General features: G+C 43.4%; 1 protein-coding gene across 1 annotated transcript; it reads right to left on the minus strand.

Annotated features, from left to right (window-relative positions):
• Positions 1-20,349: 20,349 nt before the first annotated feature.
• LOC111142586 (NSF attachment protein gamma) lies at positions 20,350-43,687 on the minus strand. Its single transcript, XM_022495877.1, has 12 exons — positions 43,502-43,687; positions 39,346-39,413; positions 37,248-37,332; positions 36,490-36,507; positions 35,795-35,825; positions 32,705-32,814; positions 32,523-32,589; positions 32,178-32,248; positions 26,464-26,542; positions 24,553-24,632; positions 23,870-23,999; positions 20,350-22,581 (listed from the first exon to the last, which is right to left on the minus strand). The coding sequence occupies exons 1-12, from the start codon at positions 43,555-43,557 to the stop codon at positions 22,441-22,443; spliced, it is 936 nt and encodes a 311-aa protein (XP_022351585.1). The 5' UTR covers positions 43,558-43,687; the 3' UTR covers positions 20,350-22,440.
• Between the last annotated feature and the right edge of the window lie 24,052 nt (positions 43,688-67,739).

A 67,739-nucleotide genomic window follows, 5' to 3' on the forward strand; every position in this document is an offset into this window, starting at 1 on the left:
AAGATGAAATTGAGAAGATCCTCAATTATAAGAAGGAAGACAAGAGAGAAAAGATAATAAAATCAGAGTTAAATCAGAGGGTGCAACGCTGCACTGCTGGGAATTTAAAAAGAGAAAACAGATGATTAGAAATTATTTTTCCAAAATAAAAGAAATAAAGGTCATGATTTTTGCCGTGTAATCAATGAAAAGAATCTCTCAAAGCACTTGATCATGACGTTTCAGAACCCCAGAGTTATGGAGAACATCCGAATTAATTTCAGAGAAAGAGAATGAGGAAAAGGTACCATAATGATCTTCTCAATAGCAACACGGGGACTAGAAGATAATGGAGGGGTGTCTTCAAATTTCTAAGGGTTTCCAACCCAGAATGTAGTTCAGCCAGAACACAAATATTAGAGGGAAACAGTTCAAACATGTGTAGTTCAAAACAGTACCTCTGCCCCCATTTGGGGACGGGGGTAGTTACTGGAAGACATGCTCCACTACAGTGAAGGAGCAAACCAAGAAAAGGACTAGGAAGCCAGGGACCCTAGGTACAGAAGGGAGCCCCTGGCACACAGCCTTGGTGGTCTAGATACCAGGGGAGTTTGGGAGTTGGGGATGGAGAAACAGTAGTTGGGGGTGGGCGTGGGGGCTACAATTTCTTCGGAAATTTTAGAAAGGATCAATTTTAATTACATAAAAATATAAGCAAGTAAAATGTAAGGCAATGATTAATTCTAGGCAATTATTAATTTGGGGGGAAATCAAAAGATGTACCAAATAGAATATATCATCACAACACTTAATTTTCTCAGCATTTGCTTACTTAACAAAGATTTAATGAGTAGCAATTGCAAGGCAGGCTTGGTTCTAAGCCCTGGGGATGAAGTAGGAACAAAACATTAATTCTTGTATTGCATGCTTGAGGGGAAGAAGGACTAGAGTAGGTTCTGGGGAAAAAAGCCTCAGGGTAAGGAAGATGAGAAAAGCCTTCCGGTGTTCAGGGAAAACCTGTGTTAGTTATGGCAACATCAGATAGGCAATAAACATTATTTATATACTGCAAATGATGAAATCATAGGACATTCATCAGTCAAACTACGCTAACTGAGAAAGGGGGAGAGAGTAAGAGGAAAAATCTCAACTTTCACTAAAGGAAGTAATTAACTAACTTCTGAAATCTAAAAATCAAGAAAACATTGTGTGGGTGTTATTCAGAAATACAGAAGGACATATAAAAAGAAACAAAACTTGAATTCCGTCAGCTCTAGAAAATAGGATTGGGGCTTGAGGAAGTGTGGGGCAATGTGTGTTTGACTCATAAGTTTTGCGCATATATTACTTGATGAAAATAGTAAATTCATTTAATAGAATTAAATATCCCTGAGATAATAACACATAAAAGAATACAATCTGTACTATAAATATTGTAGATAGATAGATAGAGATAGATGATAGATAGAGATAGAGGGGTAGAACTATCAAGACCAAACTTAATCTAGACTACTTACTGAACTCCAAAGATACAGAGGGATTCACATGCTTATTCAGGCAGAAAATCCACATTACATACAAGGGAAAAGATTGGGTTGGGCTCAGATTCCTATACTCAATGCCAGAAGTCAGGAAGGCAGTATTTTTAAGGTTCTGAATTGGAAAAGTGTCACCCAGGAGTTTCCCCCTAGCCAGGTTACACATAAAGTAAAAAGACAAAAAAGGCAGATGTTGTCAAGTAGTCAATAATTCAGGAAACCCATGAGCCTTTCTTGGGGAAAGAAAAAGGATGATATTTAGCCAAGCAAGGGATAAATCACAACAATTTCTTATAAAAACAGAAAGCAGTGGTTAAAAATGGGTGGTGAGCTCTGAACCAATTTAAATAAAAAAAGACTTAAAAACTGAGGAAACGGTCATTAAAGAATGCAATGTAAATATTCTAAACCTTAAAAATGGAAAATAAATAATATAACTTTTTTAAAAATTCAAGACATATTTAAAAACTGGTGCAAGGCCCCAGGTGTGCCCCTGTCCCCATATTCCCATGCAAGGAATCAACGGAAAATGTTGAAATAGTTGAAATGGTAAAGCATAAAAGCTTAAATAATCTAGTCCACTTTAAATTTGAGAGGAAGCTTCTAGAAGTGAATCTCTCTCATGAAGAAACATTAATCTGAATTTCAAAATTCCTATCCCTTTCTTCTCTTTAAGTTCCAGGAAGACGGTTACAATTTTATTTTTTTTTAGAGATTTTATTTATTTATTTGACAGACAGAGATCACAAGTAGGCAGAGAGGCAGAGAGAAAGAGAGGAGGAAGCAGGTTCCCCGCTGAGCAGAGAGCCCGATGTGGGGCTCGATCTCAGGACCCTGGGATCATGACCAGAGCTGAAGGCAGAGGCTTTAACCCACTGAGCCACCCAGGTGCCCCTACAATTTTATTTTAACATAGTAAATAAGATCCCATCCTATAAAATAATGCATCTATTTTTGTACTTTTACCTGTTTGTACAGAGAGGACTGGTGTGATCGTCACGAAGAAAATGTCTAGTTCTGAATGATAAGAGTTGAAAGAATTTGGTTTTGGTTTTGCCCTTGTACTTTTTGGATTGCTTGCTGTGATTTTTTTTTTCAATAAACAAAAAGTTATGTCAGGTCCATAACACAAAACCCAAAAGGAAATATTTACTGACCAGTAGTTCTTTTGTGTATGACCCTGGCCACACGTAAACACCGTGGAAAAAAAAGAAGGTACCGGGAGTCCGTCTGTGCGGTCTGGTTAGGGAGAGAGTTGGTGGTGGTGACGGGGATTGGGTCAGTATAAAGAGATAATAGATGAGAAATAATATGGACACATGATCCACACACAGACATCAATAGCCCAGTGGATGTAGAAATACCTTACAGCAATGCATAACCAAAACACCTTACTTTTGCATCTGAGTTTACCATAAATTTGCTCCCTAAGGAAAATAAAAGCAAAAGGATTTTCTGGATATTACCATATTGTCTAACTCGGGTAGAGAGAAATACCCTTGCACGGATGCTGGGGTTTGTGAAGCTACTCCTCTCTGTCCTTCATTCCTAAACCCCATTTGAATAAGTGTTATCCTGAGATTCAACCTGGATATACCAGATAGTTTCGATAGAGATTTTGTAAAGATTGTAAGATCGGCAAATCGGAGGAGGAATGACCATTTTCTTTTAAGCTAAGTTACACATGTGTAAAGCCACGTTTTTCAGACCGCGGGGCCTTGACAACAGATCACCATCCTTCACCTGGGAGAGAAAGACAGACCCGGTGCCGAAGGGCTGCTGGCAGGTGCTGCGGAGGCCGCCTCTGCTTTGCTCCCAGCCATACACGCAGCTGTTCTTGACCTTGCCTCAGAAGGCAGAGAGCATGGCTTCCTTGGTCCCCCAGTGGCCACCCAGGCCAGCCCAGCTTCCCTGTGGGAGGGGACCGTGCAAGGGCGTGAGTACCGAAGGGCAAGGGCATGGCGAGGCACCTGGGAGGCTGCGTTCCCACCGTGAAAAGCAGAACTTCTCTGGGAGCTCTGAGAGTGGCGGGGAGAACTGATTGGAGAAAAGCCGTGCAGTGGCACAGGCTCCTGTAAGAAGTCGTGGTGCTTGGCCATTGTTGTTCATACAAGGACATTTGTACCCCAAAGCCGGAGAGGACTGGTGGTGGTCAGTTACCCCCCAAGGTGAAGGCCACGTGTCATTCATCTCCAGGCTCTCTGCACAGAGCACGTTGCCCCGAACACGGGAAGTATTTCTAGGGGGTTTGTGGAATGAACTGCTGGGTGAGTTGAAGGAAGCCTTTCTGGACAACATCTGACAAGGACTCTTGGGAGGAATGGGGCTGGAGTGGGGTGGGTTGGGGAGGAAGGCACACAGCCTGCCCCAAAGCTCCCAGCCTGATAGGAGCAAGAATGGGGAGCCTCCAGGAGCTGCCTTGCCAACACCCGTGCTCTGCCAGCCACCCCGGAAGCCAAAGCCAAACGCTACTGCATGCCCACTTCCAGGCCCTTGTCCTTGCCCTTGCCGCCAACCTTCCTAACCCGGATGGTGAGGAGATGGGGACAAGGCTATTCCCCGGGTAAAGGCTGTGGTGAACTGTGGTACCCACGCAATGCAGATATGTGAGGCCTGGCTCCTAGTTCCAGCCGAGTCCCTGCACAGCCAGCCTGTGAGTGGGGGGCAGCCCCTAGGAGATAACCTGTCGCAAGAGAGGGGCAGTCCTGAAACACTCCCAGCAGGAAGGAGATGAGCATCAAAGCGAGTCTCTGTACCTCCAATTGAGGACAAGAAAGCTCAATATTATATTTAAAAAGCTACCTAAATAGCAGAGTAAAGCGTGAAGTGGCTTCAGGGACATCAGGCTCTATATTTGGCCATTATTCATTTCCCAGCCCTCTGGGCATCTGGAGCTGTGCCCTTGGCTCGCATTGTGCCACCCGCAACACACATCCTGATCCAGCACCCTGAGCATCCGCACCTGCAATCCACCTCCTGCCACAGACAGAGTCAGTAGAAGATGTTGCTTCCCCTTCAAGGAGCAGGGACTAATTCTGAGTCTAGCAGAAACAGGTCAGTGGTTGGTGCAAGAGCGTGGCCAGTGGGGACTGGAGACAGAACTGTGGCGCCTCCCTGAACCTGCAGAAATTTCCCTCCTGCTGGCTTCCTAGGAAATCTGTGTGGAGGTCTGTGTTCTCCTGGGAGAGCTGGGGAAGCTCCCCTCCGCACCCACCTCTCCATGCTCACATTCTCCTAGATGTAGAGACGTAGTGTGCCTCCTGGCTCCCCACAGCCCAGCCGGTTTCAACAAAGTCATCAGTTTGAACCCAGAGAAGCTGGGTCACGGGTCTGGCTTCTCTTTCCCTGGTGAAGGGGTAGGAACAAAACAGCCCCCAAAGGAGCCAAAGAGAGGTTCAGTCCCAGCCGGGAGGCATGAGTGTGCAGACGAGCAGGTGCCTTCTTGTGCCACCTCTGGGGCCTCTGTCTTGCTCTGCAGAGATGATGGATGTGATAGACTTTCTCCAGGGAAATCTCTCGAGAAAAGCAATCCCCTCCCCTGTGCTCCCCAGCCTCACACCTGCAACCCCAACTCAGCCAAGCTCAGAGGTCACACAGTGCCTCACACTCCCAGGGTGCGCTGGGCTGAGTCCTAGAGGGGCCAGACCTTGGGTGACCTCAGGGCCATTCCACCTACAGCTGTGCTCTGGGCCCCACTTCCAGGAGCTCAAGTGCCACCTCACCAGCATGGGCCTCTATGGTCTAGGGTTCCAGGAACCCTGAGTTCCCAGGGTCTAAACACTGATATTTTGGCCCTGTATCCAAGCTGGATGGCGGCCTGGTCCCAGCAGCCAGGGCAGATCTGAGCTGCATGGGACCTGGAGCTTACATATTTTGGAAGAGTCTTCCTTAAGAAAAATTGGAATACTGGGACACCTGCGTGGCTCAGTCATTAAGTGTCTGCCTTCAGCTCAGGTCATGACCCCAGGGTCCTGGGATGGAGCCCCACATCAGGCTCCCTGCTCCTCGGAGGTCCTGTTTCTCCCTTTCTCACTCCCCCGCTGTGTTCCCCCTCTCACTCTGTCTCTCTCTGTCAAAAAAAATAAATAAAATATTTTTAAAAAATTGGAATACAAAATTAGGTTTGAAGTGCCTCTTTAGAAGGAGAAAGAAACCATAGATAGCATTCTAAAAATGTTGAAAGCTGGCAAATACATAAATATCACAAAATGTAGGAAAATACTTTTAATTAACGTACTCTCTGTTGTAATTTTATAATACTTAACTTTCTAAAGACTCTTGGGTTTCATATTCCTTGATCTTGTTCCTAGGTGACGATGGTTTCATAAGATCATCTTTTGATAAAGAGGATGGTTCAGCTTTTCTTTTCCATGATTGAATGAAATTTGTCTTCTAGTGTCGATAACTTTGGGGAGTTTCTTTTATGTTAATAGCTCATTATTGGTATTACAGTGGCCTTGATTTTTTGTCAGATTTGGGGAAGCCTCTATGATGTTTCCTCTATGTGTTAACTATAAGATTTCAGGACGATTCCAATGTTCATAAACGCCATTTTAAAATAGTAAACTCGTAACTAGTTTGTAACCGCCGTTCACACTGTAATGGTACGTGACAAATCCTGTCGAAGATGTCAGTGTTTTGATAAGTCAGCAAGAAACCCTCATCCCTCTCCCGTGTGTTAACATGCTCCCTGCCTCTTCATTCACGGCTGCCTCTGCTAACTTCTCCCCCTGCTTCCCTCGTGCTCGGGAAGGTGTTGGCATCCAGAGCTTCCCCAACCCACCTCGTGCAAACAAATCCCCAGCTCAGAGCTTGGTTTCTAGAGAACGAACCTATCCTGGGCTGAATATGTCCCCCCAAATTCATGTCCAACCAGAGCCTCAGAATGGGCCTTATTTGGAAATAGGGTCTTTGCAGATGTTATTGGTTAAGATCAGGCCACACTGCATTGGGGGGGGGGGGCGGTCCCTAACTGCATGACAGGTGTCCTTACCTTTGAGAAGAGGGGAGGAGATAGGTCCAGAGACATGAAAGCCATAGGATGGAGGCAGAAACCAAAAGGCAGCCACAAGCCAAAGAACACCAGGGATCTCCAGGAGCCACAGAAGTTGGGAAGGAGCAACAGAGAATTCTCCCTGAGAGCCTTCAGAAAAGGGCGGCACTGCTGACCGCTCAATCCAGGGCTTCTGGGCTCTGGAACGGGAGAGAATAAATTCCCATTGTTTGGAGCACCCGCTTTGTCCCAGCAGCCCCAGGAACTGTCCTGGCCACTCATTCCTCACGTGCGGTGGGGAAGAGAGGCCGGAGGTGAAGGACTGTCCAACCCGATTATATTTGAAATATCTTACCAACACTTACATGAACCCCTCGCTCGGCCCCTTTCCCAGTCCCAAGAGGCCCTGAGATGTAAGCTGCTTCCAGAACCAAGACTCGGTCCCTCTGCCGGGGAGCCAAGGGCCTGTCTCCAAGCAGCATCTGTGGAAAGTGCGGCTCACAGTTCGGACCCTGGGGTGGTCAGACCTCACATGACATCCTTCTAGTGTAGCCCTCCACACACACAGACGTTCAGGGTACGTGAGTGAGTGAGCAAATGAAGGGACGGTTCACATGAAGAGCGTAGCCCCTGTCCTAAGTAGCCGGGAGTCTGGAAGAGTGGGGCCAGACCAACGCCCGCAAGTGCCCATGACCAGAGGCTCCCAGAGCTCAGGGACAGAAGGGCAGGCATGGCAAGTAGATGCTGGATGCTTTGTAGAAAAAAGTGGCAGAAGACAGGGACCTCAAAAGATCATAAAGGTCTGGCACGAGGCTCAGTGTCAACCCGACTCTCTCTCCGCAGGTCTTACAGGTGTGGTAAGTGTGTACAAGGCCCAAGACACAGAATGTTTCTACCTGTGAGCTGGAGGGAAGAAACTAAAGCCAACCTGAAGGAAAGAGGGCATTCAATCATTTCATCATAAATCCTGGATCTTTCACAGTTAGGAGCCTGGCGTGCACCTGGGTGCAGCCCTTCTTTTCACAGCAGAGGGGAAGGAACCCCAGGAGAGCAGTGGCCTGGCCACAGTCACAGTCACTCTGGTCCAAGCCCCGCATGAAGCCACTGCCTTCCCGCCACCCCAGGCTGCCCTGTGACACTAAATCGTGGCTCTCACTGCTCGTGATTCACCAGGGGAGAAATAATCCATTTTGAGCCTAATTACCTTGTGTGAACTAGCTTGAAAGGTGACATTAAAGCTGATTTCCACGATCAAGCAATGTGGCAACTGAATCCACACAAGAACTTGTGGGGGGAAGGAAAAAAAAGGACAGAAAATCAATTATTTCAAACCAGTGTATTTGAACTCTCCTCATTGAAAGCAATTATTCGGACACCGTGAACACACAATTTGAATGCTATATTCATTTCACCAATTGAGCCGAAACCTAAATATTTTCATCAAATTGGGCACTTATTTGACCAAACTCATTGCCTTTACTTTGTTTTGGTATCAAGAAGGCTTGGCTTCACTGTGGGGTCAGGACAAGGGGGACAGGGGTCAGTACGGGGTAATACCTAATATCCACCCACCCAGGTCCAGAAGGGCTTGACTTCTGAAAGCAGCTGACACCAAGGGAGGCCACAGACCCGGACAACCCTTATAAGGCATATTAAGAAGTTGTTTGGGTGGGACACCAGAAACAGAGGAAATTCACAAACCATGGTCTCCCCGCACCAGGTCTTTGACGGTATCCTTTGTCTGGCGAGGCCAGCTTCCCTAGATCTCCGTGTCCATCACTGGCATAGCATCTGCCTTTTTTCTTGTGAGAGGTGATGCCTAGCGAAGATAGGTTGATAGAGAGGAAATACAGAGCCATTGGTGAGAAGAGGACAGGATCAGGGGGACAGACATGATCCTTTATCTGGATTACAAGGGCTCACTTTTCCTGGTTCCTTGTGAGCAACCAACCAAACTGTTCTCTACTTACAGAACAACGAATTAACCTCTTTTCATCTAGGCTTTCATGCATGTGATCAGATCTAAAGTGGAAAAATGGGCTCTTGAGACTAACCTGAAAGATGAGAATTGCTGCTTCTTCTAGGGCTGGCCAAATTATAAAGCTTCCAATCAGGAGAATGAAAAGAAATTCTCTCACAATGGCTATATATACCCTTGTGTTTCGTGAAACCTGCCTTCTCACGAAGAGGCAGGCCAGACTACGAACGAAACAGACATTGAAAAAAAAAAGTCGCATATCAAAGGGCAATCATGTAAAGAGGCTTAAAATAATTAAGAAGAGGTTTTTTTTTTTTTTTTTTTTAACTGTGTTATGTCTAAAATACAGAGCAGCTACATTAACGCAGGGAGCACAAAGGCCAGGAAAATCTTGCATAAGGCAGGAAATCCATTTTTAACACAGCTTCATTCTTGAGTTCATGGTAGGGTCCCAAGGGAGGACTTGAGGGATATGGTTTCTGGATTATAAAGCCCATGGATAATCGAATTTTGCTTGCTTTGTTTCTGTTACTGTCAGAAGCCTGATGCCAAGAGCACAGAGACCAACTATTCCATTTGCCTGCAACAGCCAGGGTTTTAAAACTGAAAGTCTCGGGTCCAAGGTGACCTCTAGACCCAAGCAAATCGACTTTTTGGTCTCACAAACTCTTTAGATAACTTCAGTGTTATTTATTGTGGTTCCCTACCTTTCCTTTGTTAGGCTGATTGTTAAACTCTTCCCCAGTCCGGGGCACCTGGGTGGCTCAGTCAGCTAAGCAACCAACTCTTGATTTTGGCTCAGGTCATGACCTCAGGTCACGATCTCAAGGTCTGTGAGAACCGGAAACTCCCACATCGGGCTCTGTGCTGGGTGTGGAGCCTCTTGAAATTCTCTCTCTCCCTCTTCTTCTGCTCCTCCCTGACCTCTCCCTCCCTCTCTAAAAAACACAAACAAAACAAAACAACTCCTTCCCAGTGATATGCAAGGGTAAACACGTAAATCCAACGGGAAAAAATGGGAATAGTCTTAAATTACTCCAATTGCTTGTGTCGAAATATAATTTACTTCCTAGTGGAAATTGTGATCATAATGAAACTCTGCCACAGACCTTATCATATCCTCTCCCAGGAAAATCAATGAGGTTTTCTTGAACCATATCCGAGGGAAGCTCTTAGCCTGCATTATTTATATATACAAAGTGTTCTTCTTATGTTTTGGAGGAAGTAGGATATGGCTCAAGGTCGTTTTTTTCCTAAAACAATAACCACCCAGTAAGGAAGGAATTGGGTAAGAGAAATGGTACCATGACTCAGTTTCCCCATCTCCAAATCAGAAGCAGTGATAGTTTCTACTTCATAAAATGGTTCTGAAAGTTAAATGCAGCAATATTTGTAAACAACTTGGAACAGCGCCCCGCACACAGGAAGGGCTGTATGAGTGTTTGTAAAGTCAATTAATTAACCAGAACTGCACTTGGTTAAATTTTGTTACTGTTGCCGTTCAGACAAATGTGGATGGCTATAGATACAGATGTATACACGTATATACACAGCGTATGTACATACCTGCAGACACACACAGAAAACCTGTGTAAGGAATAAATATAAGAAGATTTGAGCAGGGGTGCCCAGGTGGCTCAGTTGGTTAAGCGTCTGCCTTCAGCTCAGGTCATGAGCCTGGGATCCGAGGGTCCTGGGATCGAGCCCCACATCGGGCTCCCTGCTCAACAGGAAGTCTGCTTTTCTGTCTGCCCCTACCCACTGCTCGTGCTCGCTCTCTGTCCTTGTCTCTCTCTCATATAAATGAGGATGCAAGAGACCAGTGGACTCTTGAGTCAGGCTTTGCATGGCTTGTACTGACCCCTGGAGTTTGCAGCTTTGTCACAAAGGAATGATAACAGCCATTCCTGGTATCAGCCTGGTATCAGCCTCCAGCGTCCTGGGAGGACGAGAATGGGGCCTTGGAGCTGGGAATCCCACTTATTCTGAAGAGGGGCTAGCTGTCAGGACCTGGAGGCCGCACCTATGGACCCGTGTCCAGGGAAGAGATCCTGGAGGTTCCCTGGACGCCAGAGGACAAAAGGCAAACGCCTGAGTCCCCGCCAGGGTAACCGTGCACCTTGGGAGTGTGGAAGCAAACCAGGACATGTCTGAGGACCATGGGGACAAGTCAGATCTGGAGGAGCACATATTGGGCTAAAGAAATAATTTTATTTGAGTTAATTTCACCTATTTATTTTATTTTATTTTATTAGTTTTTAATATGACTATTAGAAGATTGAAAATCACATATGTGACTCATATTATGTTTTTTAATCAAATAGTGCTGGTCAAGATTGTTTTCTTTATCAGGCTGAAGAGGGCAGCAACATTAAGAACATTCTATAAAATATAGAAAGTGTCAGTGTTTGCACCCTGGGAGCGAGGCCTGTGGAATTCAAACTCACAACACATGCCTTATTCAGCTCATCTGACAAAGCCTGTCTGGAGGGACTTGACTTCTGAGAGCAGTTGGCACAAAATGAGGCCAGAGACATGGACGACCCTTGTAAAGCATATTAAGAAGCCGAATTTTCTTCCAAGTGCAGGGAGAGGTTACCAAAAGGCTTTAAGGAATAACAAGGTGTGTCACTAACATTTCCAGAAAACTGTTTTTGCCGGTGTGCTGGGACAGTGTGTGACATCAGCTTTTTGGGGAAAAGAAAAAGTCAAGAGAGAAGAAAAATCCCTGATGAGTTCGCCTTGGTCCATTCCTGTGATGGAACTCCTCCCACCACGGCTGCCCCTGGCCACCAAGGGGAAGTTACTGATGACGAATTTGCAAAGAAGTCAGTGCTGACAATGGACTCTCAGGAAGGAGAACTAGCTAGTGCTGTGCACCCCCGCCTGGACCAGGAGAAGGGTGGGTGGATGGGGTCTGGAGACGGTGTCCACGGAACTGGCTGGTGGGCTGGGCGTGGGAAAGTGTCTCACCGAGATTAAATCCTTTGGTCTCTGCCGCCACTGGGACTGGACGCTGTTTTGCAGATGAGGCGGTGGGGGGATTGGTGGAGGTGGGAACTCCAGGTTTCTCTGACAGACATGGGGAGTTTGAAATGTGGAAATGAGAGGCACCAAGTAGGCAGCTGGGTGTGAAAGACGAACTCAGAAGAAAGGTCGTTGGCCTGGGGCTCTAGATTCAAGGATGCTCAGAAAAAAGCTCTCTTCATTACATGCAGGAAAGGAGGTGCTCCTTGGAGGGAAAAGAGATGAAAAGCCCTTTGGCGTGGGGAGCAGGGGTGAGCAGGGTTGAGCAGAGGTGAGGGGGCAGGGAGCACCGCAAGGGGCTGGCATCCTCCTGCAGACTTGTGCCCTTCTGGTGGGGACAGTGGAGCCTTCTTTCTTGCTGAGATGGGCCCCAGGGCGTTCCCTGCGCTCAGCCCCCCTCCACCCAGCCACCCCAGACAAGCACGGCTCCTTCTCATTGTGGAAAAGCAATCACTCCCCCAGCCGACCCTAAAACCCAGAGGCTTGGCTCAAGCATGCAGGCAGGGAAGGGGACACTTCAGCCCCGGGGAAGGCCAAGCTCAGCCCAGAAGGAAAAATTAAGATTCCTGGGCAGAGGACCAGCATGGATCAGACCTGAGATGTTCGCTCTTGCCACCCTCCCGGGATTGACACCAGCTGTTTCTTTCTTGTCTGTTCCTTTGAGGGGCCAGATGTTTTCCTTGGGAAATAGAAATTTGAAACGTGAAACTGAAAGAAATCTTTGCCTCTCCATAAACTTTCTGGCTCCTATGGTCGTGTACTGGCCAAACCATACCCCCAGCTCTGCCTCCCCAGCCAATTTGGAAATGTCAATGTTCTGTTCACGTCCTTATCTTTCCCCCTAATTGGCTCCTCCCCCTACTGCTCCCTCTCACTGAAATAAGCTGAATCCTCCCAAGTGGTCCAGGCATATCCCTCCTGCGGTCCTAATAGGGACTTGTATGAGCCCCACATACAGACGAGGAAATTGAGACCTGGAGAGGTTGAGTTCCCTGACCCGTGGAGCTGGAATTTGACCCCAGCTGAGTGGCCCCAGGGTCTCTTAGGAAATCATCACGCTATCATGCTATCCCATCTGTTGACGGGACTTAGCCTCACTCCCGGGTGGGCTTTCAAGCTCCTTGAAGGGTGACTATGTCCTACCTTCTTCCATTTCACCACATCCTTACCATAGCCATCCCAAGTAGGAATCTCCATTGGAAAGTTGAGGCTCAGAGGGGTTTAGTAACTTTTCTGAGATCACACAGCTCTTTTCCCTTTAATTCTGAAGCCCATCCTTTTAACCACAGCAGCAGAAACAGACTTTACCACATCCATCTGGAGAGCAGAACTAGAACGTAGGAGCAGAAGGAAACGTAGAGCAAATGGCATTCCTGTAAACAATAGTTGGTAAAGAAGAAAACAGCCACAACTTAGAAGCCAAAGATTTGGGTTTGAATGTCTACTCCACTGGCTCAACGATCTAGGGCAAACTGTTTGATGTTTTTGGACTCCCTTTCCCCTCTTTGTAAAATGTTCTTCCTGCCCCTTGGGACTGTTGGACATTAAAGAAACACCGAAGAAACCCTACATGACCGTAAAGCGGCCTGTCATTGCTGTCGCAGTCCTTCTCGTCAGGTGCAGGAAGATAGATGCCTGGTCTGATAGAGGCTCTTCAGTGACTCTTTCTCTCTCTGGTGAAACTTGCTTCTGTCTCTCCTGCAGGCTGGCACTCAGCCTCGTCACCCTGACAGAGAAGCCTGAGCTCAGAAGTCCGTCATGGAGTCATATCTGTGGGCTCGGGCTGGGCCCGACCCCCTGCAGATAGCCTCGCACCCCACAGCTGTGTCTCCGAGGGGTCACCTTAGGGGAGAAGGTCATCAGGGTCCAATATATCCTGAAGACGCTGAGGTACACGATTCGTGACGATTTTCTTCTCCAGAACTCCTCCAAAGTTTTAATTTGCTAGAGTGCGGAGAGAGGTACCAGAAAATACTACACTGACTTTCTTAAACTTTCTTAAGCCTTGAGCTACTTCCTTAGAACTGTTTTTTTTTTTCAAGGAGCATCTGAGGAGAACATGGCCTAAGACACATGCTGGGAGATGCCTCAGGCTGGAAGGGCTGTGGAAACACGTGGTCGTGACAGAAAAGTGTCGGGTGGCTTGTACCTTCTCCAGGATGCTACTGAGACCGTCCCCTCCTCTCTGGGGTGAGGAGGTGTTTATCATGAAGAAGGTCTCTCTCTCTCTCTCTGTCTCTCTCTCTCTAATAGTTCGTGGATCATCGTCACTTGCTCGAGCAGCAGAGAGGACCATCTGCACAGGCAGCGTTTGGGTGGCGCGTTTTCTGAAGCGCAGGCTCACGGTCCTCCCGGAGGAGGGTCCATGCTTCCTGCTCCCCGCCAGCGCCGCGGGGTGCTTCCTGTGTAACCCAGCCCCCGTGCTCTCTGCTGGGAAGAGGGGATTTTTGTCAGAAACCTTCAAAATGTGTCCGGGTTGCTAACATGGGAAACCTTCCTCTAATCCAGCAATCCAGCCTGAAAGGAGAAAGAGAAAGAGCCAAGGACTTTGCATTTCAGCAACTTTGTGACTCTCGGGAGAAAGAATAAGCCTAGCGAGGTCTGACAGAGAAAACAGGTGTCTTGGGACCCTGGATACTATGTCCCCTGTATCATGCATACATGAGACTCAAGGGGTCAGAGAGAAGGAGCCAAATGAAAAGCAGTCAGAGGACCTGGCTCCAGAGCTGCAGAATCTGCTCCACCTGTGCCTGCACCTGCACCTGCACCTTAACCTATACCTGCACCTGTGCCTGTGTCTACATCTGTACCTGTGCCTGTACCTATACCTGCACCTGTGCCCGCACCTACAGCTGTGCTTGTGCCTGTAGCTGCACCTATGCCTGTATACCACAGGCACCTATCACTTGTGCCTGTTCCTATGCCTGTATCTGCACCTGTACCTCTACCTGCACCTGTACCTGTGCCTGTACCTCCGCAGGTGGGAGGCAGTCTGGCAGCTGCAGCTTTCATGTCACAGGTCACCCGGGTTGATCCATGGATGCGTCATCGGCACTGGCTCCTCTAATACAGGGGCTAAAACAGTGCTCAGCTGCACTTTGAAAGAATGGTCCAGGGCAGCAGGGTCCAGCAGAACTTTCCAGGAAGACAGAAATGCTTTATTTTGTGTGCCCAGTATGGCAGTCACTAGACACATGGAGCTATCAAGCATCGGAGATGTGACCAGTGTGACCAAAGAAATGAATTTTACGTTTACGTCATTTTAACTTATTTGAATTTTGGTAGCTCCATGTGGGTGTTATATAGGGCAGCAGGGTCTGGAGCTATGTTGCTGATGGTCCGATGTCAGTAAGTGTTTAGAAGGCAGGTCAGAGAGAGAACATATTCTCAAGCTCTCTTGGTTCCCTACAAGGGACATTAGCCCAACCCTGGGTGGGGCACCTGCAGACGTGTGAGGACATTGTTGGTTTATCACAATGCTTGGGGGACACAACTAACATTTAGAGGGCAAGAGCCAGGAAAGCTAAATGACCTGGGTTGAGGGGAGCAGGTCCCTACAAAGAATTGCCCTGACCAAATGCTATTAACACCCCCTTACTCCTCCCCTCTCCCCACTCCCCCATCCACCCACTCCTCTGCAGGAAGTAGCTCAGGACCGAGCCTTCAGAAAAGTCCAGGCTGGTTCACATCCACTACTTAATTTTATGCCATAACTTGGTGCTAAGAGAGTAACAACAGATAAATATTGCGTACAGAGCATGATCAAGTTTACGTTCATGATTCAGAGAGACAGACACATAGCTGCACGTTTTTATCTGATTGGTGACTTTGAATCCTGTTCATCCATGCTATCCTTTGTTTGCAGTCTGTCTGATTAGTAACTTTGGAGTCTGTCTCTGTTAAGCATGGGGCGCTCTCTGCCAGACCCAGGCACCCTGCCCCTGAGGGCTCCCTCCAGGCGAGTTCCAGGCTTGCTCTGTGGCGCCACCTGGTGGCCAGAAAATTCTTAACAGCCCCGAAGAAAATGTACTGATAAAACTTAGATCATCAGGCCCCCAAAAAGGAGGAGAGAAATACGCGACAAATAAAGTTTCCTTTCCAGAAATGTTTTCTGGTGGGAAACAGCATGAGGTGTGTCTTCAGAGCTCTGTCCCAAGGTGGGATCTGGAGAGGGTCTAAGACCCGGGGTTCCATGGGAGCGCTAACCCTGCGTCAGGCTTTCCACAGTTCACGCCTCGACTCCGGCTCGCCCCTAGATCCCGGAAAAGCTGTGGCTTGCTCTGGCTTGTTTCACGGGCTTCCTGCCTCCCACGTGGGCAGGCGGCTTCCCTCGGCCTTGGTCTGAGGTCTCCTCCACTCTGCTTCTCCACCCATTCTCCAAGATCCCCATCGGGTACCCTCAGGTCTCCTTCCAGATGGACTGGCCACGCCCTCTCCCTGCCCTGCTTCTCTCCTTGCATCTCTAAGGAGCGAGGCCTCTGGCTCCTGTGTGGGTCTGGGGGACATTTCCAGAGGTGTGCCCTGCACTTGAGAAAGCGAAGGAGAAACAAATCACGAACATCAGGAAACCCGTGGACACAGGCAGGCTAAAATCACAGCTGGGGAGGGAAGCACCAGAGGATTGGTTGGTAAACACAAGAATCCTGTTTTCAGCAGCCTTTCCCCGGCATTTCTATTGGCTTTGCTACTGTACGACTGAAAAAGTCTGGGTTTCCTTAAACCTCCTGCCCCTCCCCTCACCCCCAGGGATGTCTCTTAGCTTAATCATTCAAGGAAGCTGGATCATGAGACGGGATCAACATTAGCGTAAGGAGCGCTATCTGTTGTTTATTTACTCTGCAGCAAAGAGCCTAGAAGGCCTGGCCCACTCTGCTAGTGACCCAGAGGACGTCTGGGCTGGATGGATTCATCGTCATCCGCCTTCCAGAACTAAGATCCCCAGGGCCCCTGAGGAACTCCTCCAGGATGGAGTAACAGCTGGGGTCGGGTAAAAGGGCCCCCCAGATGCTCATCTGCAGGCCAGGAGGGAGAAATGTGGTCCCGGGCTGAAGCCCCCGCTTCCCAGGGGCCACATGACTGGGTTTGGCTCAGATACCTTTGGCCTTTGGCAGGTGGCTGGTGAAAACGCACAAGGTCCATGTTCACAGGGGCCCACACCTGGGGTTGTCAAGAATGTCTCAATAATCTTGTCTTTGGGTCTGTGTTTTATAAGAAACGTCTGATGGGCCAGTGGAGATGGGCCAGGGCCTTGGAGCCTCGGCTCATGTGGGGGTCCACCTCACACCTTCACAGGATGGGCTCTCAACAGCCAGCTCCCTGCCCACCAGCCATGGCTGCCTGGACTGCGACAGTGACCTTTGTGGGGGCAGGGGCAGGGTCAGGGTTGGGTCCTCCTATCTCGTTGCACAGCAGGGCCTCCCAGCCCCCAGGAGGGCATGCTCCGGACAGACCCATACTGAACAGCAGATGCAAACACTGTGACAGGCAGCCAGAGACACAGAGGAAACAAATAGATCTTTTTTTTTTTTTTTTCTTATTTTGAAGATAAGGGCCTATACTTTCATTTTGCTCAGAGCCCAGAAAATCGTCTGGCACACATAAGTCGTGCAGGTGGACCTTGAGCTGGGAGGCTTCTGTAGAGGTGAGGGTGGGCCGGTTGAAGACATGCAGAGGAAAACTTTCAGAGACCAAGGAAGCTGTTGAAGGTGTTGGAAAGTGCAACTCGGCTATGAAACCAGTTCCCAAATCTGGGAATGTACCAAAATATGTGGCTAATTCTACAATGCTCTAAACATCACACAGTTCAGTTGTTGAGTTCACTTAGCATTTGACTTTGGCCCTGAAGCTAAAATTATTTATCTACCCGATTTGGGGAGGTATCACTCTGCCCAGGGACATTTATAAAACCTCCTTAATTAAAATCTTTTTCTATCAAATTCCAAGGAACACTGGCCTACACTACAAAAGAAGGAGCTACTGGCACCAGGATTGAACCTAAGCACACTCAAGGTGAAACACTAGTTGGTTTTGAACAGAAATCCTCTGCAAGCTTCACGCAGTAAGTTACGGCAATGCTGACTGTTCTCACCGTCAAGGTCTTCAGTGCAAAAACATAAAGCTGGGGGATGTTCCCAATCTTGAACTGGGAAGCCCAGGTTCTCGAAAGAGCTTGTGAAGGGCTTCAAGAGGAAAGGGAAGATTTCTGTGTACAAGTCCTAAGGTTTGAATAGTGTGGCTCAGACCACTTTTGTTTCAGATTTTCATTTCTTTCCCAATCACCATCCCTCCAGTGGATCACCCCTGGGAAATCAAAGCCAAACTACCTCAGCTTCAAGCAATAAAACAACTTTATGATTCGGCTCTGATATCTGGAGAAGTTGCAGCCTGAGAATCACCCAAGATACCCTGGAAGGCATGATTTCCATGTGCTCACATAGTTCCTGAGCACATCATTATTATTTTTATTATTTTTAAGATTTTTATTTGAGAGAGCAAGCAAGCTAGAACATAGGAGCAGAGGGAGCGGCAGAGGGAGAGGGAGAAGCAGGCTCCCCACTGTACAGAGAGCCCGATTCGGGGCTCGATCCCAGGACCCTGGGATCATGATCTGGGCTGAAGGCAGACAACTGATTGAACCACCCAGGCGCCCCCTGAGAGCCTATCTTTAAATCTTTTGTGCTTTGGCCTAAGAATATCTAGCAGGGTATGTCCCATCCCTCTAAATTAGGCATGGAGGGAGGGAGAAAACAAAGAGGCCCATAAATTAAAAAATGTTTTCATGAACTTAGTAATATTACACTTGTTGGTTTGAAAAGCACTGGGTAAATACTGGCTAATACAAATTAAGAGTGACAAAGAGCAGGACTGGAAACCAGCCAGTTTCAATAAAAGCAAACAGTAACGTTTGTTGAGTGCTTCTGTTCATGTATTAATATTTATTTAATGCTTACTATGTGCCCAAAACTATTCTGGACGACTCACAGGTGAGGAAGAGGATGAAGACCGTGCTCTCATGGAAGCCATATTTTAATGGAGTTCACATTTTACTCACCATTTGTAAACCATAAACTTCATACATACATAGCATAATGGCAAGCATTGAGACGTTCTAGGAAGTGAAACAGGATGGAGAGAGAGCAATCGGGATAGCGAGAGCAAATCCCACCCTCTATGGGAGGGAATGAACCCCAATTTGCTCCACTTGAGTCAGAAGCCAACTTTGGGAGCAAACCGCTGTGGCCAGGAGGTGTGGACAGGGTGTTTCAACATGACCGCTGAGGGCCCACCCCAGGGCCAAATGGCAGCACAGCTTCCAGAGCGAAGAGGGAGATGTCGGGCTGTCACCCCACTCCATATCAGGTTCAGAGCCACCGGTCGTGGTCGGAAGGCAAGCAGAGGTCAGCCTCCAAGAGATCACGGAGCAATGCAGGATCCAAATGAAAGTCAGGGAGAGGCAGGTCTGGCAGCACGCTGGACGTGCAGAGCCTGGGAGCAGCAGCCCATCAGTCGGTGTAACTGGGAGATGCCAACGGGCACAGACACGAGTTCCTAACAAAGGCTTGTTCTCGGGGCCCCTGGGTGGCTCAGTGGGTTAAGCCTCTGCCTTCAGCTCAGGTCATGATCTTAGGGTCCTGGGATCGAGCCCCGCATCAGGCTCTCTGCTCAGCGGGGAGCCTGCTTCCCTCCCCCGGCCTCACCCGCCCACCCGACTGCCTGCCTCTCTGCCTACCTGTGATGTCTGTCAAATAAATAAATAAAATCTTCAAAAAAACAAAAAACAAACAAACAAAAAGCCTTGTTCTCAGTTATAATCGGGCCATGAAGAAAATCAAATGAGGTCTTAGATAAAATGACTTACACTATAATCTGAAATGTGTAAGATCCCCCCAAAATTTGGCTGTCAAAATTGGAATTATTAACTGAATTTTTCTCTCCCAAAGTTCATGATTTCATTAATCACTGAGAACCTACTATTTGAAAATGACTCAGTTAAGTGCTTTGCACTTGTGACCTCATTTAGTCCTCAAAGCCCCCCGTTAAGTGGGCACCATGATGCCCGTGTGGCTAAGTGAGGTTGCCCAAGATCCAGCACCGCCAGCTGGAATCCCGCTGGCAGGTGGGACCAGGACCCCGGCTCACCTGCGCCACACAAAATGGCTTCCTTCAACTCTGAACAGTAAGGTCCTACATGCTTCTGAAAGACCAACTAATTACACTTTATAGCAAAATGTGACTTACTCCAGGTTTATATTCTTAAATATAACAAATATAAATTATAAATAAACATATTAAACATTTCTTGAATAATTAGTAATAGTCAACTTATGTCCAAACCCTGGGACATTCCCTACATACATGCTCTGGAAGCTGAAACTGATCTCATTCCTGCTCCAGATGCATCGCAGGGGACCTGAGGGCTCCACGGCTCCCACCCTCAGGGATGGACGAGGGACCGTTATGGATCTGAGTGGCAGGGGAAAGGGAACTCAAGAGTCTCCCTCCACAATAACTGGTCCATCCTGGAAGCAAGGCACCTGACTTTCCATCACCTCCGTTAATGAAAGATTCTCTTGAAAGATATATAAAATCTCCCATCTCACCAAGTAGCAGATAGCACAGTATTGTAGTAACTGGGTGATCAGTCTCTTTAAAGCTCAGAGTTTAAAGTAACTACTACAGGTACTTAACTGACTCCCAAAGAACAGAGCATATCATTGCAGAGAACCAAACACCATCCTTGTATAACACAGCTGGAATCACATGAATAATTAAGAATGTGTCCTTGGAAAAAAGGAAATAAGCAAAGCAAAATGAGTAACAGTTATAAATCATACTTCTATCGTTTCAGATTTTATTTTTATAATTATCTTGTCATAGAAGCAATAATCTACATTTTCATAGCAACACATTTAATATTGACTCATCAAAGAACTGGAAAAAATAGAAGCACAGACTCCATACACAAATACCATATTACTCTATGTACAAATACATTCAATATATTAAATATATTTCTAGATTGACTTCACTTATAATATAACAGAACACCGAGTATTCGATTCTGAGCATATTCATGCAGGCTTCCACTTTGGTAAAAGTGATGACATGAGTTCTGGAAAAGTTTTTCCTGCTGTAAACACACATTTCCCACTCCTGACCACACTCTCAGGATCAAGACTTCTGTACATGGAAAAATAAAATGCATGAAGATGGAACAAGGGCTCTTTCCTGGACACCACACAGAATAACCCTGACGTCAAAGAAATAGCCCTAAGTCTTGCTCGTTAGTTCCTAAGTGTGGGCAGGGAGGCGGGAAGAGGCTGCACTTGAAAGAAATAGAGCGTTTCATGCTGTTCCGGGTCAGCTGCCCTGCTGGTACAGAATGCACTCAATCACTCCTCATTTTTAATATGTAAAACTTAACACTTTAGTCCATAAACAATCTATAAACAAATGGTCGAAGATACCTTTTAAGCGTTGCCAAATCTGTTTAGACAGATGGCTGCTTAGCTCACGTGAGCATAACCTCGAGACTTCCGAAGTTTCCAACGGGATCTAACGGGCGCAGCAGCAATGGCGGGCTCTCGGAAATACGAGCATGCCATTCAGTGCACATGTCTACACGCAGCCTCGCTGGGACTGGTCAACGTTCATCTCTGTACAGTTATTGAAAATGAGCTGCTCCCCGCAGAACTATGCAAGTAATGTGAGGAATCAAAGCATTAAGTTTGTTAATGTCTTAAATCAGATCTTCAGTAATGACTTTTGCCCAGCGCACCTGCCATAGAGGAGGCCATCCTGGCTGAGCCCTCCTCTCCCTCAGAACCAGCTGGGGCTAAAACCAGGCTTCACGATGGGCCGTGCTGTCTTCAGGGAGCAGCACACTGCACACCAGCACTGGCTGAAGGCCGGCTCCAGGCAGAGGCAGACGGGCGTGCGACCGGGGGACCACTGTGGGGGGCAGAGCCGCACGAGCAAAAAGGAATGCATCTTGAACAGCCTTCTACGAATACCTACGAGGACTGACATTTTGGCAGCTCACTCTCCTCAACAGAAGCACTTCGGAAACAGTTCTTCCCTTTCCAGCTACGCGTCTGCGGTATACACAGCACTGCCATCACGTTACTGTCCTGCTGCAGCTCTAGATGAATCAGAAATTATTCTGGAGGGAAGAAAGGTCTATATTCTAGATTGACGGGAACATTATCCCTTCGTTAGAATGCACAACAGTCCTCATTAGTTCCCATTTAGCTAAGAACCAAATGCATTTGGGGACAGCCGCCATGTTTTTTTAGATGGAAAAAAATGGATTTCAAAAAGGAGTTGAATATAGCTTCAAAACTTTCAGCTTACACATAAGACTTCAAACGTACCTTTTATTGGGCTAAATAATAGTGTAAGGTTCAAAACAGCATCCTGTCCCAATCTTACCTCTGAAGAGATTTCGAGATTTGATAATCTAAATGTATCTAATATCACTGGGGATAAACTTCCTTTTCAAAAAAGTTTAAAATACTACTTTGTTTAACTCAGTAAACTTCACTTTTAGCAGCAATTATTAAATAAAACACAAAGAAAATTCTGTAACAATAAATCACAAAAGCCCAAGAGAAAAGAATTTCTATCCCTAGTGTCCCTTTTGTTTAGAACATTAATTGGTGGCTTGCAAATTTAAAAATCAACTGTATTAAAATGTGACAGTATATTTTTGTTAATTCCTGCTGGTATCTTAGAAAGGCTCTTATGGAAAGAAAAAAAGTGTTTTCTCATAATGGGTACTTAGGGAAATGTAGACTAAACATCGAGTCTTTATTAGCATTTTCAAAAGCATGACTGAAATGAAGTCTGGATCCCCTTAGACAAGGTCCAAGTCTGTGGATGGCGTGTCAGGATTCTTCTCTTCCTTTCTGCGGCAAAGCAGGATCCTAGCACAGGCCTCCCGCATACTCGTCTTCGTCTTCCTCTGCGGTGGGAGCAGTGGCGCCCTCTGACTTAGCCTGTGGTGCTGCAGATTTCTTCTTGATTCCCCCTCCTGGAACCACCAAACTCAGGCCCAGCTTAGCATACTGTCAATGACAAAGCACGTTCTCACTAGCCCGGTCACCCGAATATCAACATGCCCCCTTTCAACAGCAGCTATCTGTAAAAGACAAGTCTTCATTTTCTACCTCAGGAAAACCAATACTACCGTTTAGATGGAAAAGCCACCACAACGGAATTCACTACTGCACCGCCATCAGATGGCCTGTGGCCATGACATGACAGGTACACAACTGGTAAAAATTTCAGTTACGCGCCACACTTAGGAATGGGAGATAATCGGGACACACACAGTTAAGTAATACTTGCAGTGCCTACAAAATAAAGATCTGCTGAGTAAATGAAAAGAGTTAAACTAGGGACAAAGTCTTTAAAAATAATCAGACTTACAAAAGCCTACGCAAGACTGTATCTGGAAAAAAAACAAAAACAGATTCCTTCTACATACATCCTCACAGAAAAACAAACAAACAAAATCAACCAACCAACCAACCAAACAAACAACACTGAAGGTCTCAAGCTGATCTGATACCAAATCAAATGAACAGGGGCTCAGAAGTCTACTGAAAAGGGAAAGCCACAGTCACAGCTCACGTTCTGCAGACAGCAGCGCATGAGGCCGTTTCTCACAGGCAGACCACTCTAATCCGCAGGACAGGCTGGCAGGACAGGGACCAGCAGCGGAGGTCTAGAGAGTTAATTACTAAGGGGCATCACACAACCAGCTGTCACAGCGGGGGGCCTCCAACAAGTCTAAGGAATTACAAAGGCCACTACCCACTGAGCCTCTTTCAGACAGGGAAGCCTAAAATACACTTAAAGTAAGGAACCTACAGAGGTCAAGGGGTAGTAGGAGAGGCTGAGATATGGAGCCCAGTTAAAAAATAGACACATGGGGCACCTGGGTGGCTCAGTGGGTTAAAGCCTCTGCTTTCGGCTCAGGTCATGATCCCAGGGTCCTGGGATCGAGCCCCCGCATTGGGCTCTCTGCTCAGCAGGGAACCTGCTTCCCTTCCTTTCTCTCTGCCTGCCTCTCTGCCTACTTGTGATCTCTGTCTGTCAAATAAATAAATAAAATCTTTAAAAAAAAAATAGACACATACAGTCAACACCATTAGTTGGCAAGAGAAATGGCTGTACATGCGCCTGGCTGACACGTCTAAGCCTGCGGTCAAATTCAGTGCCGATGCCACATGCCTTTGTAAGCAGTGGTTGAAGGTATAAAATAGAGGGGGAAATCTCACAAGTCCATAGGAGAAAAATCATCTCACTAGAGGCCTCCACCTGTCAAGAGGAAGGACAAAAGGCACTTACATCATTGTCCATGTACTTGAAAAGCGGCGAGTTACAGACTTCGGAGACTTGATCTTGGTCTTGCTGGTCATAGCCTTCGAGAAGCTGCTCCAGCGCAGCACAGTCTTCGCTCCCGCTGAACCCTGGGATGCTACAGCAAGCACGGGTCACAGGGCTCCACCTGCCCCCCGGGTCCTGTCTCCCACCCCCCCGGGGTTCTGCCTCCCGCCCCCCAGCAGGTGTTTGCCAATAGCTGGAGACAGTCTTGTTAACAAGTGGCTAGCAGCTGCGATGCTCCAGACATCCCACAATGCACAGGACAGGCCCGAGAGCAAAGAGTTAGCCCGAAATGTCAACAGTGCCCCGACTGGACCACACCTCCAACAAGAAATGATCTTCCTGTTACATGTAATCTGAGAATATTCCTTGACTCTTTTTTTGTTTCTTTTTTTTTCTCGGAAGGCAAAGGGAACAAAATCATTCTAGTCATTCACTCCCATGAAATCCCCAGGAGAAAAACACAGGAATGATCCCAACTTGTAAAAATCCTGCTGAAATGGTACGCGAGTCCTCCCACCACTATGAAATTTATTAAAAAACAAAACTAGCTTCATAGCCAAGAATAGCTGTCTGAGCAGTGACCTTACACTGAGAAGTAGAAATGTTAACATAGCAGAAGTTCGGCAGGGCTGCCAACATCTTACCTGTAGCTCTCCCTGACGCACCTCTCAGCAGCCACGTAGTCATTTCTGTGGAGATGAACTAAGACTTGAGCAATTGTTTTCTAAAACAAAAGAGGGGATTATGGTCCAAACTGACATCTATTTATTAGTAAAGTCAATCCTGACATCTGGAATTTAACTTTTAAGAGTCCTGTTTTGTCTACAGAGATTGATAAATTCTTAGGAGCTTCCACAGGACACGCGAGGGAGAACACCTTGCAGCAATTCCGCGGAGCACACAAACCACCCTGGGTCCTGTTAAATGCAGACTGTAGTCTGGGGGGATCCGAGGCGAGCCTGAGACTGCTCGCAGGTGGTCCCGATACTGCCAGTCTGAGGACCACAGCGACTAACACAACTTAGCACACAACCACCACATGTTGTAAAGAAAATCTCTCTTAACTGTCTATATGGGTTTAATCTTGAAAAGGAAAATCCTGAAGCAGGACCTGTGACTCCACAACACTTCAGAATTCTTAAAGAAATAATAGGAAAAAGGTGAATGAACAAATAAAAACTTGAGATAAGAGGAACAATACTATTTATAAGCCAACAAAGGCATTAATAAGACCAAAGATGTGACTGGTAAGATCTTATTGGCAAACAGCTCTTCAAAAGGTGTTTTTCCATCTTTTTTCTTTAATTTTCAGATGACTTTTATCGATCTGTCCTTAAGTTCACTGAACCTTTTATCATCCCATCATCCAATATTTTACTGCAGACATTTGCTTTTTCAGTTCCAAATTTCTCATTTAGTTCATTTTTAGTTTCTATTTAAAACAAAATAAAACAAAAACACAGTCCTTTCATCCATTCATCTGTTTACTTTCACATCTCATGGAATAGTTAAGATAGGAGCTTTGAAGTTGTGACCTGGTAATTCCCACATCTGGGTCATCTCTGGGTAGGCACTGGTTGTCTTCTGTTGGGGACTGGTGCCATTTTCCTGACTCAACCATGCTGGGTGTTCTGGGATACTACCCCAGACACTGTGCGCGTTCTGCTGCATAGACTCTGCTACGATTCTCAGGAGAGTGTGGACGCTTTCAGCAGGTAAGCCAGCAGTCAGGCTCAGATGCAGGTTCTGCGCCCCCATGGCGGGCGGCCGCTCCAGTCTTCAGGGCCTCTGCTGGCGGCTGCGGCTCAGCTCCAAGCAAGAGTACTGCCAGGGAGCTGGGAGTCCCGGGCAGTGATCAAATCTTACTGCCACTCTCAAAGCCTATGCTCTGCTGCTCTGGGTCCGTCTGCCACATGCAGAGCTGGAGGGTAACCCCAGGACTTGTGTGGGCACCTGCTCATACCCACACTCGTGATTCCCTTTCCCTCCTTCCTGGGTCCTTCTCCTTGCTCTTACTCACTGTCCTAGCTCCTCTGACCAAAGAGACTCGGCCTCCTGGGGTGTTTCATCTGCTGCACCACTGTCACAGCCGCTGCTCCATGACTAGGGCTCACCCTCAGACCAAAGCCAGGGGAGAAACAAGAGAAGACAAGGAGGCTGCTTTTCCCGGTTCCCCCAGTTAGAAACTTTGGATAGATGGGTTCCTTGGGCATTGTAGCTGCTGGAGCCTCTGCTGCCCAGCTCCATGACTGGGGACTTCTCTCAAGGAAAGCCACAAGAAAAAACAGGGAAAACGCTGGAAACCCACTCCCGTAGTGGCCGCTTCTCCAAGTGCTCACTCCTCCTGCTTTTATTTTTCAGAGTTCAGAAGTTTTTGTATTTTATCCAGAAGTTTTAGTTGTAATCAGCAGGAAAGATAGGCTATAGTGGGCTTAATCCATCTAGGCCAAAATTATTTTTTAAAATATCCATGGACTGCAGTCTTACATACGTAGCTATACCAATATGAAAAATTAGCAAATATAAAGCCAAAAATAAGCACTTTCAAAACATACCTTATAACAAGTTGGATAATTCTCAATCTCCTTATAAATATTTTTTTCTTTCTGAATAGAAAGTGCTGCCTCATCAAACCTAACGACAAAACGAAGAAATGTCAAGTAAGGCAGCTCTAAATGATCTAAAACAGAGATCACTGTTCTATTTGATATTACAGATTCTGGCAAAAGTAAGAAGGTATCAGGCATTTTTAGCAACTGCTCTACAACACAGTTTCCATGAGCTCTGCACATCTGGCTTATCTTTTAAACTCCTGATTTGCCTGTTCATGCATCAAGCAAACAGACAAAAAGCAGAAGAACTCAAGGACAGGTTACTTCGAACGGAGTAGTTTAAGTCTGGTAAAGATCATCCACTAATGAGCATCTATCCAACTCAACAACAAACCGTTCTGCAAACTTTTGTGAAAAGTATTAGAAAAGCCCTGATTTAATCATCCCAGAGTTCTTTCCTTCGATAAAGCCATCCAGACCCCCAAGAGCACTGCCTGCCTGCTAGAGAATTCCCTCTCCCACTCTGTCCTCACTGCCAGAATGTCCACTACAGCCTCAGTGACCCAGAGAAAATGTCCTTCCTGCCACCTTTCATCCCCAACATTGGCCTCTCACCCATTTTCTTTTTCTTCCATCCCACTCAGGTGACAGGACGGAGAGGAAAGGCATCACTAGCACTGTTCCCCCAATCCTTCAAGGCCCCTGCCCTTCCCCTTCCACTCAAGCCCAGCACACCCTAAGCAGCTCCTCACCTCTTCGTACAGGTGTATCGCTGTCCCTGTCTGGGGACTCTCTTCCTGGCATCTGACCTGTATCTAAAGGAAGTGTGCAGGCCTCATCCATCTCTCTGACCCCAAAAGCCAAAATGGCAAGCTGTCTGCACTGTTAGGATGCAGCAGGGGAAAAGCTCTTTCGTGATACAAATTAAAATATAAAAATGTTATACTACACTTTTCTGTGAACAATTAAGATCTGTGCACATGCATGTATGCACACACACACGGTATGGCTTGGTTTAACTCAAAGGAGTTAAACTGAATTTTTGTGGACTGTGCCCTTGTAACTTACTACCTCATACAATAAGGCTCACTGGAGAAATGCATTCTGAATTTCCAAAGATCAACATGCTAAATTCTGGGAACAAAGCCAGTTTATAAATTGGGCATGGTAGCAGACTTCTAAGATTGTTCCCCAAGATTCTTGCTCCTCATATACACTCCTATACACACTCTTGAATGTGGGCATAACCTCTGAATATGATGGAACTCACTCTTGTGAGGACAATCCTCAACTGACCTCAAGCGAAGCAGAGAGAATGTTTGGATGGGCCTAACCTAATCAGTGAGGTCTTGAAAGATCAGGGATTGAAAGTCAAGAGAGTCACTAACCTCAAAGCAGCAGCAAACTACCATCTTATAAACCATCTGGAGGGCAAAGGCCAAGGATCTACAGGCTACAGCACCTCTAGAGCTGAGACCTGCTCCTAGCCAATAGCTAACAAGAAAACATGGGTATGTGTCCTCTGGCTTCAAGGAAAGGAATCCTGCCAACAACCAGTGAGCCTAGAATAAGATGGCAGTCATACCGGACCGGACGCCTGGGTCCGGCCTGGTGAAACCCTGAGCACAGGACCCAGCTATACCGGGCCTGGACTTCCAACCTGCAGACCTGGGAGATGGTGGTGATATTGTTTTAAGCTGCTAGATTTGTGGATATTTGTCATACAGAAAAGGAAATTAATATGAGGGATTATATATATCTGTATCATTTGTTAATTATGACCATGAGCTTATCCCAGACTATTTTATAAACATTACACCAGGACATAAACATCCAGATGACATCATTCTAGTAGAAATCTTAATGTTTTGAATTTTTCACATATTTAAGTATAAAGGCTGCATTCTTCCCACATGACTTAATTATTTCCTTGGCATAAAAATAGCATTTCCATGTGCTAAGAGCTAGCTAGCAAAACAGACATCTAAGAGAAATACTACATATTTATGTGTAATAAAAAAAAAAAAATCAATGAGCTTGGCTAAAAGTCCATGAAACTGACATATAAAGCCAACTGTTTTCAACTGTATCCAGGAAATTATTCATAAGTTATTATAATGAAACCCAGAGGTAATTCTTAATACTCCTAACAAAATAAAATACATTTGATTTTGCTAAAAGGAGAATAAATTGTTTTTATCTTCCTGTAATTAAAAATAAAATGTGAAGCCCACAAAAATTATGTGCATACAACAGGAAATTGTCACAGGACTTCATGCAACCCAGCTTTCATATCTCCCTCACCATGACTCAAAACTCATCCTCTGGCCCCAACTGCCTCCTAAAGTCTGGAACATATGTTTAACTACCTATAAAACTTTCAGCCCACATCATATTGCCAACTAAGCTTATCAACTCAATAAACCTTGGCATGACAATGGACGGGACAAAATTAAGCAAGATGGAAACCTAGTGGTTATACTAAACTAGTACCTACTCCACATAACACACACTCAGGCCTCCCTGAGTTTAGTATCTAGTGACTGTCTCAGTCAACTGGTAAGAGCCTGAGGGCCTTAGAAGTGGGGAGTCAGCTGAGGTTGGGGGGGTGGTTAAATGACAGAGAAGTCAGACTCTCCTCCTTGTTGGGAATCATGACAAAGCTCTGGAAAGCTCTGGATTTGGTTCACCTAGTGCTAACTACACAGTGTTGTCAACCAGCTCAGCTGCCACAAAACTTCTCTGGATGGCATAGGAATGTAGTCTCTGCTTAGTCAGATCAACCAGAAAGGCCTTTTCAGGGAGGGAACAAGGGCACTGGTACGGGACTGATTTAAGACTCCACAGATGCAACCTAATTAACTCTGACTCACTTTTGAATTATGGCTCTCTGAAAATGGGTGAGTGCAGGAGACTAACACAAACATATTAAATAGGTTATTAAATTTTGCTATACTAGTTATAAACAACTGTTAAGTTAGCACTAAATATTACTGTAAAAATATAAGATATTATCTCAACGTAACAAACATAAAATTTAAAATTGCATACTATGCCCTATTAGATATTTCTATGAAAGCACAAAATTACTGTTTTCTTTTAGACAAATGGCAACCCCAATTAAGATTATAAGGATAATATGTATTCAAAATATTCAAATATCACATAAATTTTCTCAGCTATCTATTAATAAAAATCCTCCAGGTCTTTCTCACTCTGCACTACAAAAATTCATGTGACACAAAACAAACTGAGGGTGGCCAGGGGGAGGCGGGTAGGGAAAGGGGGGTGGGGTTATGGACATTGGGGAGGGTATGTGCTATGGTGAGTGCTGTGAAGTGTGCAAACCTGGCAATTCACAGACCTATACCCCTGGGGCTAATGATACATTATATGTTTATAAAAAAATTTTTTTAATTATTTAAAAAAATAAATAAAATAAAATAGCAAAAAAAAAAATTCATGTGACAGCTGACTTATAATTCTTTCATACTATCCATACCCAGTGGTAGTTTTCAAATATCAGATTCCTTAACACTGCTGAATAAATTTATATCAATTTTTATATTATACAACTTGAATTATTTCCATAATTTTTTTCAAAACATTGCATGAAATACTATCATTTTTCAATGCATTTTTACTAAAAATGAAAAAAAAAAAAAAAGCAAAAAACAAATTCACAAAGTAAATAAAAGATGCACTGGTTGCCCTAGACTTACAAATGTCCACCTTTCCAGCATCTCCATACCACTCTCCACAACTGTGAAGAATACTTGGTATTTGTTCTAGAATAATGGTTCTCATTACACACATCACAACCAACCAGTAACTTCTGGGAATGACAGTGGCTACCACCACTCCATGGTGGAGCTTTCCAGAGAAATATGACTGTGTAGCTGGAAAACACTGCTCAGCTGCCATCCTGGGGAGGTCCTGGCCCCCTCCTCCCCTTTGCTACTCCCCTATAACCCAGCTTTAGTTAATCTCAGTCTGGAAAACAGAAGGGGAGCAGATGCAAAAGCAGAAAGACCCTAGGAAAGCGGAGGCAGAGTCCCTGCCTATACAGAGGGGAGGCTTACTTTTTGCCCCTACCTCCAACTTACGCTTCTTAGGCCTTCAGTAGTTAAGGGGCCTCAGGCCCTAAAAAGACACTGGGGAACTCAGGGGAGGACCATTAGGGGAGTGGATGAGAAAAGGAGATGAAAGTATGTCAGAACGTGCCCATCTGCCCTAGAATTAGTCAAGTCCAGGATACCATTCCCTGTTTCTACAAGTGTGAAACCCTGCTCAAAGGGTCAGACTCTAGTAACTAGCTTAAAGTTCAGCTTTTCTGCAACACCTGGGACCATCACCACAAACAGCTCTGGTTTTGTAAGAAACCCTTCCAGCGGGGCGCCTGGGTGGCTCAGTTGGTTAAGTGTCTGCCTTCAGCTCAGGTCATAATCTCAGGGTCCTGGGATTGGGCCCCATGTCGGGCTCTCTGCTCAGCAGAGAAGCTACTTCTTCCTTTCTTCTTCACTCATTCTCCCATTCGCTATCTCGGTCTCTCTCAAATAAATAAATAAAATTTTAAAAAAAGAAAGAAAAAAAGAATGAAAGACACACTTTCAGGGACTAACCTGAACTTACTCTACCACCATTTATAAGTTGAGAATTGCCACAGTTAGCATTCCAGTTGTTTGGATTTCTAGGAAGCCAAGAGAATTAAGACAGATAATGGTAATGACCCAAGGCTGATATGTATAAATTAAATTATGACTCATGGCTTAATATAAAAGTCCTAATTTAAAATCAAAATAAAAGTACTATTCCATTTAGACCAACAACAAAAAAAAATAAACCAAATCAGTGTAACAAAGTCTTAAAAAGTAGTCCATCTAAATACCAACATGCAAGAGTTATTAATTCTATTATTTATTCTGATGCCACTTTATTTTAGAATCTGTAGTCTTCATTAAGACACATTTAATTCAGTCTCAGAGAGGGGTCAATAGATTCTTTAGTCATTTGTTTTTTGGGTCCTTCACAGAATTATCTTGCATCTTTTCTGTCACTAGAGAAATAGAGACACATGTTAATGAAAAAAAAACCTATCTTCAAACTTACAGTTTTCTTGTGTTTACCTTAAATACAACTAAACGACATCTTGGCAAACAGAATTTTATGAATGACAGAAAATGTTTACTAAGTTTAAATTAAGGTAAAGTAAAAAACAAAGGAAAAACCAATAGGATTCTAGGTTTCTGGGGTCCAACTACTAATGCCTTAAGTCATATGTTGAAAGAACAAAAAAACAAATACCAAATACCCTATTTAAAGACACTACTTGATTGGCGAGAACCTGTCAGTTTTCATGGGTGAGCACTTAGGGTAGCTTGTTATCTATGCCTACACAGATATTTCTCCTCAAGAAAAACGCATTGTAACTTAACCTAATAACGTATGAAGAAAACTGCTCTCTCATGCTGCTCAACCAGGTTGTAACCAATAAAAACACAATGCATGTACATTTTGGCATCAGATTAAGAAAAACAGCAAATCTTCTGATATTTAATATTCTACCTTATAGACCTCACTCTTTCTGCTAGGCAGCATGGTGTGCCTATGGCTCACACCAAAAAGATTAACAGGCCTTTCCCCAAATCACTTAACAGTTCCAAATGGGGACCGAAGGGTTACTTGGACACACAGGAACACGGTTATGGAAATCTCACCTGCGTCCTCGTACCAGCAGTCTGGAGGCTTTTCCTAGTAATTCGACCGCCTGTCGTAAGCGTTCCTCATTCTGAAGGAATTAAAGAGAAGAAACTATTGGCTGCTTTAATCTAGGAATCTTTTTTCCTCCCAATAGTTATTTGATAAACAAGTAACAGCACTTGATCAAGGTGGCAGGGGGGAAATACCAAAGCTGTTAATCCACTTTATTCACTAATCAAAAAATACAGCTCAATTATGAGCACAGAAAATTTTTACAAAGCAGCCACGGCATTCCTCTATTTTCCTACATGCTATGAATCTGAAGACTCTAAGCATACAAAGGAAAACAAATTCAAACTTACTTCAAACACATTAGCTGTCTGTTGATATAACTGTACAGCCTTTTCTGGATCTACATTTTCTATAAGCCTATAGTAGACAAGAAAATGGAACTTATATGAGAAATAGAAAACTTATTTTTCAAAGGACTTTATTAAGACAAACAGCCAAGGGCTCCTATGCAGAGAGCTGTGTCCACACTCACTTGCCGGCTCGCTCCAACGCCATGGCTGCTGTGTCGGGAGTGCCATTTTCTAGGTACATCATGCTGGCTTTCTCAATCAGCTGAACGGCCTCAGGGAGTTTCTGCATCTCCTTCAGGCAAAGGATACAGGACAGAGCAGTAAATGCATAAACTTAAATGTAAAATTAACAAACTGAAATTCATTTTATTCCTAATTCATGAAAGTAGATAATTCAAAATGTTATACAACAACAAATATATTTAAGATGAAATGCCTTCACATGGTTACTGTTCCCCATCAAGCCTCCTTCAGCCAAACTAAAAAGGTATTGGTTAATTTCTACACTGAGTTCATCACTTTAGAATTTCGGAAAAAACTATACAAATGGTAGAACCCAAAATGCTTGCTCTTAACTTGTTTTCTAAGATCTGTAATTCTTTGAGAGTTTACTGAGTCCCTACTACATATAAAGCTCATGGCAATGGCTTTGAACCGGCAGCTCAAGGGCTGTACCTCATTTCCAAGTGCATCCTGCTTCAGTAGGTTGAAATCAGTCACAAAGGTTCTGTTCTATGGCTTCCTAAAAGATCACAAGCTAAGACATCAGTAGGCTTGTGGGTTGGGGCTGAGTAGCAGCTGTCCTGGGAGGCATGATGCCTCCTGGAAGTGGCTGCATTTCTCCCCACTCCTAACTGCCCTCCACACCTGGGCCCACCTCCTGCACACCAGTCACTCCCCATGCCCTGAGCTCATCTGAGCCTGCAGCCCTCTTCCAAGACGAGTGCCACCAACACATCAACTGTGTCTTACTATGAAATCATAGGTCTCGACATCCTGTGGTCCTTACATCATCTCCAAATCAAAACTCTTCTTAAAAAAGGAATAAAAGTCATTTAAAAGCTAGACATAAAGCTTACAGACATTATCTACTTAGAATTGCCATCCTAGATCTTAAAGAAGGCTCCACGCTGACAGCTCAAGGGTTGTTTTCAAGTCTGACTATTCAGTCCCTGAGTTGACAAATTCTTTACCATACCAAACTGGCTGGTCTCATTCTTACTGACTTCCACATGTAACTTTTTTGTTATTTAGTTATGGAGTAAAAAGGATGGGCTGTCTTCTTAAAAGTTACAGTATTTTATATTCTTCGCCATGTTCTTGTAGCATGCCAAAATCATCAAGAAGACAATAAAAATATGCCTATTTTCTGTGGTCTGTGTGCCTTCATCACCTTACCACTTCTGTGGAGCAAACAGGATATAAAATCTAACAGCTGCAAAATGACAGAGCCAGAGGTTGGTCCAAGCGGTGTCTTCACCCTGCCTCCTTCTACATACTGTCACTTCCTAAGCCTCGCTGGGGGATGAGTATGAAGGTCTGTATGACAATCTGATGGAAATTTGAACCCACAGAATGGACACTGGGCCACGGAGCTCAGGACCTCTAATGCTGCTGAGGACTGTCCGAAGGCATTTAATGTAAACATAAGAGCATACCAGAAAGCATTTTCTCTTGTCTTCTCCCCTATCCCCTAGGTTTATTTCTCCTTCATTCAAAGTAGTGCCTTCAAATTCTCAAATTAAACAGATACTACAGCAATGGAAATTATGTCTAAATAACACCTTTTGATGAAGACTCAAGTCTTAGCATAGCTGTTAGAATATAAACTGAAGCTGTGAGGATTATATATTACAGTGTTCCAGCATTTTTGTACCTTAAAGGAATGTATCCTAATAATAAGCACAAAGTACACCAAGACGACAAGAGCCATCTGGGAGCTTCCTAGTTCTCAGGGGGAATGGGGACAACAGAAGGTCAGGGCAAATATCTAGCTCCTTTGGCTATAAAAGAAATGCTAGTTGCTGAAAAACTGCTGCTGATAACCTGGAGTGCATTACTTAATATCCACCTGGCTGTACATTTTATCCAGAAAAAGTTTATTCCAATGGCTATGTAACAGTTTCTTATAATGAAGCATCATAATTTACTTAAATATCCTATTATTAAAAATTTAGAAACTGCCATTTTTGTTAAGCAATATGCAATAAACATTTTTACACATCAATTTTTGCTATCTATTTCTTTACAAGAGAGTCAGAGAATTGGAATTCTTGGCTATGAAAATTCTTAAGGCCGTTGATATACATTATCAAAGTAATTTTTTAAATGACAGTAGAAAATCAGCATTTAAAAAGTTAAATGTAAAGAGCAGGATAACTGTGTGTAGAGCATTATCTCAATCTATGTGTGTATATATGTGAAAATGTTATGTACGTAGAAAAATAACTAGAAGGAAAAAAAAACTAAATACATTACTAACATTTTTTGGCATGTTCTACAATGACCACTTAAAAAAAATATCAGCAAGATTATAAAAGTCACAGAAATTTAAAAAAAAAAACAAGTTTTACTAAAGTGCAAATTCTTAAAACAACGCTTTATAATAAATAATTCAAATAGCTTTTAATACATTAGTGAACATAAAAATGGAAAGGAAATGTTCGATTTCAATTGCTACTTGGCATACTTGGGAAAATGAATGTCATTAAGTGCCATAAAGTAACATGTTTTTTCTTACCGCAACAGGATATCAATTCCCAACCTGCTTTTAAGAGGCAGAATATGAAAAGTGGCTCAGGTACATGAGCCAAACTATTTCACTCAACAAGAATCAGAATTAAATAGCAATAGCTTAGGTCCAAGCTTCTCTTCAATGCCAACTTTTATAAAACAAGCAAATATCTCTTCTTTCTATAACCAAGGGTAGTAAAAAATACATATACTTGTACATTTTTACTACATTAAAATGTCCTGAAGTTCTCAGAAGTAGGGAAATCTCTCACATAGTTTTTTGTCTAGCAACTGTCCCCTGGTTAGAAAGCTTAGAAACTTATGAGAGAATGTATTATTCTCTTAAATTTCACCTTTAAAACTCTCTATCAAGACACATAAATTTACCCTTGGGTCTGATTAGCATTACATTGGAAAAGAAATCTTAGCAACTCTCGCCTTACAGCTAGGAGAGTTTTCAACCTCCACACAAATTTACTTCAACACCTTGTAGTTATTAATTCATTTTACCTACAGAACAGTTGTGGCACGTTACTGACCTTCAACATCATGCCAGCTTGCTCGTAAGCTCTGCAAAGAGAATACAATTTCTCAGATGAGATGTTAATGAAATAAGGGGGAGGAGAAATCTTCCACCACAGATATGAGAAGTTATGTCAACTCAAACTGGCTCGGGCACTACATATTGCTTTAGGTTTTTAATAACACATTTTATTTTCTTTTCATTTTTGTGAGCAATGATGCCTTGGAAACAACAGACAACTGAGTTAAAGGGATTTTTATTTTGCAGATGCAAAATTGAGTAAATCTCAGAAAGGTTAAAGGACTTTCTATCTGCAAACCTATATCCAAGTTTTGAAACAAGTACATGCCCTCCACAAAAGCAGGAGAAAGACTGTTTGTCTCCGCAAGTACTGTTATTAACTATCAAGAAAGAGGGAGAAAAAAAAATTCTAACTAACTTGTTTCTTCATAGGTTATTTGAGAAAACAGTCCTAAAAATATTTGGTGAATTGAATGTAAACACTGTATAACTTAGTTAGGAGTGACTTAGTCAGTTTCTAAGGGTCAGGTAAAGACCAAAACAAATAGAAATGATGATTTTATTTAAATTGATACAAAATGATTTACTATCAATGGATTTATAACTTGGGAAAAATTTACTGACCTATGGAAAAACAACATTTAAAACATTATCTCTAAATACATGAAAACATGGAAAATATTTACTTACTTGGCAGCATGAAAAAGACTGAATGGATGTAACAAAGTCAAAATTAAGGAAAAAAACCAAATCAACAGTTTCCAAAGATCTACTATTTAAAAAACACTGTCATCTCCCCTTGCTGGTTCTAAAAGACAAATCTTACAATCAGATGAACCAAGCATTTCACACCTGTTGATGTCTCCCACAACTACGTAATTCACAAAAACACTGACGAAACACCACATAGATTTTTAAGCTATGTCTACTGCCCATTAATCTGAAAAGTGTCACTGTAATGCAAAGTTATTATAACCATAATTGGAAAATGAGATAAAATTGACATTTTTTTACTTAGTAAGTTTTAAAATACGTCAGGAAAATTTATTGCTTAAAAATATTTAAAAATCTTTCTTCAAATGCCTAAGAAAGACTATATTTTTAAAATATTTATTGAGCCGTTTATATATTTCTAATACCTCCACTACTGTTTCATTCTTCAGCACCTATGTACTTCCCTCACTTCATCCCAAGGAAAACCAGCATCAAGCAAATGCAGAAACAACAGAAATAAATTCTCAAATATAGCTCTGCAAAACAGTGTGAACCTTATGATTAAAAGTCTCTGTAAATGCTCATTCAGAGTCTAAATACAAAATTTTTCTAATCATTTTCTAATTTAATAGCACTGTAGTCCACATGTAGCAAATTTCTAACAAAAGAAAACAATGAGCTTCTGTCCAAATCATCAAATTGTTGAATTTCTTTGTAAAGGTTGAAAAAGATACGCCCTGTTATTCTCATGGGCAACAGCTTCTCTCAGGCAGGCATCTTTTGCTTGCTCAAACTGTTTGGCATTTTTAAAAGCAACAGCTGAAATAGAACAATAACAACACAAAACAGACTTTCTAGTCCATTGTTAAAAAAAACCTGCAATCAATCGTTACCAAAATCTGCATCATGTAGGAAGCATTAGAAAATACCCTTATTTTAATCAAATGTGTGAAGTGTTATACAACGCTACTTTTTCCTAAAGAATTTTCTTACAACTTTTTGATTATCAATAACTTAGAAGTACTTTCAAAAGTCTGGTGTTTTGTTCTGTCAAACCGTAGACTGCTGGCAATAAATCAGTGCAGCTTCCATGCAAAACCAAGTCTTTTTAACAGCAGCACCTAAGCTTTGAGAAACTAGGATTGCATCAGTCAAACCAATACTCCGAAAGAACAGGTCCTGTCCCTAAAGACAGCACCTTACTTCACCAGTTTCACATTTAATCATAAAAGCAGCGCTTTAGCTACAGCTATTCCATCTTTGAAATTATTTAGAAATGGAAGACCAATAAATACATTCAACATTTATAAAATAAAACTCCTTTGGCACAATCTTTAAATAAATGCCTAAAACATTAATAATGCATTTCTTTTACATAAAGCTTTTATGCTGTTTAGTGGGTTTCTATGCAAATGACATCTCCAGTGTCCAGAGAGCTAAAATATATTGCTCACTATTGTAAAAATGTCATTACCAGGGCAAAACAATAAGGACTGACCTAAAATAGGATCTTCCAGATTTTGGAAAACTTGCTAAGAGTTGTTTACAAATAAGTAAAAAAGGATACTGTATAAAAAAATTTTTTTAAACTCAAACTCTTGAAATTCTCTTTAATAAAACATTGAAAATAAACAAACTATTGAACTATTTTCATCCCTGGACTTGGACATTTTGCTTTTAAAAAATGATTTTAATGATTAAATATATTTTGCATAACCCCTTAAAGAAAATAAACAAAGGATGATTTAATGGGAAAATATGACCTGAAATATGTATGTATGAAAGCAACTCATGATCTCAGATGCTTGTAAAACAAACCTGTGATAAATTTCCCTCACGAGATTTGCAAAATGTTGTGCCCTCCAGTTACAAAAGCGTTCTTGTATAAGGTGTCCATAGAATCCACATGAAGTTTGAACTTTTAATAATTTTTCTTTTAAATAGGACATAAATAATTTGCACAATTTGACAGAGAGAATTTAGTCAGGATTTAAATTAAAGTGTTATAGACTCATTAGCTTTCTATTTACTTGATTTCTTTATTCTCTGGCAATATACTGAAACTAAAATCTACTAAAAGCACACTATGTAGGTGGTCTCTGTTAGGCTAACAAACGTGATCTGAGCGGAGAGGAGCGGAGCTGGAACACAACCGCAAATGCGTTCAGAGCACTTCAAACACTGCATTATGCTTTGTATCCCAAATAATGGTGCATACGCTGAAAGCTGTCATTCCATGAGTAAATGCTAAATTTTTGGTAAGGTCCTTCTCTGTTGCATATTGCAGATCATTTTTGTCTTATATACAGATAAATTTATTCAAATATTTATATAGCTTAACACTTCACGAACATTTACCAGCATATCTCAAAAGTGCGGTTCTTGAAAAAAACATGTGCCACACACACAAAGAATTTGCAGATCTGCTCAGAATAAGGCTAAATTAAAAAATAAAAAGTTAACAAAGAAAAATCTTTATTCTATTATAGGAAGTGTAACAGAGGTCTATGGCAAAAACTGGAAATAGTATGCAACTGACTAAAGTTCAAGAATAACACACAAACAGCGGAGAAAAACCTGCAGCTACGTACTGCCAACCCTCCCCACCTCCGCTCTCACAAGAGAGCTGCAGGTCACCGATCTCTAACTCAGCCCTCAACACAGCTGAAAATAACAACTGGGAGAAAAGCAAGGGCTTGGGCAGGTTTGTTTAACTGTTAAAATCTCACAGAAAGCATGAAGTGTAAGTATTTTGCCCAGACGTAGTTATGCCAAGACATAAGCCTATGTTAAGCCTACATACTGGAGTCACAGGGCTATCATCACACGTACCTGCTTTTCCATACTCAGAAGCGGCACTGTCATAATCTGGTTTCCATTTTAAAAAACCAGTTTTCAGGCTAAAATGAAAAGAAGACACATTCAACTGAAGTTCCCAACCACATTTATTAAGTCAGAATCCTGCTTTAATGGCTTTGTAGGTGATTTTAAAAAGACACCTGTACGAAGTCCCCACCCCACCCACCTCCACCCAAATTCATTTACAATGAAACACAGGCTCACCATTTTCCCTCTCCGTATCACAGATGTGATTTTCTCCTTTTGAAATGTCTGCATAATAGCCAAGCACAGCAGAAATTCTTAGTGCATGGTCCCCAGACCAGCATTGCCAGGAAATGTGCTAGAAATGTAAACTTCTCCCATCCCAGACCTACAGAACCACAAACTCCAGGGTGGCCACAGCCATCAGGGTATAACAAACCCTGAGGTACATTAAAGCTTGAGACTCTCTGAAGCACTGCATCGAGCAAGCAGTCAGATTCGTGAGACAGAAGCTCAGGAGAGGCTCGAGGTATTAACTTAAGAGCCACTGGCATATGCCACACCAGGGACCTAGTTAAGATCAACCAGGGAGATCTTAGGAGAGTGACCTGCAAGACTACAGAGTACAAACGTTCAGGACAACAACACAGGAAGTCAGCAAACCAGGTTGAGAATTAGCCACCAGTGAACAGAAAGCAGAGCCAGAAAGATGAGAATGTTATGAAAACAATAGAAGCTGCTTTCCAGGATCACTACTGGTTTACCAGATGTCAAAGCAAAAGACAATCAATTTTGAGTCCTTATCTTACTTGCTCTTTCTTTAATATTTTATTTCTTTTTTAAAATAATTTCAAACTTTCAGTGTAAAGTAACCCAGTGACCATCAAACTTAGGTGTGCCTAAGAACTGCTAAATAAATGCCATCTTAAATTCCAAATTTCAATGCAATTAGTGAAAGCCTGCTTACATGTAACGCCGTAAGGTGCTTCAAAGGAGCACCTTAACTGAAAGACAGAGAATCCCCAAGAGCCCTCAAAAGTACGCCTTTGTTTGTGACAGATGTGTGAACCGCCCAGAAGCTCTAACTTTTAAGCAACATTTTTTTGGCAATTAAACGTATTTAACAGGGCGCCTGGGTGGCTCAGTCGGTCAAGCATCTGCCTTCAGCTCAGGTCATGATTCCAGTGTCCTGGGATGGAGCCCTGGGTAGATTTCCCTGCTCATTGGGGAGCCTGCCTCCCCTTCTCTCACTCCCCCTGCTTGTGCTCTCTATCTCTGTCAAATAAATAAATAAAATCTTCTTTAAAAAGTATATTTAACATATTTAACATCTGTGTTTGCATATATATACTACGATCCAAATGTGTGAGCAATTTTTTAAGCTTACCAAGAACATTATTGCTCAGAAAAATAAAATCCTTAAATAGCAATCTAACCCACAAAACTGGGTACAAAATTCTAATCTACAAACAAAATTCTAATCCCCCACCCCTACTCTAAAGGTTCATTATAGTCTATATATTAACATAATTTCTTAAATCCCACTCAAAACACAATACAGTCAGTTGTCTAACATGCTACACATGGAAAGAACTAGAGATTTTAAAATATAGCAAATCATCCCCAGTCAACTAAACACCTCTAATAACAAAGAGAGAAGGCATTCTGGTTAATTTAATGACTCTCTTAGTGGTTTTGATATTTTGGTCAAGAGTCAATAAGGAAATTCTGTTGAGCCCAACAGACCAATTTCCATAGGACCAAAACCCACAAAACCACCATTTGCTTTAGGGGCTTGATTAAAATTACAAAACTATCTGGAAATATTGAACCATATTATCACTACAAAACAAAGAAAAACCCATTCTTCTTTCCTAAGCTCCTGGCCCATTTTTCCTGTCATCTAGAGGCACTTCAAACATAACACGCTTAAGCCTGAACCCAATACCCACCTTCCCCATCCCTACCCGCCCATCATGGTCACACTTCAATATCCCCTATCTTAGCTGAAGGTCTCCCCTCTACGTCATCTCCTAAATTGGAAACCTAAGAATCAAGTTTTTCCCTCCATATCCAGTCAAGTCATTAAAGCCTACCAATTCTATCTGACAGACGTCATCCAATCTTGCCTCTTGTATTGTTGCTTTATTTTTTTTTAAGATTTTATTTATTTAAACAGAGAAAGAGAGTGAGCACGAGCAGGGGAACAGGCAGAGGGAGAAGCAGACACCCTGCTGAACAGGGAGCCCAAGAGACACCATGCTCTCGATCTCAGGACCTGGGGGATCATGACGTGAGTCAAAGGCAGACTGAGGCACCCAGGCACCCCTTGTATTGTTACTTTATTTTTTTTTTAAGATTTTATTTATTTGACAGACAGAGATCACAAGTAGGCAGAGAGGCAGGCAGAGAGAGAGGGGGAAGCAGGCTCCCCGCTGAGCAGAGAGCCCGATGTAAGGCTCCATACCAGAACCCTGGGATCATGACCTGAGCTGAAGGCAGAGGCTTTAACCCACTGAGCCACCCAGATGCCCCTTGTACTGTTACTTTAATCCGAACCCTCATCATGAGCCTACTAAACCCTCATGGAAATTCACCTTTCCTGCCTGGCCTTCTCTTCCATTTCTCCCACCTTGAGGATATTAATTCTTCCTTACTTTGTAAACCCACTGAAACTGCATACCTCCATTCTAACATTGAGTATTTTATTTTTACTCATCTGAGGACTTGTATGCCCGCCTGTGAATTCTAAGCTCCTGAGTTAACGACTACTTTTTGTTACCTTAATAACCCCAGTGGCTGGGTCAAATATACACTTATTGAATATGCCAAAGTTCTCACTTTCCTCTCCCACTGTACATTCTCCATTTTGCCACGGCATTTCCTTCACCACAAAAAAACTTAACCAGGTCCCACTGGTTACATGATCCCTAGGAAAGCTAAGGTTCAGGACCATCTGAGGAGCAGCCCCTTCATGATGGGACCCCAACTTCTTTGCTCTAGCTCATCCGCTGACACTGCAACTTCTCTACATTAACTATTCTCCCCGCATACTTTCAGGCCTGTGTACATACGACGTCCTATCCATAGATTCTGTCTCATAGGATTTGCCTTCTGTCTAAAAAATCTCCTATTTTCCAGGCCCTGTTCCGAAATACCACTTCTGGGAAATCTTCCTCAATTCCACCAGACAGAATAAACTTCTCCCCCCACGTGCATTCTACCAAAGCAAAGTTAACACAGCTTTATTATGGTCCTTATTAAACAAACTATTCTAATACTTTTATGTTTGCTCCCAGTAAAAAAAAAAAAAAAAGTAAGATTGCTGTAGGAATCTCCTGCACTAGAAGAGCTCCAGGATCTTACACACTGCCTGGAAGGAGTAATACAATATAACAAAAAGAAATGGAATTTCTTCCCCTGTTCAAAAACTGGGGCTGCCATCTTTCAACTGTGCGGCCTTGGGCAAGTCATCATAAGGCTTGTCCAGGCCTCATCTCTTCTGTATGTCGAAAGCTGTAAAGATCTCAGATCAGGTATGTAAAGCATCTAACACACAGCACCACACAGACTTTTTATGGTCTCTAACGGCCGAATAAAAAATTCGTTGCAGTAATGACACTGAGGAGGAGGGGAGTGTTCAAAGGACTGACTGGGCAGGATCAGTTCAATTCCGCGAATATCTGTTGGGTGCCTACTTCGTACGGTATCAGAAGCTTGGGAGACACATAAAATGACTGAGGTAGCGCAAACCCCAGAAACCTAATACTAGGACGCGACAAAAGCCCCCCGCGGAATTTTCAGGGTACATCTGTATCCCCTTTCCCAATGCGAGAGTCTTTCAGAGCGCTGGTTCTCAGCAAGGCGATTTTCTCCCCGTGCACAGGGCAGTCTCCGCCACGGATCATGCAGTCCGGAGTACTGCCCAGACCAAAAGCAGCAGAGCCTCCAAACCACAGACCCCAGGAGAGAGCGGGGACGACTTCCGGCGGGGAGACCCAGTCCGCTTCCGGAGGTGCAGCAGGCCCCGCCCCAGCCCCCAGGCCGCAGCCCACGGGAAGCCGCCGCCTTCACGGCTCGTTCTCCTGGGCCCACCCTCCACCTCCCGGACCAGGCCGCCTTGGGGCACAGACCCAGCGGCCCCCAGTCTGAGACGCCCACTCACTATTTCTCTGCTTTGGCGAGGTGCTCCAGCCCCTCATTTATCTTCTGAGCCGCCATCTCGAAGGTCCGGGCCCTGACGTGGAGGGGGGAGAGCCCGGCTGAGGAGGCGTGGGAACGCCGAGGTGAAAGCCGGGTCGGCGCCGCAGCCCCGCTGCTACGGGGGCCTGTAGGGCGCAAATCTAATGCGGCAAAGCAGTGTCGGGAACCGGTCTGGGCGCAGCTCTGGCACACACTGCGCAGGCGCAGAGCGCCTGGTTTCGCCTGAGCCTTGGACGTTTAGCGCAAGCGCGGTGGGCACCGAGGGCCGTTCATGCCTGCAGTCGCTCAGTTAGTGTTTATTGAGCACCTAATATGTCCCTGGAATTTTTCCAAGCACCAGGAAATCAGTGGGGAGTACAATAGACAAAGAAAAAAAAAATTCCCGCTCCCGTGGAGCTTTGCTTTTCCATTCACGTGAAACACGTTGGTGCTATAATTTATTACACTTATTCTATAGCTGGAATAGTGTTCATTCATCCTGCCTTTGAGCGCCAACTGTATGTCAGTCAGTAAGCAAAACAGACTATCAGTCTCATTTACTGCCAAATAATCACCGGACACACACAAATTGTAGTGAGGGCTTTGAATGAAAAGTTTGGGGAGTTCGGATCTTTTGCAGTGCTCAAGCAGGGATAACAGCCAGTAATACTCCTGGCTCAGTGGATCCCTCACAGTGGTTGCAATACCCACATAGACGATTCCTGCAATGCCTACGCAGCCTCTCGGATTCTCACCCCCACCAACTTCCCATGATCGCTCCCTCGACCTTACTAATTACTATTAACTGTGTACTTTCCACTATGTCCATTTCAGGCAGCCCACTTGAACTACCTCCTCTCATTCCTGCTCGCCCTTCCTAGTGTCAGCAATTCTCACCTTCAACAGAGCTCGGTCCGTTTTCCTGTTCTTCTGTTCTTATTCACACTTCCCTCTTCACCCAGCAGAGATCTCATGTTCCATCATTTTAGCTACCCTGTGGTAGCGAAGCCTCAACCTCCGTGGCCCTCCCTATCCCTCTTTCTCTCCCTGTCTGGAAAAGCCCCAACTCTCCACCCACTCTGGAACTGCTCTTGAGGAGGGAAATGTGGCGGGAGAAAAACAAACTAGCGTGTTAACATGACTCAATTTAACGATCATAAACATCAAGGAGGTCTTTGGTCTTTGCTGCTGAGCAACTGTACTTCATTTTCCTGTCAAATTACTCACCCACTCACTTGGATGGCCGTTCACACCCTCTTTCTCCTCCAAATTCCCACACAATCTCCCCGCCTGCCTGCCAACTCTTACTTCTTGTTTCATAGGAAATAGCAACTGAAGAGAGATCTTGCTTTTGGCCTCATCAGCCCATCTGCCAGTGACCTGTATCTATACCTAAATAGTCTTCCTTTTCTCTAGTGAACATCTCTCTCATCTGTCCTCATGTCCTTATCTAGTCTTACGGGTATGAGCACCATCCATGCACAAGGCTTACCGTCATCATCCCATTGTCTAGCCTGAGCCTCCTTATATGAAGGCACACCATTCCAAGAGGGGGAAGTGGAAGCTATAGGCCTCCTGGAACCAACTCAAAATCACTTCTGCCACTTTTATTGCTCAAAGCAAGTCATGAGGCAAGTCCAGACTCGAGAGGTGGGGACATGAAGCGGTACAAAATATTGTGATTGTGACTTACAGCTCATCATAGCTCTGTAATGACTGATTCGGTTATAAGGGAACTGGGGACTTTATCAAGAAACAGTGACATTTTACATTTTTAGGTGAAATTAGACTTAACATACCCCCAGTGCCATCAACCCCCTAAACCACTCAAAGTGCCAGAAGTGTTTCTAAGGGATCTCCACCAAAAGTCCATAGCCTCCTTCTCACTCTCCCTTGTTCACACATTCACTTATTAAATGTTTTCTGAGCACCCACTCTTTTCAAGCTGCTGTTCCTATACACACAGGACACAACGATAAGCAAGAAAACATAGGGGAGAAAGAATTGTCTTCCTCTACCCATCTTAGATTCTCCCGCCGGGGTGCTGTAAATTAGACTGGCAAAGACAGATCAACAGGAGGAAAGCATACAGATTTATGTAACACAAGTTTCACAGGACACAGAGACCTCCTAAGGAAATGAAGACCTGTGAAAGTGCTTAAACCTGAATGTGGTTATGCTAGGTTTGATGAAGGGGGGAAAGTTGTGGGAAACATTACAGGACAAAGGATATGAGTTAAGGGTAGTAAACTGAAGGAAACCTAGCAAGGACTGTTCATTCAGCGTCCCTTCACCGTCTGAGATAAGGAAGGTCCTCTTTTCCAGGTATGAGAGGACGCCTCTCATAGGAGGCCTGATGGGGTTATGACATGTTCCCCCAAAATATGTCACCTTGGTTTGTTGAATATTTTAAGCCAAGGAAGTTTGAGCAAACAACAGAAGCAGGTAGAGCAATCTGACCTCCACTGCCCATCGCCCTTCTGCCCTGAAACATGTCATAAACCAGCTGCCTCCCTACACCTGGAAGAAAGCAACATGCTTATTGCCAAAGATGGAGGAACATGGAAGAATCTGAACATGCAGGACTTGCTAGGCTCCTCCCACTTTACCGCCCTTACCTTCCACTCCTTGTCATATTCCTCGGTGCCTGCCCCCTCCTCACCGAACCCAGCATGAAAACACACAGGTGTGGGTCTCTGGGTCTTCATTTCCTTATGAAGTCTCCCATGCCATGTAAAACTTACATGAAATACACCTGTATACTTTCATCCTGTTAAACTTTGTCTGTTTAATTTTCAGACCCAGGCAGCGATTCTAAAAGAGTTGAAGAAAACTGTTTTCTGTCCTCCGGGGTCTTATGACCTGCTTCAGGGAAGAAGGGAGCGGCCCACGAGACCTTCCCACACCTGCTGTTCCTCAAATTCCTTCATCTTAAATTGTTCGGTATGCCAACGTGCCATAATCTGAGGCAGCCCGCTTGAAACCCTATCAGGACATAATGTCTGTTCACATGGAATTTGTGATCAATGAGGGCACACAAATATTTAACATAATGTTGCTAAGCGTTGACAAAGAAAGAGTAGAAACGAGAAAGAAGGTTCTGACATGCCCTTGGCATTTAAGGGTTCCCTGTTCCCAAAAACGTTTGATTAGGGAAACTGTGTAAGTCCATGCTAACTCACTTCCCAGGAAAGGGAGCTAGAGGAGGGAGAACGGGGAGTGTAAAGGGGGATGCAAATACTCTACTTTCTTCTCCCCTGATCCTACATTTGGGTTGAAGTAGGGCAGGAGGGAGAGATATTTACAATGGGAAGCCAGCTCAGATGAGCCAAAAGTGGAACATTTGCACCAAAATGAGGAAAAACTAAAGAGTGTAATTTTTCAAACAAGACCTGGTGGTGTACCCCATGAAAAGAATTCTTGCTATCATAGCAGCTACTGCCAGCACCCAAGCAAAGGTTGTCTCTGTCGTCTTTGCCTTCCACCCATCTCCTGCTTTCTCCCTACTTTCCAGGGCATCTCTCAGCTCCTCTCCTGGGCCCCTTCAGACAGTCAATGTCCCATTCATTCCCCATGCTAGCTTCTGGCTCAAGTGACCCCACTGAACTCGTCCTCTCCTCTTATTCTACAGGTTCCTTTTTTAAATTTTTTATCTTGCCCCAAGAAAAATGTGCATGCCCAAGTGCTCTGCTGGTTTGGGATCTGACTACAGTAATTTCCATCGGAGGGTGAATGAGGCTGAACTAGAGCTTGCTACCCCCATGGTTCGCTAGCGGTGGGCTGCAGCCTTCAGAAGGTTCTTCACGCCCGGGTCGCTGGGTTCCTCGTGTGCATGAACCTCCCCTGCTCTCATCAGCTCTGCTGCCAGGAAGCCAGATTCTTGGACCCACCTTCCTCAGCTGAGTGTTCAGGGAAATGAAGGGTCTTTGTCTTTGCTTGGGAGAGAGTTTGGTCCATGAACTCCATTTTGACTCAGAAACTGTAAGTGAGGAAGCACAAAAACTCCCATATCACTAAGTTTTGTGTGCTTATTAAATTACCAGGACCTCAGCAGCATTGCTTTTTTAAAAGATTTGTTTTTAACTTTTGGTTTCGTTTTTGCAAATCTATTGCTGTGTTATAGGTTATGTGGACTTCTGAGACTTGGCCCAAGTTTAACCATGAGTTATAAAGTCATTTCTCTGGGAAAAGAGATTCTGAGTCACAAAAACAAAACAAAACAAAAAAACAGCAAACAAAAACTAACAGACTTTGAGGACAAATCCTATTATAATTTGACAGGATCCCCTCCTCGCAATAGGATTTTAGAAAATAATTCTTGACTTTTGTTGGGATAAAACTGACAGATACCTATATATGTTATGATATCTATATTTTTGTTAACATTAATGAATCCATTGCTTAAAAAGTCACTTCCAAATATCTATGAAATTAATGAGATTAATATGGAGATCAAGATTGAGAATTATTTCTCCAGATTCATATGTTCAATGTATGCTCAAAAGTCCCACTCAGAAGTTGAAAATCTCACACCTACACTGTGCAAATCTGAACTCCCGAGACTCTGCAAACCTACTCTTCCTCATCTTACCCACGTTGGCTAATGGCAACTTTGTTCTGCTCATGGTCCAAGCACATGTAGTGACTCAGGTCTCCTCTCTCTCTCACACACCTACAACATGTGATCTGTCAGGAAATTTGGTTGACTCTACCTCCAAAAGATTTCCAGAACCCAATGACTTCTCACTCGGTCCACAGCTGTGACTGGGGTCTGAGTTCCCATCCTCTGTTACAGCAGTGGCCTTTGGACCTGTGCCCCATTTTCTCCAGAAGCAAGAGGATTCTTCTAGAACGTATCAGACCAGGTCACTGGGGGCTCCAAACCCTCCAAAGACTCCCATTTTCTCAGAGTGAAAGCCACAGGCCTTAGCACAACCTACAAGATCTACCAGGACCTGAGTGCCTCCCACAAGGCCCCTTGGCCACACCAGCCCTGCCAGTTCCCCTCAGGGCCCATGTTCGAGTATTCCCTCACCCAGAGCATGCTCCCCAGAGTTTCGGCGGATCCCCACCTTCTTTAAATCTATTCAAACCTCACCCGCTCTCCAGTGCCTGCTCCACTGAGCCTGTCACTTGCTCTCTCTACCCCCCTGACATGCTTTCAGACCCCAGAATTGCCCTACTTTGCCCCCATGGTACCTGGCATCTTCCAGGATGTCATTTTCTTGTTTCATTAAGGTTTTTGTTCATTGTTCATCTCTCCCCATGGAAGTTAAGCCCCACAAGCCTGGATGTCTACATGCGGTTTGCTTGCTGGTGTTTAGAATAACACTTGGCACTGAAGAGGCACACACCGTGCAGACATGGGGTAACTGGTGACTTGTCCTCTTATTCCTGTGACCACCCCGCTCCTTTCTAGCCATGACTGATGGTTTGCTCTATCTGCCCCACCACTAACGTGTGAGCTCTGGGGGATAGGGCCCCAGACTTCTGGGGGAGACACTACAGTGTGGTGCCTAGAACAGAGCTCACTCAATGCTGCCCTGAAATTCTCATATTTTTCCAGAAGAGAAAGAGGAGTTAGAACATTCAGAAGCTCCTTCCTCCAGAGCCTTGGCGTGGCTCTTCCTTGGGGAAGATTCACCTCGGGGTGATTCCTCAGGCTCGTTACCTGCTTCTATTTGCTGGGCTTTCTCCGTGGTTCCTCCCGGAACCATGTGGTTCTATTTTTGAAAGAATCCCCAAGACAGCACAAGAGAGGAAGTCTGTGTGATGGAGAAAGACCCACCCACAGGTGCCAGTCCTCTTACCTGGGCACAGGATGGTACAGACCAGCATATCTCAAGCCAGAGCAGAATTTCCAATGTAGCCACCATCCCATAGTCGCCTCTGCATCAGTGGGGAGGAGGTGGATGATTGTGGTGCTGAGTGGACCCCGCCCTGTCCAGCTTGCCTGACCCTGCAGGCTCCCCTACCCTGGGGGTCCCTGGCAGCGGTGAGACCAACGGCTCAATAGAGCAGCCAGTCTGTAAGAAATTCTACTAAGTGTTTTATGCGTACTGCCTTAGAGGCCTACAATGAGCCCATTTCACATCTGAGGAGACTGAGGCTCAGAGAAGCGAAAGAACTCGCTTAAAATCATACAGTCAGTAAGCAGGAAGGCAGAACTTGAACCCAGCACCACTTGGCTCCAAAATCTATAGTCGAGCCACAGTAATGGACTGCAAAATGGTCCCTGGTCTGTAGCAGTTTAACAAGAACTCACACATTACCCCCACTCGGTTGCATGGATCCTTTATAGACATTCAAATGTTTTTGGGGAAAAAAAAAATCAGAGTGCACTTTACTACATATCTGTTAGTTTGGAAATTTCACTTAGTTGAAAATGGAGTTGGGAATTTATTAGGTATGACTGAAGTAAGTTGCCAAATCTCTGAGAAGGAAACATCCCTGCCAAATGTAGTAAGTACATTTTACTGAGACTTTCCCAAGTTCATTTCCTCTTTGTTCATGGTTTTGTAGTTCTCCCTCAGAAACACACGGTGGCACCACTCACGCAGGCTTTCATAGCCATAAGCTATGGAAACAGCAGTTGTTACTTTGGATTGCAGTCAGATTCTGGCAACATTTCGCATTCATAACTGAGCTTTCCACATAAAAGTGATACCTCTCACTATTTTGTACACAAAGTTAAGCAGTGTTGCCGAAGAGTTCAGAGTACAGTAAAGCTAGAAAGATCTGCAGCCTTATTAATATGTCTAATAACAGATCTTTTATATCCACTTCAACCAACACAACTGTTTTGATGAATAATACTTTCAAGAGAGAAGATGTAGAACTTACTCTGCTAGTTATCTTTGAATAAAAGTTGAAGCGATTTGCTAAATTGACTTAGTCCTACTGTATGTTTTTTTGGACTACTTGCAGATAACCTAGTTCCATCTTGAAAATGTTCTCTTTCTAAAACTGTATCCCAAAGATAAACCTGTGAGAAGACTTTAGCCTTAAATTGTAATAACTTAATTTTGTGGTCACATGTTATGCAAATATAAATTATACGGATTTGAAATAATACAACATAAATATTAATAATGCCTGACTTCATTAGTGACATTTTACAAATAACATGCATCTTCTACATTAAAAATTCCTCAGGAATCGCACAACTTGGGGGCACTGGGGTGGCTCAGTCAGTTGAATGTCTGCTTTCGGCTCAGGTCATGATCCTTGGGTCCTGAGATCAAGCCCAGCACTGGGCTCCCTGCTTAGCAGGGAGCTGCTTCTCCCTCTGCCTGTGCTCTCTTGTCTCTTTCTCAAATAAATAAATACAATCTTAAAAAAAAAAAAAGAATTGCATAATTTGAAGCTGTCAGGAACAAAGAGTTGTAGACTGGGTTTATGCTATTTACTCTTTTGACATTCATTCAAGAGATATTTGTGGAGTGGTTTCTCTGTGCCGGGCACTGTTCCAGGCTCCGAAGGTACAGCTGTGGATACCAGAGTCAGAAATCCTGCCTGGTGCTCCCAGAGTTTACATGCTGGTGAGAGAAGGGTGCAGGTGGGGGCTTGGGAGACAAGTGGGAATGCTAAATGGGGATCCGTGCTTCTCAGAAAATAAAGTAGGAAGAAGGCTGAGGTGGTGCTCATGCAAGGGTGGGGCCAATTATCTCACTGAGCAGGTGACGGCTGCATAAAGACATGTGGGCATGATGGCTTGAGCCAATGGGCTATCTGGACAAGGAGGGCAGCTGATAGAGAGATAAAGTGAAGCAGCACGTTGGTGAGGCAGGGTGTGCCTGGCCTAATCCAGGGAACGTAAGGGACCTTTGAGGCCCAGGCCCCACAGGAGTGCAGGAGACCAACCACTGTGAATGAGCCAACATACCTTCCTTTGTCAAGACCCATCTAAAATCAGGCAAAGTTTGGATTACATTTGAAAGTCTTCAGGAATATGTCTCTTGCTCACATACAACTTCTGTCTGCTTGTGTGATGAGAAATGAACAAATGTTAATAAAGAAGGTAAAAAAGTGCTCATAGTCTATGAAGGAACCCTTACTCACACATGAAAATGTCAAATCCACAGAGGGCACTGAGGCTGCAAAAGCAGCCACAAGACCCTTTTTCTCAAGATTTTCGTGTTGCTGCGGAGATAGAAAAACAACGCTCTGGTAGGACACAGGCTAGAAAAGAGACCTAAAAGGTCCGGAGAGGAATCGTGTTCACAGGGATCAGTAGGACCCCTCAAGCCCCAGGGAAACTGGGCAGCCCACACCAAGCTCCCCTCTGCCCGCCATTCTCGTTCCTCCCGCTGGGGAGAGCTCTAGGCCCACAGCCACTGCCAGAGGAAGGCGGGGACTCAGAAAAAATATGCTTCTGGGGTAAGAACAGATTTTTAGTCACGCTCACATTCAAAAGGAGACCTTCCAGATTTGGGGAAAAAAGAACAGAAAAAAAAAAAAAAAGAAACAAACAACAACAACACCCTCATCTCCCCAGCTCCCAACAAAGTCAGAGATGAAAGAAGACAGTTTTAGCATGGCAAATAAAAAAATAAACAAGTGCTTGAAATGGATAAGTTTTTCCTTTTAAATTTGTTTTTGCAGAAGGTTTTTTTCTTCCCTGAAAAACAAAATACTAAAATAGCAAGTCATGTTTTCATTTATGAATCCTTCTCCAGAGGAAATCTAATAATAACAAGGGGTTCCCATTGGATTCCAACTTATTTCATAATGTAAATATATTTCTATCCTCTGGGGAAAGAAACCTACCCTGAGCCAGGTAGTTCTCATTTAAATTGGTGATTTTGTTCATTTATATTTTTTTCTCTTCTTTTACCTTGAACAACCTCTCAAACTGGAGAGAAGGTTTAGATTCTACAGTTGTGTGTAGGACAGGGTGCCTTTTGCTAGTGATAGAGGGTGAACGATGGTAGCAAAATGACTTGTTTTGCTTTATTCTATATCCGGTCAGAAAGGTGGTTTGCCCCTCACCAAGTTTTATCTTATTATACCAAATGTTCCAACGTTGAGGGAGCAGGGTTGTGTACTGGAAAGAGAAAAGGCTTAGAGGTGGTCCCACATTCCAGTCTCACCTGGTTTCTCATAGGATATAAATTATTTCACTTCTCTGAGCCTCTGTTTCTTCTTCTATAAAATAGGGGTGATGAGACTGTGGTGGATTCAAAATGGTGTCAAATCTGTGACACTCCTCCCACAGAGAGGGGGAGTCGATGTCCTCTACCTTGAACCCAGGGTGGGGAGATGTTCTGTGGATGCTCTGACCAAGAGAACATGGAGGGAGTGATGTTGTTCCAGAAAGTTCCACCTCCTGCCTTTCCTGAAGCCCTGAACAGTATGACTACCCTGAGGCCACCATGATGGGAAGAACCTTGAGTGAGCCCGGAGAGGGTCTGTGTATGTGTGTGGAGGGAGAGGTGCCCAGCCCCCAGCTCTCCTGGCTCCTAGCCTTGTGAGCCTTTTCAGCTGAGTACCCAGACACCATGAGGCAGAAATGAGGCCCTCTGACTGCACCTATCCAAATTCCTTTCTGTGCTATCATGAGACACGCTAATAACAAATTGTTCTAAGCCACTGAGCTCTAGGATAGCTTGCTAAGCCTCACTAGATAAGCACACCAAGTGCCTATCTTGAGGAGCTGTTGTCAATTTTACCAATTATAGACACCTCTGAGGCACCTAGCCTAGGACAAACAAGTAGCGAACACTCAGTAAATAGTGTCATCATCATTCTTGCTGTTTGCATTTTCTTTCCAGAGGACAGGCTATTTATTTTTTTTTTTCCAAATGTAGGCAAAGAATCCTCTCTGAGCTCACAGAAGACCCTGAAATCCCTCACAGCTGACTCGTCTGAGAGTTCACAGGCTTCGGGGCTGCAAATCTTCCCCAGTCTAAGCAAGTCAGGCACAAGAGAACCACCGAGTCCAGGCTTTGCTGGCACTCCCATCAAACACGTGCTCTGCCGGTGAGCGAGACGTGCCGGCTCTGCATTCCAGGGACACCACAGGGCATACAGTGCAGCTCTGTGCTTGCCTTTTGCTTTTTTCTCTTGTAAATCTCCTTAGCTACCTAAACTCAGTGGGCCACCAACACAACTGGGCTTAAAGAAGGCATGGTGGCAAGAGATTGTCTCTAAATGCAGCTGCTGGGGCTGGCCTCCAGGGAGGAGTTGAGAGCTCAGTGGCCTGGCTGAGAGTCTCTCAAGCATTCGCCCTCCCCATGGCCTCCAAGTGACCTTGTCTTTGGTGATGGTACCCCTAGGGGATGCTCCCAGTGATGACACTTAGATGCCCTGGGAACATCGAGGCAGTAGTAATGTTAGGATATAGAGTATTCTTAATGTAGTGAACTTAGAGAACTCGGAATCCCAAGAAATAACAGGTACTGATTCCTAGTCTGTCCTGCGTGAACCTGCTGTTCCCCATCCCTGTTGCCATGGGTCGCTTCTCTGGCCTGCACTACTGGTCGACCTGTTCTTACTGGTCAGTCATCCTGCCACCGCTTGGACTTCTGTAGAAGCCATCATCCTCTCTGCAGCCTTCTGGAAGCACCAGAGTTGTGGTATGAGTACCCCACTCCCCCTTTCAACAACTTCAGTAGTTCCTCAGCGGACAGAAGAAAACGTAGCAAGGCCAGGATCGGGAGCCCAGCTTTCCCGGCCTGCGTCTTGTGTTTGCCCCACCTTCTCTGACTGGTGGCTCAGGCCAGTGCTTTGCCCATCCCCAGACAGGAGGGGAAGTTGGGAGCAGTGGGGGATGAAAGTGGGGATGACACCGCCCAAAGGTGACAGAAGCAGAAGCCTCAGCTGGAGGTGAGGGGAGGATCTTTGGCTTAAGGACTTTGTATGCCTCAGGAGCCACCTCAGGATCCTAAGCTGGGCACCTCGAGATCGGGTCAAGTGACCGGGACTGGAACTAACCTGGGATGCTTGTCCCATTGGTGCTTTGGAACCACTGGAGAAAAGGCAAGATGCGCTAAAATCAAAAAGCAAAAAAGCAAAAACTGAGAAGAGAGTGACCTCCAGCCAAGACTCCCGTGCTCCCCAGCAGACTGGGACCGGGCACTTCAAGTCTTGTCCTGATGCTTCCACACCCTCCTGGACTGATAGCTTTGGAGCAGGGCTCCCACACGGCCACTGTGACCTCCTCTACGCCCACTTAGAAACTGAAGCTTTGGGGCACCTGGTGTTGATCCCAGAGTCATAAGTTCAAGCCCCACATTGGGCTGCATTCTGGGCATGGAGCCTACAAAGCAAAAAAGAAAAAAGGGAAGAAAGAAAGAAAGGAAGGAAGGAAGGAAGGAAGGAAGGAAGGAGTCGAGCTTCTACTTCTCATGTTTCTGGTCTCTCTTGTCACACGAGCTCATGTTTTCAGTTTTTCCTTCGGGATCATAGCACACATCTCCACAGTATTCCCACAGGCTTGACCCTGGTGTCTTTTGGCGACCTGGCATACAGCCTCAGCTCACTTCTGTTCTCCCCACTGGCCTCATTACCTTTGAAGGACACTCCCTGTGTGGCTCCTTGTTGCCTTTGCTTGCTTCCTTACCCACCAAGTAGCGGACTGGGGACAGAAAGACAAAGGGGCATTTAACACTGGAGACAAATGGTTATGAGGATGTAGGGTGTTTGTGGGTGGTTCTGGGAAGCATTTCTACATTAGCTGTGGTTTGCTCAATCTCTGTCCATTTCCAAGGGTCAATGCTGGTCCTGCAGACCAACGGGGAAAGACCCTGCTTCCGCACCGTGGGAAGAGGCAGGGGCAATCCACCTAAACAAATAATCTCATGGCTCTGCTAAAGCTTCACTTCCAGAGTCACCCTTGAGAAGCTGTCTCACTTATCACTGTAGAACTTGAGTTTTATGGTTTTGACTTTTTAGTCCAAGGCTGACCTATGATTTAGGTAAGCATCCACCAGCAGGCAAATTACAGTTAAACTACTGTATAAGTCTTTGACATTCAAAATCAGCTCTCAAATCAACCCTCTTACTGAATTACAAACTTCTATATCTTCTTAAAAATACAAATTTATAAAAGTGGATAAAGTTAGTAACTTTTCCTTTGTCAATGTATCAAGATTCCTTGGTTGTTGTTAGAAGACCTTATGCTAGAGGTGGCCCCCTGCCTTGGACTGAGTCTCGGTCAAGGTCGGCCGAGTTGGTGCTCTTGGCACCCAGAGACCAGCTTCAGCTGCCTTGCTCGATAGGCGTGGAATAGAAAAGACATAGATCTTCACACTTGTTTCTGGGACTATCTGTGTGTAATTTTCCCAGACAAGATTCTTTTTGTGTCTCTGGAATAAAGCATTCCATTTCTGTGTCTTATTAGGCAAGCATTGGATGTCTTTACGTAGGGGAGAACTCACAGTTAAGTTTGCTCCTGACGATAATTTTAGGTAGACAACTAGAATAACATTCTTCTTGGGGGAAAAGTCTGTATGTTTTATACAGAACTGAACATTCTGAATTGAATCAAAAGATTTTATTTTGAATCTAGAGTTCTGTTGATTTTATTGCCAGAGCTATGATGAAATCTGTTTATGTTCAAATTTGGTAATATTGTGTGACTTTGAATTCTTCTCCGGACAGTTTTTAATGAAGCCAGGCTTTAGGGTTGGTGGGGAAACCAGACCTTGCATTAGCGTTCACTTATTTATCTAGAACATGTTTGCGAAAAACTGAGGTCCGCGATGTGGACACACCTTGGGCAAGTCGGGCACCTTGCCTTCCCTGGGGGAGCTCACTCTGTAGCAAAACCAAAAGATACTAAATAACGTTTTTAAAAATTATAAGTATGGAAGTAGAGTCTGCAGGGGGACAGGGTAGGGGAATGTAGGGAAGGATGGGCATGGGTGTGATCTCAAACAGCTCAGGAAAAAGTTAGGGAGATGAGATTCTAAGGAAGAGGGCACACTGATAACTGAGTGAGCTACTTGCCCATGAACCCCAGCTGAACATGGAGTGTAGATGTGGACCTCTGAGCAGCCGGGTACTCAGTCCCTATCGACCGAATGCTTCATCAGTATGTTACAGGTAACGTCTCAAATACCGAAAAGTTGGCAGAAAAAGTTGAGAAATAAAAATGTAAGAATTAAAGAGAAAGAAATAATTCTGTAACTCTGGTATTCTCCACATTTGAAGATTATTCCTTAGAATGATTGGCTTTTAAATGATTGGTTATTGATAATGTGGGTAGTAGAATTGTATGAAGATGAACTGAGGAAACACTTTCATGGGGAGAAGGGAATGGAAGAAAGAAGGAGTCTGATCTGGATTGCTCTTGGATTGGAAGCAACTCTGGGGAAGGTTCAGATGCTACGGTTAAAAAAAATAGTGCTCATGTGGTGCCTTGTTTGTTCTGGTGATGAAATCTGTGCCAGCTCATGCCATTGCAGAAGGTGGGGAGGTTTTGAAGGAGTATCTTTTGAACCTACTTAGGGACCACTGCCTTCTCCTGCTGTTTGGGTGCAGCTGTGACCCAGCCAAGAAGGCAACTCCCATTAAAGACCAGGACACTGGTTTATAAGACAAAGCTTTGTGATGCAAAACACACACACACACACACACACACATGCACACTCATACACAGATATACACACCCATATATGCACACACAGACACAGACACACAACATACACAAACACAAACACAAACACACACACAGACACACACATGCACAGACCCATACACCCAAAAACACAGACACACGCAGGGACACACACACACACACACACACACACACACACACACACACTCACCTCTCTTAGGGAGAGCTGAGAGTTCTCCGAAAAGATGTTGGCCTGGACTGAGGACTTAAAAAATAATCCTCTGCAAGAAGATAAGGGAGAGGGGCACCTGGGTGGCTCAGTGGGTTAAAGCCTCTGCCTTCGGCTCAGGTCATGATCTCAGGGTCCTGGGATCAAGCCCTGCATCAGGCTCTCTGCTCAGCGGGCAGCCTGCTTCCTCCTCTCTCTCTGCCTGCCTCTCCCTACTTGTAATCTCTCTCTCTATGTCAAATAAATAAATAAAATCTTTAAAAAAAAAAAAAAGGAAAGAAGGCAGACCTTAAGAAAGCAAGTTAAGAGGCTAGACAGTAGGTCTGAGGGACTGAGCTCTAGAAGGCCCATCACCTATGAGTGGAACAAGAGAATGACTTATAATCAAGAGAAAGGAAAATTCTATCCTCAGTGGTTCAGATGCTATGCCATGGCCCTGAGAGCCAGCTGATTCATCATAAAGAAATACCACTGAGGTCTGATGTCGTTGGTTTGGGGTAGATTGTCTAAGCAGGGGGGATCCTAGAAAAAAAGACTCTACTGCCAGGCAATTGGTGAGAGAGCTGGGGTGAAGGAGGGCAAAACTGACACCATCAACACTGGTGCAGAGAGAAGCAGACCCACGTGCTGGTCTCATCAACACCCTCCCATAGTGGGGACAATAAGCAGAACTCCCTGTTGCACTTGCTCCCACTCCTCCCTCCAGAACAATTTTTCTAAGAATATCCTTGGATACATAAAAAAAAGCAAGGACCCTTCCACATGGAGGTTACACCATAAACAGTTTTGCTCTAAAGAAGTAGAGCAATTTAGGGTTTTAACGTTGGATAAGCTTAACAAAGACCATCATGTCATTCCGCAGAATGTTCTCTGCATACAGATGGCATGTTTGGGCATTCATTGACACCTGATAACAGCATACCATAATTATAGGAGCACTCTGGGGACAGATAATTAAGACCCTTTGATGGGAAGGCAGCCTCGTGTTTATGACTGGGGTAACACGGAGACGATCTGCCTTTCATTAGCACATAATAACATCTCACTTTTATGAGAAGTTCCTTCAGTTGATTTCCTTAATTAGATTTGACTGAAGGATGAAAGTCAACTTCTGCTACACAAAGCCCTGGAAAGGAAGACCACTGTGTTTAACACAGTAATTGAACATGAAAGCCACATACATCAAAGGTACACACAAATAAGAGAAGCATGTTTTCTAAGGGTCCCTGGACCAGCGAAGGCTAATTTCAGATGGACCCAGGGTTTTCAATTTAGGTGAAAGCTTCCATACTGGGACTAAATAGGGTGCAGAGCTGGGGTACATGACACAGTCCTCCTTACTGCATCTCCTAAAAAATACACAAACGGGCATCCAACTCAGGAGATGCAAAGATTATGTGGCTTTCAATTTCCTCAATGGAAGTGGCTAGATTGGGAATAAACAAGCAGATTCTTCTTTACTGAATAAGTTTTCCAAAGAAGAGTCTCTCTCTGCTTTCAGAAATACTTCCTTTTTCCTGAGGATTAATGTGTTCAAGTCTTGGGGAATTTGACGTCGTGTTGCCATTTTGGCTTGTAGCAAGCCTGACTTTAAATATGGCTCCCCTCGAAGTGAGGGGCGGACGTTGGCCAACTCGTATTGGGAATACCCTCACGTCTGGATTGTTCCTGTCTTTGTAGCCCTACGTTCTCTTTGCTCAGTTGCACTCAGCTATTTTGATATTTTATATTGGTCTTGTAGGTACTTCTGTTAGCTGCCTTGAATCATTTGGGGAGTAAAGTGGGATAAATAAGTAAAGAAGGAAATGTTGGTTGCGAATTAAAAGAATTCAAAACACTTTAAATCTACTGAAGTAATGCAGTAAGATCAAAGCCAGGAATAGTGATTAACCCCTCAAAGTACGAGTGATAATGCACTAAGATAAGCAAAATATAAGTTTATAACCACTCCTCTGCTCTAAATACAACCATTCATCATCAGGGCAAGGTAATGTTCCCTATTTTACCTTCCCCTGAAAATACATCAAACTCTTAAAACTTGGTGGTCCTTAATGGAAATGAAACTCGGGGATCCTGCCTCCAGGGATTCCCAAACAGGCCCTAATGTCTCATCCTGCGGACTGATCTCATTCCTCCATTGCAATGAAGTATCATCTGTGATCTTTGATAAGCACCGAGTCTGTCAAAGGTAAAATATTTTAACCAGTATCATCATGCAATATCTGTTATTTTGTTGATTGTATATAATGCATGTCTTAGATGTCACACATGAAGGAGGTGAAGTGGATGGTGCATTGGAAGAGCTCGAGACAGACACAACAAATACATAAATTGTTTCTATATGAAAAACTTTGAATCTTCTCAAGCTCTTAGAGCAACCAAGTTCATATGTTTCTACACCATACAACATAAAGGAGACAACTTCAGCTTCTAAATCTTTAAAGACACAATGCCAAAAATAAATGCAAGTCTTAGATTTAAAACTCTAAGTTACTAATACAATCAGAATTGGTTTAGAATAGGGGAAGCAGTGGTACTAATATTATTTTCATTTGTCCAATTCATTGGTCTGTTCATTTAAATGTCTATGACATTTTATTCAGTATTTTAAGAGAAATTTTAATTTGTCAGACTGAAGCTAACTAAAAGAAAGAATAAAGAAGTGATTTTTAACACTGTATCCAAGTCATATTAGGAAAGTGTGAAGAAACTACCAAAGAACAGAATTGGAAAGAAAAGTTATTTGGAAGCCTGTTAAGGGAAGGAAGAGCTTAATTTATGCTAACAAAACTAGGGCCATGGGTGGAACCAAATTCATTTTAACTCAATATTAGAAAGTGTTTGAGAATTGTAAGTGTTTAGAAGGGGAATGAAAAGCCTTGGAGACTTAAGCAACATTTCTGGAAGGGTTTGAGCTAACACTGATTTCCCCATCAGTTACAGCATTGAGAGGATCACTGCACTGGGTCTGTGGTAGGACTAGATAGATTCAAAGTTTCATTGGGTGTAAAATTCTCTACTTGTTGCAACATATTTGCGATTGCTAAATCATGAAAGGGCACAGCTCAGTGATTGGTTTTCATAATATTGGTCATGTAAAAATAAGTGAAAAACTATCACAATAAATATGTGAACTTTAGAATAATTAATTTAAGTCATGCCATCTAAGATTAGCTAATCTGCATGCACCACTGTTTCATACCATAACTTTTAGTAAAAAGCAGTTAGGATATGCGATTTGCATGAAGGAAGATGCTGGGATTTCACAGACCCTACTTTCATTTTACCAGTGTCTGGTAATAAGCGTATAGAATCACGGATTGTAGGGAAAGGCTGTGAAGTTACAAGTCACCCAAAATGTACCAAAAATAATCTTTTAGCTAGGAAGAGCCAAGTTCCCATTCCCAACAGTTATTCTTGAGTCTGTTCTGACGTATAGAACTTAATAAAACAGTATTAGACTCTAGCTTGTTGTTCACAGATGACATTATTTTAAACAACCAGGTCCTAAAATTTATTAGAAGGAAAGAAGGTCTAAGTTTTTAAGACATGGTCAATAAATAGATAGATTTTATTTTGGGGCAATCAAAGATTGCCACAAAATTTTGTCTATATTTTTTATTTCATAAAAAAATATGGAATAAATCCTACTTCGATGCCCTTCAAGAAAATATGTAAAGATATCAGATAAAGGGCTAGTATCCAAAATCTATAGAAAACTTATCAAACTCAACATCCAAAAACCAAAAAGTTCAGTCAAAAAATGGGCAGAAGGTGTGCCTGGGTGGTTCAGTGGGTTAAAGCCTCTGCCTTCGGCTCAGGTCATGATCCCAGGGTCCTGGGATCAAGTCCCGCGTTGGGTTCTCTGCTCAGCAGGGAGCTTGCTTCCTCCTCTCTCCCTACCTGCTTTTCCGCCTACTTGTGATCTCCGTCTGTCAAATAAATAAATAAAATCTTTAAAAAAAATGGGCAGAAGTCATGAAGACATTTCTCCATAGAAATGGCTAATAGACACATGATAAAATGCTCCACATCACTTGGCAACAGGGAAATACAAATCAAAACCACAATGAGCTATCACTTCACGAAAGTCAGAATGGTTAAAATTAGCAAGTCAGGAAACAACATATGCTGGCGGAGATGCGGAGAAAGGGTAACCCTCCTACACTGTTGGTGGGAATGCAAGCTGGTGCAGCCACTCTGGAAAACAGTATGGAGGTTCCTCAGAAAGTTAAAAATAGAGCTACCCTATGACCCAGCAATTGTACTACTAGGTATTTATCCAAAGGATACAAACATAGTGATTCAAACGGGCATGTGCACCCCAATGTTTATAGCAGCAATATGCACAATGGTCAAAATGTGGAAAGAACCCATATGTCCACTGACAGATGAATGGATAAAGAAGATGTGGTATATATACAATGGAATGTTGCTCAGCCATCAAAAAAATTAAATCTTACTATTTGCAACCATGTGGATGGAACTAGAGGAAATTATGCTAAGCAAAATAAGCCAGTCAGAGAAAGACAAATACCATAGGATTTCACTCATACGTGGAATTTAAGAAACAAAACAGATGAACATAGGGGAAGGGAAGGAAAAATAAAATAAAAACAGAGAGGGAGGCAAGCCATAAGAGACTCTTAACAATAGGAGACAAACTAAGGGTTGCTGGAGGGGAGGTCGGTGAGGGGATGGGGTAACTGGGTGATGGGATCTAAGAAGGACACTTGTTGTGATGAGCACTGGGTGTTACATATAACTGATGAATTACTAAATTCCACCTCTGAAACTAATAATACACTATATATGAACTAAATTGAATTCAAATTTTAAAAATTTTAAAAAGAAAATCTGATTCACAGGTGTAGCAAAGTCTTGGACTTTCAGCACAAAGATCCTTTCTGGGATCAGCATAAACTGTGCTATTAAATATGACATGAGTAACAGTGGTAGCAAAGTTTAGGTTAAAACATTATTACATGACTGAAAATGGTAGTCTAGAGAACTCCAGAACCACTTCCCCCTAACCTCTCCCCCCAACACTAAAGCAATGATTAAGCTAGCAAAACCTGTCAGAATTAACTCTTAGGATCTCTGGACTATAATTTAATAACTTATACCTGGGGAATGATTAAAGAAGGAAGAAGTTACTGAAATTGAATAGGAGATAATGGTGGCATTTTTCCTTACCTGCCCGTGATGGTCCGTGCCCCAGCATGACAGCAACCAGGAATCCATGATGCAGCTTGCTAAAACCAGTAGGAGGGGTGTGGGCCTTGTTATCAGAGGGTTGTGTCTGTGGGCTTTGATCTGTCTGGTGACTCCTAGAGCCTTATCCCTGGGGAGGTTCCTGTGGGGGTCCTAGGGGTGGGTGGAGATCACCTTTGTTTTCCTACCTTGGAGTTTTCTCAGGGCTGGATGGCTTCCTAGGCAGTATTTGTCAAGTGCCTCCAAACACAAATACAGTAGAGAAGCCACCCCCCAAAGGGCAAGCAGCAGACCAAGAAACCAGGGAAGGAAAAGGCTGGGAAGGAAACACCATGGCGAAACAAGGGCTTTAAAAATCTCCTGTGTATACCACAGAATCTAGAAGGCCATGCTCATGCCCAGGGCTAGATAGATGTTCAAGAAAGACTGAGAAGACCCTGAACTTTCCCCTCTGACTGACCATTAGGTTCTAGATAAATGGGAAATTAAGGTTAAGATTTGCCAACAGCCTGGGTAAATGTGGAAAGAGTGTCCCAACAAAAACCACCCTGCAAACTCAGGATTTTTTTTTTTTTTTTTTTTTTTTTTTAGCTCTAGGCATTTAAGGAAATCTGTCTAATGACAAAGCTAACAAAATACAGAATCAGGGGCCACCTGGGTGGCTCAGTGGGTTAAGCCTCTGCCTTCACTCAGGTCATGATCTCAGGGTCCTGGGATCGAGCCCCACCTTGGGCTCTCTGCTCAGCAGAGAGCCTGCTCCTCCTCTCTCTCTCCTGCCTTTCTGCCTACTTGTGATCTCTCTCTCTGTCAAATAAATAAAATCTAAAAAAAAAAAAATTATTTAAAAATACAGAATCAGTTACCTTGAGTAACGATGAATACAGCCTTTACAAAACTCATTTAGAGTTTACAAAACTCATTTTAGAAATGAGTCATTTAGAAAAATGACTTTTCTTTTAGAAAAGTCACTAAGCAGGGGCTCCTGGGTTGCTGAGTTGGTTGAGTGGCAGACTCTTGGTTTTAGCTCAGGTTGTGATCTCAGGGTTGTGAGATCCGGCCTCACATCAGGCTCCACGTTCTATAGAACATACTACCCAACAATAGCAGAACACACATTCTTCTCAAGTACTCATGAAACATTCTCAAGGATGGCTATATGTTAGGCCACAAACAACCACATAAAATTTAAAAAGATTAAAATTATACAAAGTATCTTCTTGAACCATTGTGGAATGAAACAAGAAATCCGTAATAGGAATAAACTGGAAAATGCACAAATTTGTGAAAATTAAACAACAAACTCTTAAACCACCAACGGATTGAAGAAAAAATTGCAAGAGAAAATAAGAAAATACTTTGAGACAAATGACACCAAAAACATCACATACCAAAACTTACGGGTTATGGTAAAAGCAGTACTCAGAGAAATTTGTAACTATTGTAATAAATGAAATAAAGTATAAAAATGGATAGATTAAAAGTTAGTTCTTTGAAAAGATCAACAGAATTGAAAAACTAAGAAAAAAGAACAATGAAATTACTGAAATAAGAAATGAAAGCATCAACTCTGTAGAAATAAGGATTATAAAATAATACTATGAAAACTTGTACATGACAAATGAGATAATTTAGACAAAATGAACAAACTCCTAGAAACAAGACACTATCAAAACTGGCTGAAGAAGAAATAGAAAATCTCAATTACCTATAAGAAGGAAAGAGTTAAATCAGTAATCAAAAACCTGCCAAAAAAGAGAAGCCCGGGATGGTGACTTCTACCAAATACTAAAAAAATTAAACCTAAAATTTTCTCAGATACTTTTAAAAAATAGTAGAGGAAGGAACACTTCTTAGCTCATTCTATGAGACCGGCATTACCGTGATACCAAAGCCAGACAAAGACATTACAAGAAAATGAAAACAATAGGGGTTCCTGGGTGGCTCAGTTGAGTAAGTGTCTGCCTTTGGCTCAGGTCATGATCCTGAAGTCCCAGGTTCAAATCCCACTTTGGACTCCCTACTCAGTGGGGAGTCTGCTTCCCCCTCTGCCCTTCACCCTGCTTGTGCTCTTTCTAGCTCTCTCTTTCTCAAATACATACATACATACATACATACATACATACATAAAATCTTTAAAAAAAATGAAAATGAAAATGATAGACCAACATCCGCAATGATTATAGACTAAAAATTTCCAAACAAAATGCTAGCAAACTGAACCTAGTAGCATACTGAACACATTATACGTAATGATCAAGTGGGATTTATCCCAGAAATGCAACATAGGAAAATCAATCAATTCAAAACCCTACATTAATAAAACAAAGAAAGAAAAAACACCCCACGAACACCTCAAATGGTGGAGAAAAAGCATTTGACAAAACCCAATACCCTTTCATCATAAAAACACTCAACAGACTAGGAATAGAATGGACAGTCTCAAAATGGCAATAGGCATTTATGAAAAACCCTACAGCTAACATAATGCTACTCCATGATGAAAAACTGAAATCTTTCCAGCTAATATCAGAAACAAGGCAAGGATGCCTACTTTTGCCACTTTTATTCAAAATTTTATGCTCTATCCAGAATAGTTAAGAAAAATAAAAGGAAGAAAAGACATCCAAATATAAAGAAATAAAACTATCCATATTTCACGTATGACAATCCTACAACATCCTTATAAGAACTATTAGGGCTAATAAATGAATTCAGCAAGTTGCAAGACACTGGATCACACAAAAATCAGTTGTATTTCTATATACTAGCAATGAACAATCTAAAGGGAAGTTAAAAAAAGCAGTTGCATTTTTTATAATAGCATTTAAAAGAATAAAACAGTTCTGAATAAACTTAACTGAAAAGGTACAAGACTTGTGAACTGAAAACCACAAAATATTGTTAAAAGAAATTTGAGAAGACCTAAGTAAATTGAAACTCATCTGTGTCAATGGGTTAGAAGGCTTAATACTGATGGGGTCCCTGGGTGGCTCAGTCGGTTGAGCATCTGATTCTTGATTTTGGCTCAGGTCATGATCTCAGAGTTGTGGGATCAAGCCCCAAGTCAGGCTCTTGCTCAGTCGGGAGTCTGCTTGAGATTCTCTCCCTCTGCCTCTCTCTTCCTTTCTCTCTCTCCCTCTCTCTCAAATAAATAAATACATCTTAAAAAAAGAAAAAAAGACAATACTGTTAAAATAGCAGTACTCCCCAAAGCAATTTACAGATCCGGTGCAATTCCTATCAAAATTCCAAGAACCCTTTTCTGCAGCAATGGAGAAAGCCAATCCTAAAGTTCACATGGATTTGTAGAGCACTCTAAACAGTCAAAACAATATTGAAAAAGAAAGGCAAAGTCGCAGTATTAATATTTCCCAATCTCAAAACTACAAAGCTACAGTAATCAAAATAATGTGGTATTGGCTTAAGGATACTCTATAAATAAAGGTATACATGAGATCATATTCATATAAATCATGGAATAGAATTGAGACTTTATAAATTATCTATACATCTATTTTTCTATTTTTTTAAGATTTTATTTATTTTTTTGACAGAGAGATCACAAGTAGGCAGACAGACAGGCAGAGAGAGAGCGGGAAGCAGGCTCCCTGCTGAACAGGAAGCCCGATGTGGGTCTCGATCCCAGGACTTTGAGATCATGACCTGAGCCGAAGGCAGAGGCTTAACCCACTGAGCCACCCAGGTGCCCCTACATCCATTTTTCAACAAATCTATCAAGGCCATTTAATGGGAAAAGAATAGTCTTCTCAACAAATTTGCTGAGACAACAGGATATCCAAATATAAAAGAAGAATGTTGGAACTTTATCTCACCCCATATACAAGAATTAATGCAAAATGATCTGAAGGCCTAAATATAAGAGTGTTTAAAACTATGAAATTCCTAGAAGAAAAGAAAGGAGTAAATCTTTATAACCTTAGATTTGGCAATAATTTCTTATGTATGATATCAAAAGTATATTTGAGAAAAGAAAAAAATATGAATTGAACTTCATCAAAGTTAAAAACTTTTGTGCATCAAAAAACACAGTCAACAAAAAGGAAAAGGCACAGAATCAGAGAAAATATTTGTAAATCATATATTCAATCACGACCCAAGATCCAAAAGATGTAAAGAACTCTTATAACCCAACAACTAAACGACAAATAACCCATTCAAAAGATGCGAAAAACTGGAATAGACATTTCTTTGGAGAAGATGTACAAATGGCTACTGAGCGTATGAAAAGATGTTCAACCTCAATAGTCATTAGAGAAATGCAAATTAAAACTCCCATGAGATACAAATTCACAAACACCAGGATGGCTATAACAACAAAGAGAGGGAAATAACAAGTGTTGGCAAGGGTGTAGAGAAATTGAAACCCTCATACATGGCTGGTTGGGACATACACTGATGCAGCTGTCCCTCGATCAGTTCAACATTACACTATGACCTAGCAATTCTACTCCTGGGGGCGGGGGGTACCAAAAGATTTGAAAACAGGTGTTCAGACAAAAACTTGTACACAAATGCGCATGACAGCACTATCTGCAAAAGATCAGAGTTGGAAAAAATTGAAATGCTCAGGAGCTAATGAATGAATAAGCAAAATGGGATATGCAAGAGAATATTATTCAGCCATAAAAAGGAATGAAGTACTTGATAAATGTCCCAACAGGATGAACACAGAAAACATGGTGAGTGAAGAAGCCAGACAGAAAAGGTAACATATTGTATGAGCCCATTCAAATGAAGTATCTAGAATAGGCAAACCCATAGAGACAGAAAGCAGATTAGTGATTGCCTGGGGCGGGTGAGGGGTTGGTAGTGGGGTCATGGGAGTGGTTGCTTAAAGGGTGATGAGAGTGCTTGGGAACTAAGTGGTGGTGATGGGTGTCTAACACTGTGAGCACTGAATACTTAGTTTACTCAGTTAAGTAGTTAAAATGGAGGATGTTAAGTTACGTGACTTTAAGCACAATAAAAACCATTATTATCCAAATGGTAATTTATAGGCATTGTCTACACTTCACTGGGTGTCATGTTTTTCTGAAAGTGAATATCAAAATGCACAGATAACAGGTTGCCTGAAATGAATGTTATTTCTGTTGTTTTATCAATATTCAATGGCAAACGCTTGGAAGCCAGAGTCAGTGTACAAAGCACTTGGTATTTTTCACAGTGCTGCTTTCAACAACCTTAAAGTAAAATGCT

This window comes from Enhydra lutris, unplaced genomic scaffold (assembly GCF_002288905.1).
Source record: "Enhydra lutris kenyoni isolate GAN:26980312 unplaced genomic scaffold, ASM228890v2 scaffoldscaffold8, whole genome shotgun sequence".
In the NCBI taxonomy this organism is placed as follows: domain Eukaryota; kingdom Metazoa; phylum Chordata; class Mammalia; order Carnivora; family Mustelidae; genus Enhydra; species Enhydra lutris.

What these genes read in the sequence shown, in the direction of transcription:
- LOC111142586 (XM_022495877.1), bottom strand. Translation starts at nt 43,557, where the DNA reads ATGGCGGCTCAGAAGATAAATGAGGGGCTGGAGCACCTCGCCAAAGCA. An exon ending in CTCGCCAAAGCAGAGAAATA is followed by an intron (nt 39,414 to 43,501) that starts GTGAGTGGGCGT and finishes TTTTCATTTTAG; the next exon opens with CCTGAAAACTGGTTTTTTAA. An exon ending in CTGCTGGTACGAGGACGCAG is followed by an intron (nt 26,543 to 32,177) that starts GTGAGATTTCCA and finishes TTTTGTCGTTAG; the next exon opens with GTTTGATGAGGCAGCACTTT.